This window comes from Phocoena phocoena, chromosome 8 (genome assembly GCF_963924675.1).
Source record: "Phocoena phocoena chromosome 8, mPhoPho1.1, whole genome shotgun sequence".
Lineage (NCBI taxonomy): Eukaryota > Metazoa > Chordata > Mammalia > Artiodactyla > Phocoenidae > Phocoena > Phocoena phocoena.
In genome coordinates this window covers 99,916,612-99,977,559 of record NC_089226.1, presented here as the reverse complement: position 1 = coordinate 99,977,559, position 60,948 = coordinate 99,916,612, and the positions used below count along the sequence as shown (strand labels likewise).

Genomic DNA, 60,948 nt, shown 5'->3' with positions numbered 1-60,948 from the left:
AGCTACTCAAGTGTTGTTTTGAGGAGCCCGCCAGTCAGTTCCAGACTGACAGCCACTGCTGTTTGCCAGGGGACACTTAGCACTGTGATCACACCAGTCCGGGCGTGGGGGGGTTCCGCAGTCTGAGCTCAGACCATGTAGGGAGTCCCTCGGTGCTGAGGTTCCATTTGTTTCCTTTCGGGTCTCCTTTGGGTCACTTTGAGCAGACCCCCCGCAAGGCCGAGCTCTGTTAAGAAAGGAGACCCTCTCCCGCCTACCAGAGAAGCAGCAGACGCTTGCGCAGGCGCACTCGCACTGGAGGCTTGGGTTCCGCCCAATGGGCGGTGTCCCTTCTGGGGGAGGGGCAATGGCCTGCGCGGGGCGGGCTCCACCGTGCGCTAGAGGGATCTCTTGGGCCTTCCCGTGGGTGTGGTCCCGGCTGGCAGCTGGAGTGTGTGTGGGGGGGACGGGAGGACTGTGTCGGGGTGAATCAGAGGCCCCCGGCGCGCACAACGTGCTGCGGGATGAGTGGCGTGGACCCCAGCTCCTAGCGCCCGGACGTTGGAGGGAGGGGTCACATCCGGCGGGAGGGGGCGGGCCTCGTGGACCCCGGAAGTGTGGGCTCCGGCTCCGATTTAACCCGCGACGGCGGTGGCGGCGACTGCGGCGGTAGGGGTAGGTGAGAGGGGCCCGGGGAGGGGCAAGGACGGGGATGGGGGCGGCGCTGGCAGTTGCTCCCGGCGCGCCTCCGCCTGCTCGCCTCACCTTGGCAGAGGCTGGTGATTGGGCGCGAGGGGCGCGTGACTCCAGCGGAGGGCCGGCGCCCCTGCCCCTCGCAGTGGGAGGGCGGGAAGGAGGGAGGCATTGCCCGAGCTCCCTGCGCAGGTCGCGCCTCCAGCACCCCACCCCCTCACCGCCACCTTACACCCTCCACCCCCTACTTGAGCCTCCTGCTGGTCACACATTTGGTGACGTTAGAGCCAGTTTGCCCATTGTATAGGCGGGGAAAGAAGCCTAAGAATAGGGTTTGACTTGCCAGAGGGAGTCCAGCGGCAGAGTGGGGTCTGAGGGACGCTCTAGTCTTTTAACTCTCAGGGCTATGCCCTTTCTCTAGGGCAGTGAGGTTGTGGCTTTTCAGTCTTGATTCTGTTCTTATCCTTTATTCTGGACCCGGACTTGGGCTGCCCAGCATCACTGACCACTCCTTATTTATGGGCCTGCTGGGTACAAAGGTCATTGGTGTTTGTGAATCTCCAGTGTGTGCCTGTTTCCTCCTGAATTTAGAGAGCAGTGGTGTGTGTGTGTGTGTGTGTGTGTGTGTGTGTGTGTGTGTGTGTTACTGGCAGAGTTGACTACACACCTCAGGGTTTCAGTCCCTGAGACTAGTCAGTGCTTTCTCAGCCACACAATGTCTGGGCTCACTCACCCTTGGGAACGTCCACTCTTAGCTCTGGAAACTTCAAAAACTCACTTCCCTTCACTTCAGCAATATCCCAGTAGTACTGTTGCTGACTCAGGCCTTTTGCATTCTCTTCATTGGCTCCCTGCCTCTTACCCAGGAGTCCCATTTCCTACTGCTGTACCCAAGATGCTGCCACCTGACTGTCAGGCTGTGACTGTCAGCCCTAGAGCTGGAAGTGGTGGTGACCAAGGGATTTGGAAAGGAAAGACTTTCTTTGGCTATTGTCCAAAGCTGCGACCCTGGACAGGCCTGAACTCTGGTTCTGGATGGGAGTGAGGACTTGGAGTGAAATACTGGACCCTAAAGTGAGAGTTCTTGGCAGTCATAATGTCCAGAAAAGCTTTTCTCCTAGATTATCTGAGAAATCTGGCTTGGTGCCTTTGTAGTTTCTGTTAGGTAGAAATTTTTCTTTGTAGATTTCATCTGGGCTGCTTCTGATGGCTGTGTTTTGTTGTTGTTGTTTGTTTGTTTGTTTTTAAGGTAGCAAAATGTCTGATTTCTTGCTTGGCTGCCATGTGCTATTGGCAGTGTTCTGGGGGCTTTGTGAACATACTGGATTCTGGGAGCACTCAAGGTAGGTGATGAGCCCATTTTGCAGATGAAGTAAGTGGATAGTAGAGATGTTAGGTAGGGTGCTACAGCCAGTAAATGGCCAAGTTGGGATTTTTAACCCATCAGTCTTATTTCCAAGCAGATGTATTTGCTGGATGTTAAGAATCATCTGTGATGCTTGTTAGAGATACAGAGCCTCACCTCTGGGTATTCTTGCTTAGATTCTGGAGAGAGACCCAGGAGTTTGTGTGTTTTTTTTTTTTTTTTTTGCGGTACGCGGGCCTCTTACCGCTGTGGCCTCTCCCGCCGCGGAGCACAGGCTCCGGACGCACAGGCCCAGCGGCCATGGCCCACGGGCCCAGCTGCTCCGCGGCATGTGGGATCTTGCCGGACCGGGGCACGAACCCGCGTCCCCTGCATCGGCAGGCGGACTCCCAACCACTGCGCCACCAGGGAAGCCCAGGAGTTTGTATTTTTAACACTTGCACTGGGTGATTCTTACTGTAAGGCAAGTTTGGGAAGCACTGCCTTAAGGAGTTTGTAGATTTGCTGAGCTTGGAAGTGAAATTATTTCTAAGGCTTCTTGTTATTTTTTTGCTTATTGCTGTATAATTTGCTAATCTGCCGTTAAAAGGGCATTGGGGTAGCTAGCTGTATGAATCACCTCTTGAACACTGTTGGCCAGTCCTAGTAGGGTTTTTCCAGACTGACCTAATCAGGTCAGCAAAGACCTTGTTTTAATCCGATTGGATCTCTGTTCGGAAATTCTTTTAGCTTCTCCTCACAGTCTGGAGTTTTCAGAAGGTTCCAGTTCATTCCTGGATAGTTGCCCCTTGACAGAGAGATCTCTGTAAAGGCAAAGGTCTGTGAGGTTTTGGGAGCTTTAAAGGCATGTTTATTTAGCAGGTGTTTCCTCCACTGTATTTCTCTCCCCTTTCACTGGTTTATGTCAAAGGCTTGAGCAAATACCAAACAGCTTTGTTTATTGTGATTTAGCTGGGGCTGACAAGTGGAGTCCCTGGGGCTTAGGATGGGCCAGACAGGGGAGGAGAGGGGACACTGAACCATGGAAGCCAAACAGATAAACCAGGTCAGTTATGCCTAGCCGTGAAGACATGTTAAGTACTGCTAATTTATCTGCTCCCTCCTGGGCAGAATTAGAAGTAGTGAAAGAGGGAAAGTCAGCATTATGCTGTTACTTTATTCTTCTTCTGTCCAGTGAACATTGATTTCTAATTTAATTTCTTTGTAAACAGAGGATGTACTTTGTATGCTTTGAACCGTTTTAATTTACTGTTCCATATATAAACATTTTGGGGTGTTATGTTCTTTTGATGAATTGACCTCCTTTATCATGAAATGACCCTTTTAATCCCTGATAGTGTTCTTTGCTCTGAAATCTACTTTGTCTTGTTTTAATATAGCCAATCCAACTTAAAAAAAATGTAGTGCTAATGGATTGATATCCAGAATATTTGAAGAATTCCCACAACAGTGAAAATACAAACAACCTGATTAAAGTGGGCAAAGGACTTGAATAGACATTTCTCCAAAGAAGGTATACAGATGGCCAGTAAGCACAAGAAGATACTCAACATCACTAGTCATTAGGGAAATGTGAGCCAAAATGACAATGAAATACCACTTCACACCCATTAGAATAACTCTTGTTAAAAAAAACCAAAGAACACCAGAGGTATTGGCAAAGATGTGGAGAAATTGGAACCCTTATTTGTATTACTGGTGGGAATGTAAAGTGTGCAGCTGCTGTGGAAAACAGTATGGCAATTCCTCAAAAAATTAAAGATAGAATTACCGTATGATCTAGCAATTCCAATTCTGGGTATATACCCTAAAGAAGTATAAGCAGAGACTCAAACATATATTTGTACACCAATGTTTCTGGCAGCATTATTCACAATAACCAAAAGGTAGAAGCAACCCAAGGGTCCACTGACAGATGAATGGATAAACAAAATGTGATACATGCATACAATAGAATATTATTCAGCTTTAAAAAGGAAGGAAATTTTTAACAACATGGATGAAACTTGAAGAAATAATGCTACGTGAAACAAATCAGTCACAAAAGCATAAATATTGCATGATTCCTCTTATATAAGGTTCCTAGAGTAGTTAAATTTATAGAGACAGGAAGAGTGATGGTTGCCCAAGGCTGGGGGAAGGGAGGAATGGAAGTTAATGTTTAATGGGTACAAAGTTTCAGTCTGGCATAATGAAAAAGTTCTGGAGGTAGATGGTGGTGATGGTTGTACAACAGTGTGAAAGTGTTTAATGTCACAAAACTGTACACTTAAAATGTTTAAAATGGTAAATTTTATGTATGTTTTACCACAATTAAATTGATAGGGATTTAAAAAAATTAGTGCGGTATATCTCTTTACATCTATTTACTTTTGGACTATTTGGTCTTTATTTTTAAGGTGGGTTTCTTGTAGGCAGCATATAGATGAGTTTTGCATTTTGTGAAATCCAGTCTTAAAAATTCTGCCTTTTAATTGGGATGTTTAGACCATTTACATTTAATGTGATTATTAGTGTAGTTGGGTTTAACTCTCAAGGTCCTTCTACTCCACCGTCTTGCTCCAGGTAATATGTTTTAATTTAACATGAGCGTGTCACTTGGGCTGTTTCCTTTGCAATTCCCTCTGACAGCTGTGCTCTGAGTCCAAGATGTGCTCTGAGTCTACTTGTTGGGTAGACATCCTGTCAGAGGTTCCTCGGTGGGGTGCAGTGCCTGAGGGGCAGGCCTTGAATCTGAGACACATGGGGTGCTGGGCGCTGGGCCCTGGTGGGCTCCATCTCTGCTCTAGAGTGCAGTGTATGGGGGATCTGCTTGCATCCGGGGCCCAGGTTACGTCTCCTACCCAGGTTTGCACCTAAAGGGTTAACGACTCTAGCTGGGTTTAACTTTATCATCTTGCTGCTTGTTTTTAATCTGTTCCATGTTCTTTCTTCCCATGTCCCTTTTTTCCTGACCTCCCTGGGACTGAGCTGTTTTTATGATTCCATTTTATTTCCTTTGTTAGTTTATTAGCTGTAACTGTAACTGTTTTTTTTTTTTTTTTTTTAAGTGGTTGCTTGGGAATTCCCTGGCGGTCCAGTGGTTAGGACTCGGCACTTTCACTGCTGTGACTTGGGTTCAATCCCTGGACGGGGAACTAAGATCTGGCAAGCTGTGTGCAGCCAAAAAAATAAATAAAAAGAAAAGAAAAAGAAAAAGAAAAAGAAAAAGAGTGCTTGCTTTAAGATTTGTAGTGCGCGTCTTTTTTTTTCCTTTATTGCGCTTCTCGTTATTGCACTTTGCAGGTACTGTGTTTTTTTTTTTTTTTTTTGCGGTACGCGGGCCTCTCACTGTTGTGGCCTCTCCCGTTGCGGAGCACAGGCTCCGGATGCGCAGGCTCAGCGGCCACGGCTCACGGGCCCAGCCGCTCCGTGGCATGTGGGATCTTCCCGGACCCGGGCACGAACTCGCGTCCCCTGCATCGGCAGGCGGACTCTCAACCACTGCGCCACCAGGGAAGCCCTGTGTTTTTTTTTAAAAATAAATTAGAGGTCTATGGCAATCCCACATCAAACAAATCTGTTGGCACCACTTTTCCAACAGCTTTTGCTCACTCACTTCATGTCTCTGTGTCACATTTCAGTAGTTCTCGCGATATTTCAAAGTTTTCCATTTTTATTATATTTGTCATGGTGATCTGTGATCAGTGATTTTTGATGTTACTACTGCAAAAGATTATGACTCACTGAAGGCTCAGATGATGGTTAGCATTTTTTTAGCAATAAAGCATTTTTAATTAAAATTATCTATTTGTTATATAATATCGGCCGCTATTCTTGATCACTTCAGGCAGGAGAGGAATTCTTTTTCTTTTAACGTCTTTATTGGAGTATAATTGCTTTACAATGGTGTGTTAGTTTCTGCTGTATAACAAAGTGAATCTGCTATATGTATATATATATCCCCATATCTCTTCCCTCTTGCATCTCCCTCCCACATAGTATGCATCTTTAACCTGTCACAGTCTATCATCAAGTGATCTTGTACAGCACTTTACACTAACAATAGTATACTCTCATTTCCTCCCTCCTGGCCTTTATGCTGTTGTTGTCACACGTTTCACTTCTATGTGTGTTATAAATCCTGCAATACATTATTACTGTTTTTGCTTTAAACAGTGAATTATTTTGTAAAGAGTTTAAAAAGAAAGGAAAAGCTCTTTTATATTTACTTTTTAATATATATTACAGTTTATCATTTCCAGTGCTCTTTATTCCTCTCTGTAGATCCAGATTTCCACTTCGTTTTACATTCCTTCTGGATTGAGGACTTTTAAAAAACATTTCTTATTCTTCTGGTCTGTTGGTAATGAATTCTTTTAGCTTTTGGATGTCTGAGAAAGTCTTTATTTTGTCTTTGTTTTTGAAAGATATTTTTCCTGAATATAGAATTCTAAGTCAGTTATTTTTCTTTCAGCATTCTAAGATGTGGTTCCAGTGTCTTCTGTCTTACATTGTTCTATGAGTATTCTGCTGTTGTTCTTATTTTTTTTTTTTTCTTCTATTCTTATGTGTCTTTTTTCCTTATGGCTACTTTTCTTTTATTACTGGTTTTAAACAATTTAATTATGATGTGCCCTGGTGTAGTTTTCATATTTCTTGTGCTTGGGTTAATTGAGTTTTTGGATCTGTGGGTTTAAAACTTTCATCAAATTTGAAAACTTTTCAGCTAGTAATTTGTCAGGTATTTTCTCTATTCTCTTCTCTCTCTCTTCTTTGGGGACTCCAGTTACATGTATTTTAGGATGCTTAAAGTTGCTCCACAGCTCTCTGATTCTCAATTTATTTTTTCCCCCATCTCTTTTTTTTTTTTTTTAAATTTGTGGTTTGTTTTGCGTAGTTTCTATTGCTCTGTATTTAAGTTCACTGATCTTTTCTTCTTTAGTGTCTAATCTGGTTATTTCCATCTGGTATACTTTTTATCTCAGACATTTGTAGTTTCCATTTCTAGAAGTTTGATTTGGGTCTTTTTTATATTTTCTATGTCTCAACATTCTCAATCTTCTTTAGCATCTTGAATATATGGAATATGGTTGTAGTAACCATTTTAGTGTCCTTGTCTGCTAATTTTCTTATCTGTATTTTTGAGTCTGTTTTACTGATTGATTTTTTTCCTCATTATGGATCATATTTTCTTCTTCGTATGTCTGGTAATTTTTGATTGGATGTCAGATGTTGTGAATTTTACCCTGTTGGGTGCTGAATATTTTTACATTTTTATAAATATTCTTGGCATTGTTTTGGGACACTGTTAAGTTACTTGGAAACAGTTTGATCTTTGATGCCTCACTGTTAAGCTTTGTTAGCTGGGACCAGACCAGCCTTTAGACCAGGGTTAATTTTACCCACTACCAAGGCACTACCCTTTTCAGTGCTCTACTGATGTCCTGTGAGTTAGGAGGTATTTCCACTCTGGTGAGTGGGGACACAGATTAGTCTTGGCTCAGTTTGAGGCCCAAGGATTGTTCCCTGTAATCCTGACCAGTACTGTAAACACTCAGAAGAAAACTGGAGGGGGACTCCCTGCAGATTTCCAGAGTTCACGGTGTAGCTCTCTCCTCTCTGGTATTTGACCCTGTGAACTCTGGCTACCTTGGCCTCCCTAGATTCCCAACTCTCTCTTCCCAACTTGGGGAGACTGTCAGGCTCTGCCTTGGGTACCCCCTCCTTGTGCCATGGCCTGAAAACTCTCTCTAGACAGTAAGTTGGGGCAATTGCAGAGCTCACCTCATTTGCTCCCTGCTCCCGTCCCCCGCTGCCACCCAGGAACCCGTCCTCTGCTGCCAGATATCCAGCGTCTGAAAACTGTTGTTTCGTTTATCTTTTCTCGTTTGTAGTTGTTTGAGGCAGGAGAGTAAATCTGGTCCCTGTTCCTCTAAGTTTGCCAAAAAGTGGAGGTTCCCGTGCAGTCAGCACTTGCTGAGCACCTTGTGTGTGCTAGGCATTGACCTCGGTGCTGGGATGCAGACATGAGTGAGACATGCACTGGGCCCTTGGGGAGCTCCCAGTCTTGCTGGAGAAACATGCTGATTCCTAGGTAGTAATTGCTGTGTGGTACTTACAGGGCACAATGGGAGGGCAGGACGAAGTCTTTGGGAGAAGGAGCAAGGAATGCTTCCCAGAGAGCTGACGGTGAAGGATCAGCAGGCATTTTCAAATTAGAGAAGGTGTAGGAAAGAAACTTTAGGCCGAGGGAATTGTAAGAGCAAAGGCAGGGCAGCAGAGCTGGGAACTCCCAGAGGGCAGGATCCTTGTTGTATTGCTCTTTATAGATGTGGAATACTTGTCAGGTGATTGGAAGCATGTTGTTTGTTCTGGGAGTAGGTAGAACAGAGAGTCAGGATGAAGTCTGCAGCCTATGGGGGAGAGGAGAGAGGTCTAGCTGCAAGGAGAGGCTCGGGGTCTGCTGGTGCAGGGCCTTGTAGGCCAGGCCAAGGAGCACAAGATTTTGAACATGATCCTAAACACTGGTTTTTTTTGTTTATTTGTTTGTTTTTGTTTTTTTGGCTTCACCAGGTCTTAGTTGCAGCACGCGGGATCTTTCGTTGCAGCATGGGCTCTTTGTTGGGGCGCGCGGGCTCCTCTTTAGTTGTGGTGCGTGGGCTCCAGAGCACATAGGCTCTGTAGTTGAGACATGTGAGCTCAGTTGCGGTGCGTGGGCTTGGTTGCCCGGTGGCATGTGGGATCTTAGTTCCCCGACCAGGAATTGGACCCGTGTCGCCTGCATTGGAAGGTGGATTCTTAACCACTGGACCGCCAGTGAAGTCCCAAACACTGGGTTTTTTTAAAAAAAGTTTCCAGCAGGGTGCAAGAGCTCTGATCGACTGCGTTCTCTGGAGATTACTGGGGGATGTGGAAGAGGGCTGGAGAGGGCTGAGTCTGCTAGAACCAGGCAGGCAGCTGCTGGGGAAGTTGGCTTGTGGTGGACGTTCTGCACCAGGATGGAAACGAGTCCAGAGCTGAGTGCGGCCGCTGGTACGGCATTGCCACCTCTAGCCTGTTTCACGATAGCCTTTGTATAGATTCCTGCCTGAGTCCAGAGTAGATCTGAGGAGGCTCAGGCCTGGTTTCTCTTTTTCTGTGGCTACACTGTTGCCCCCAACACACCTGCCTGCCTCTGCTGGAACCAGAAGTTCGTAGGGTCAGGCATCGCTGGCAGGGGTAGGGTCCGGAGCTGCCCCACTTTATACTGGCCTAGGATGGCCCCAGATCAGCTAGAAAGTAGTGTCTCATCATCTCGGACTTTGAACAGACACGCTTGAGTGACCCCGTACAGACTCCTGTTATTTGTCCTGCGTGTGTCTCTGGCTTGACCTTAATCTTGATCCTTCCTTAAGGATGGTTGAACCTATGTGGTCAGCTTGATCTGCGGATTAGAAAGTGTGAGGTGGGGTGGAGGACTGACAGCTGCAGTGTGAGATCCCTTCTGAGTCACCTCGACAGTTGGGACGGAGGAGAAACAGGTGGAAGTTCAGTGGGAAGAAGCTGAGGATGGTTTTCTTTTCAAGTCGGAGCCAGGGACCGGACAACGAGGACGCTTCTCTAAGTGGCTGGGTTGTGCTTTACTGTCAGGAAGTTTCAGGAACGGGCTGCTGGTTAGATGACCTGTTTCTTGGCCATCGTCTTGATTGAAGCTGGATGCTGTTGATCATAGTTATGTCCAGCCATCTGAGTTCCGTCGCTCTGTTGGCTGATGTGCTCTCTGGAGGAATCTTAAGTTTTCTCTCCTTAGTGTCCACGTGGGAGGGGCTTGAGTTGCAGAGGTAGGAATGGGCTGAGTGTGTGCGCTTAGCCATGGTGATGAGATTCATGACCCTTTATTGAGCCCAGCCTGAGAGCCGGGCGTTAGACTTCCTGGGCACTAACTCATTTCATCCTTATAAACGTCCTCTGTTACTGACGAGACCGACGTATGGAGAGATTAACTAAGCTGCCTCTGCCCTTTCTTGCTTCGTCTCCCAAAGACTCGTCCTGCCCTGTGCTCTGTGAGTACACGTCGCATTTACTACGCAGAGCCCTCCTTCCCTCCCCCTTTGCCCTGCTGGTGAGGCATCACTGCTGGAGGAGGGGGGCTTGGGCAGGGGTTGGGGCGGGGAGTGTTGGGATTAGCAGGGGTGAGGGGTTAGGGCAGTGATTTTCCAGCTGCCTTCTGGCAAGTTGCCTCGGGGGGGCCCCCTTGAGGTCAAGGGGAAGACTGAGGTCAAGGGGAAGACTGAGGTCAAGGGAGAGTAGGGCTCTCCCCCTACCCCTTCGCCCAGAGCATGGCCTCTGTGATCTCTTCCGTGCGCTGGGGGTTTGAAAAAGTTTCGGAAAACAACAGGAGTGGGCACACCAGGCAAGTGGGAAAAGAGGATGGCGGCGGCACGTCCTGACAGCATGGCAGGCTGTGCTTAGATGGCTCCCAGCTGGAGGGTCAGTGTGGGGGGAGATAAGCAGAAGAGGGAGGGAGGGAGGGAGGGAAGAGATGGCTAGCTTCAGGGAAGGTTGGAGGGAGTTGGAAGCAGTGTTTTAAAGAAAATGAATCCAGAGGTGCCTGGCATATTAGAGGTGGGAAGACCCATTTGGAGTTTGTGGAAGGGCCGGGATGGATGCACCTAAAAGACATTGGAACAACGACTAGATAAAACCTGGTGGTGGACGTCAGAGGTGAGGAAGATGGCCTGGAGAGTTAGAAGTTAGGGTGAGAAGCTGGAGGATGCTGATGGAAGTGGAGGTTGGGAGGGGAGTCTAGTCTGAGGAGAAAAAAGTCTAGTTTGATGGGAGTGCCCCCTGCACTTGGCCCAGTAAACGGCTCATCATTCCTGGGTCTTCTCACCTGGGGGCCTGCCTCTGGGAGAAGAGGTGTCAGACGGAGTTATTCAGTGAACGCAAGGAGGATTCGCTCATGTAAATATCAATGTAAAGATGATACTTTCCTTCCAAAAACCTTGTCCTGAGAGATTGTACATCCCTCCTGTAGATGGGCCCCCTTTATATTTGTGGACCTTTGTTCAGATTGGTCTGGAGCCCATTTCAGAAAGCCACACCCTCTGCTTCCCTCTGGGACCTGCTCTTTCAGAGTCCTCCCCCACGAGCCTAACTGGGTGCCTGGCAGGGTTTTCAGGCAGCATTTTACCACAGTAAGTTTTATAAAGGTGTGAGAATGTATGAATTGATGCTACCTAGCGCTTGCTTGGTGGTTTTCCTAGCACCTCCAGAAGGTTTCATGTTTATTTCTTGTTAAGTCCTCATAACCAGCCCATGAGGTTGAGGTTGGTAGAGATAGTCCCATTCTACCAATCAGAAGCAGAATTAGGAGGCTGAATAACTTGCCCAAGGTCATGTAGCTAGTAAAAGGTCAAGCTGGGGTTTGAATCCAGAATATTGGACTCTCAAGCCCTGAACTCTTTCCACTGCTTTTCACACTGTCTTAACTGTTCAGCATTGGGGGCTATGGAGGGAGCTCCGACTCCCAACCCCAGAAATTCCTTAGAAAGAATGAAAACTAAAGAAGTCTCCCTTCTGGAGCATACGCACCAACTTTTCAGATTGTTGGGGCAGATTAATTCGACGGTGTTTTGGGCCAGGTGAGAAGCGCATGATGGTTTGCTTTTATCAACTCCTGTGGGAAGTTAGGTGACTGAAGGCCTGGTTACTTGATTGTGTGGCTGGAATCATCCTGGGAAAAGAAAAATAGATCAGGTCAACACGTATTTCCTCATTACAATAGATCAGGTCAACACGTATTTCCTCATTACAATAGATCAGGTCAACACGTATTTCCTCATTACGCAGCAGGCTTAGAAAGGTTTCTGAGGCAACCACAGGTGTTTCTGACAAGAGGGGTGGGATGGGGCCAGTTCCGTATAACATGTGCAGATTGAACTGTGCAGGTTGCTATGGTAACAGCTTCTTATGCTACCGTAGGGAGACGTGGGAAACTTATAAGAAACCAAAGGCCTTTGCAACTCTCCTTGCAGTGTGATTTCAGGCTTGAAGTAGCTGGCAAGGAAAGGTTGGCTGGTAACTGAGAGGAGGGGAGTAACTGGAGCCAGTGCTTTAGCTCCTGGTGGAGTCAGGAAAATGGAAGCGCCTGGCTCAGTCACAGTTCTGTGTCATGGTTCAGAGGTAGCGGTCATTTTGCTTGACTCAATATTGAGCCCCGGGGGTGTCAGGAGTCGCCTCTAATCATGGGATTGCCCCCCCCTCCAGGAGGCAGAATAATTAATACTTGTTTAGGGCGCAGGAGCTTGCAAAGCTCTCTCAGGGCCATTTGCTCGTCCCAGACACACATGCGATCCCCAAGGTGGGATTATCATCATGGTGCCCATTTTCCTGATGAGGAAACTGAAGTTAAGGGACTTGATCAAGGTCACACAGCTAAAAAGCTGAGGAGCCAAACGCAAACCCAGGGCGTCAGTCCTCAAATTCTGTGCGTTTCTACTCTGTACCCAGCCAGGAGAGCTGGCACTAATTGTTTAGGCAGAAGCAAGGGACAAGGGGCGCTGCAAGGCATCTCTAGGACTGGCACACCTTAACTCTGATCTGAGCACCCTCACACTTAGAAAATGCTGCATTTTGCTTTCAGTCTTTACTTTCTTCTCTTTTTTTCTTTCTGAGTTTATCCTTGCATAGGATCTGATATCAGTTGAAACTATTTGTTGTTGAGCTGAACAGTCCCGGGGTAGATCCCTGTTGAGCAAGAGCCGTCAGTACCTTGCTTTCTTTTCCACCTGTTGAGGTCAGATCTGGGGGGCTGTCCTGAGGTGAGCGCTCGCCAGCATCCTCTCCCCACCGGGACATTCTGCAGCCTCCCCCTCGGGGAGTGGTGAGGAATGGCACGGCTCTGGCCTGGATCCACTAGGGGTAGTATAGTCGCCTCACTATCTTCCACTAGATCGTGTTCGCCGTGTCCGAGGTATGTGGAGCTCGATTTCATCAAGATAGGGTAGTGGAAAGAAGTCGAGGCCAAGAGATGCAAGCAGCAGGGGCCGGTGGCTGGAGACTTTGCGTCCCCTCCCAGCGGCGTGTGGCTTCCCAAGGCCCAGGGGCTGCACCTGGAAACTGCCTCCTTGGTTCTGGCTGGCGCTGCTCTAGCTATGTCAGGCCCCGCACAGTGCTCTGTGACAGAAGGTGGGCTCCAGGACACCTGAGAAATGTCTGTCACCTCCCCCCTCCCCCCACCCCTCCTGTAGAATCTCTCCTCCTCGCATGTGTCTCTCCTGGAGGGTATGGTGTTGATTTCAGGTGACAAACCACAGCCCACCCTGTGTTTGTTACAACTTTGAATTGGTTACTGAAATGTAAAAGTGGGGCGATGTCGCAGGGATCTGGATTTCTAGCCTCCCTTGGAGACCCGGCAGGTCTGGCAACGCTGGACCCCCCTCCTACCTGCAGGAGGTGCCTGAGCTGGGCTGGAGCCCGTGCTTTCAGGAGACACGGTGTCTGACATGCCTGCCTGGCCTGTGTAGGCATCTGGGTTTGTGACCTCTGTGGAGGTGAAAGCTGCAGAGGAGACAAAAGAAAGGTAGGAAGGAAGGAAGAAAGAAAAGAAACAAGAAGAGAAAGAAGGAAAGAAAGAAGGAAAGGAAAAGAAAAGGAAATGGGAGGGAAATCTCAAAAAGAGGGGATATGTGTCTACGTATAACTGATTCGCTTTGCTGTACAGCAGAAACTAACAACATTGTAAAGCAACTATACAGCAGTAAAAATTAATAAAAAAAAAAAAAAAGAAAAGCAAGTTTTTTCCCCAGGGGTTGTTAGTGAGGAAACGGTGATGCATTTTCTCTTCTTGGTGGAGGGAACGCAGATTAACACCTGCTCGTTTCCCACCTCGTCCCGGTCTCATCTCCTTAGAGTGGGAGTTGTCGTCTCTATACCTGTGCATGCCGTGCAGCTGCCTCCCCTTCTCAGCTGTCCTCACCCCGTCTCCGGCCTTGAGCATCAGCAGTAGCTCCCACGACAGACAGCCCGGCTGTCACCTGCCCCCGACCTTCTGATTCCTGTCCCAGCACGAATGGCTCCAGCGATGAGGACCTGTGGGCTTCTCACGCCCCCAGCCCTCAGCGCTGACCCCCCTCCCCACTTCTCACTCTACTCTCACCTGGATTCACCATGATTTGTTGTGAAGTGTTTCATTTTTTGAAACCAGACTGAGTTCCTAGAGAGCTAGCATCAGTTTTTACATAAGGCTGTGTCTGGCACATAGTCAGAAGCCAGTAAATACTTATTTCCATCCCTCTGCTCCTATTTATCCTTCCTCCCTTTATCTGGGGCCTTGTCCTGTTCTTGGTATATAGTAATTGCTCATTAAATGTCTATTCAGTGAAGCAGGAAGAAATGAATGAAGGCTGAAACAGTAGAAGCAGCCCCATCCTCATGTCCCTGTGTCTCGCCCACCAGCTGACTGGCTCGTTCTCTCCCTGCCTCTGGCTGTTTTTCTGCAAGCATTACCCTGCGCTCTCTGTGTGCCGGCCTCTGCCGGGCCCTGGAAATACAAAGGTGAACGAGAATTCTTCTTGCCTTCAAGGGGCTTGCCTCTCCTCACTTCAACTCTTCTCCCCTGGGGCAGACCTCGGGTACCACCCGAGAAGTACCTGTCACCCTCCTGGACACCGTGGTAACTGGGAGGAGATCTAGCTCAGGGCCTGAGTGCCCAGGGCTAAGGTCGTTGGACTTGTCAGGCCTCCAGAAACAAAAGTGTATGGACTCTGTGTCCCTAAATAGCTTCGCAGTAACCCCCCAGTTCTCTATACTTGGTGGCATCCCTGGGGGTCGTGGCCACTTTTAGAAGCTCTGGTTTGGATTTTTTTCTGCCACCTTGGATGATCCAGAAGCAGAACACTGACGGCAACAGATGCCCAGACTTTGGGGGCACCTGCTTTATGGGCCTTGGGCAGAATATTGTCCTGTTCTCACCGCCCCCAGCCCCCCAACCTGTTTTTCAAATTATGAGAAGTGCTTGTTGCTCTCAGCCTCAGGCCTCATCCTTGGGTGACCCAGGATCAGGTGGTGTCTGTGAACTTCTGAAAGAAAGGCACCGGTAACTTCCAGGGGTGGACAGTGCTGTGATAAATCTTGTAAGATGGAACTTGCCCGCTCCTCGGGCCTGAGATGTTGTCAGTGGGCACAGATGTGAGCCTCCTCCACCCGGGAGGCAGGCACCGAGGAGGGCCCAGGTGATCCGTGACTTGCACGGGCTTGTAATCTCTGCATCTTGGATGACCTTATAACTAAACTCTACCCTCATCGCTCCCCTGTGTCGTTTGTGAAATCAAAATACCGGAGATGGGAAGGGACACTGGCCTCCGGTTGTTCGACCCCAACAGTTTGTAGGACCTTGGGCAATACAGCCGTTTATAGGACCTTGGGCAATACCCTTACTGTTTCTCTCTGGCTTTCATTTCATCTCTGAAGTAGGGGTGATTATGCCCTGTGTTCACTTTACTTACTAGGCTGATTATATAAATTAATGGGAGAGTTTGCAAAGAGGGCTTTGAGCTGTGGGACCATCAGGGTCCCATTTGACAAGTAAGGAAAATTGAGTGGGGCACATTTGGGTGCGGGATCCTGAGCACACCTATTCCAGAAGAAATGGGGACGGGTGGCTCTTCCACATGCCAGCAGCCTCTCGTGGAGCGGTGTGAGTGGAGGCGGCTGGGTGGGCAGAGCCTGGTGGAAGGAGCAGTGGCCGGGTCAGGGCTCCTAGCTCTGGTGTCCCCTCTCTTGTCTCCATAGGCAAGTTACATGCCACTCTACCTTAATTTCACCAACTGTGAAATGGGCATCATAGAATTGAGAGGGACGTTGAGTTAGAAACCAGAAAAGGTGGAATAAGAAGAAAAGCACTACAGCCCATGTCCCACTATGGCCGAGTACATTTCACAAACTTGCTATATGGAAAGAGGTCCGCTTCCAGTAGTATCGAGGACTTCGGAATATGCAGGCTGACCTCGAGAGTTCATTCTAATGACCTGCATGAAATGAAGGTATTTCATACCTGAAGTTCTTGAGGCATTTCAAACATGCATGGCCTGCTTTGAAGTCTGCAATGAAAGGGAATTGACACAGGAGAGAGGCTTTTTATGACCACAGGGCTGAGATGGCCTTTCTTCTTTTTGTATTTGAGAGTAGCGCTCTTTCCCAATCAGGGAATGGCAGAGATAGTCATCCCCGAAGGGTGAGGAATGCCAGGTTCAAGGCTTTGGCGCATACCAGCAGAATGGAATCCTCTTCCCTGGCCAGGGAGCCTGATCCAGGGAGATGGTGGTCTAATTAGCGGAGCTGTGGGCTTCATTCCTTGCCCTTTTGGGGTGAGTTCTCGCTGTCTAAAAGACACATGGTTGTCCGGATCACCAGGTAGATAGATGTTTCAGGGATTTTTGCCGCGAGGAGTTTATTTTTTTCTAAGCGACAGTTCGTTTCTTTTCTTCCTTCTTTTTTTTTTAAAAAAATATGTATTTATTTATTTTTTGGCTGTGTCGGGTCTTCGTTGCGGCTCGTGGGATCTTTCATTGTGGTGCACGGGCTTAGTTGCCCCGCAGCATGTGGGATCTTAGTTCCCGGACCAGGGATCGAGCTGTCCTCCCTTGCATTGCAAGACCGATTCTTAACCACTGGACCACCAGGGAAGTCCCACCACGAGAAGTTTGTTTTTTTTTTTTTTTTTTTTTTTTTTTATGCGTTACGCGGGCCTCTCACTGTTGTGGCCTCTCCCGTTGCGGAGGACAGGCTCCGGACGCGCAGGCTCAGCGGCCATGGCTCACGGGCCCAGCCGCTCCGCGGCATGTGGGATCCTCCCAGACCGGGGCACGAACCCGCGTCCCCTGCATCGGCAGGCGGACTCTCAACCACTGCGCCACCAGGGAAGCCCCCACCACGAGAAGTTTAAAGCCATCAAACAGAGCCAGGTGTGGGGCTTCAGCTGGCAGAGGAACGCTATCATTTGGGCCGGTGGTTGGAGGGGAAGGCATCTCAGGGGGCCGTGTGTAGTGGTACAGGGGGTCACACGCTTCAGGACACCCTGGAATCACCTGGGGTGCTCCCTTGCTTATTTATTTCTTGATTGGCCACTGTTCTTTATTGAACACAGGAAAACCTCCTTTCTTGCTAAATATCTACAGTGACTTATTACCAGACTTTGATGAGTTACATCCTTGCCTCTGCTCCTGTCCTTGTGGAAGCAGCAGCCTCACACAGGTTTCAGCAACATCAGGGACTTTGTGTGACCTGGGACTCTCAGGCCCAGGGGGAAGGCTTGGCAGCTTTGTCTTCACAGACTCACCTGCGGACACCCACATGCACTGCAAGTTCAAGAAGGATGGACGTGCACACGGGACACACAGAGGCATCAGTACTACCCTTTGGTCAGCCCCATTAGTACAACAGTTCAGGATGTTGTAAAATACTTGAAAGTTTTATAAAGATTTTTTTTGGTGACTTTAATCAAAACATTTCCCTTTTGCGGGGGCGGGGGGGAAGTGGCTTGTGAGGGCAAGCCCGTCTGGGAAGCCAGGCCCCTCAGGGGGCTGCAGGGTGGGTCCTACATCAGCACCTCCTGTGCAGTCAGATGAGCTCCCTGGGCCTTCTGGGCTGAGAGGCCCAGCGTAGAGCCCCTTGGCCTCTCCCTGCCACGGCCGGCATGCAGCGCGGCTCGCCTGGTCTGCTCGAAGCCTGACATGGCGGGTGTGCTCGTCGTATGGATCTCCCTGTGCAGGTGGCAGAGCTTTGGCTGTCCTCTCCAGACTGTAGCCCCCACGTTCTGCTGGTCAGTGTGGACACTGTGGTGGCGCTCAATGTCAGGCCGTAGGCACCTGAAGGGTAGTGAGTGTGGGGTCCTGGCGGAGACTTGGTAGAAACGGCGCAGGGGGATTGAGCCCCCGATTCTCATCCTGCCTCTGCGGGGACTCGTTGACAAATCCCTTCCTCTCCGGGATCTCTGCTTTTCCTCTGTCAGATGAGGCTACACCCGCCTGAGTGCCCTCAGAGAGGAAGGGGCAAGAGGATGACAGATGCTAAGCTAGCTGGACACAGGTAGCTCAGTAAAAAGGAAAACTGCATTAAAAATTAAATTAGTTAAATTATTATGCGGAGTGAAATAAGTCAGGCAGAGAAAGACAAGTACTCTATGATTTCACTTATATGTGGAATCTAAAAAACAAATGAACAGGCACAGCAAAACGGAAACAGAGACACAGGTATGGAGAACAAACAGGTGGTTACCAGAGGCGGGATGTGTTGCGGGGAGGAGAGAAATAGGTGAGGGAGACTAAGAGGTACAGACTTGCAGTTGCAAAATAAATGAGTCAACGAGTATCAGATGTACAGTGTGGGGAATATAGTCAATAACTAAGTAATATCTTTGTATGGTGACTGAGTGTAACTAGACTTACCCTGTTGATCTTTTTGAAATGCACGGAAATGAATTACTATGTTGTGTAATAGGACTAACAGTGTTGTAGGTCAGTTATATTCAAAAACAAACAAACATACAAATAAACTCATAGAAAAAGAGATTCGTGGTTACTAGAGGCAGGGGGTGGGGGGGGGGAATTGAATGAAGGCAGACACAAAGCACAGACTTCCCATTATAAGATAAGTAAGTACTAGGGATGATAAATAGGTCATGATAAATATAATTTATAACAATTTTATAGATTTTTACTTATAAAAATGTAATTTATAATAGAGGCAACATAAGTATAATTAGCACTGTATGTTATATATGAAAGTTGTTGAGAGAAAATTCTAAGAGTTCTCATCACACACAAAAATTTTTTTCCTATTTTTAAAATTTTATATCTGTAGGAGGTGATGGATGGTCATCATTTCACGATGCATGTAAGTCAAATCATTACGCTGTACACCTTAAACTTATACAGTGCTGTGTGTCAATTATATCTCAATAAAACTGGAAAGAAAGGAAGGAAGGTGAGAAGCTTCCCGGACTAGTTAAGGCACTGCCAATTCCTGGCCTGGTGACCTTGGGCACCTCTCAGGGCCTCGTCTGTGAGGTTGGATAATAGCGAGACTCACTGTGTAACGTGGGTTTGAGGGTCCTGGTAATGGCAAAGACCTACGTAGTGCTCACTGCGTTCCAGGTACTGCCGTTTCACAGGTGGAGAAACTGAGGCACAAACAGATTAAATAACACACCTAGAAAGTGGCAGAACCAGGCTTCAAATCCAGGCAGTCTGGCCCCAGAGTCCATTCTCCTAACAGCCAGGCCAGTGGTTCTCAAAGTGTGTTCCAGGGACCCCTGGGGGGGTATCTCTGAGACCCTGTCTGGCCACCTATGAGGTCAGAACAGTTTCCACAACCAAAGACGTTATTTTCCTTTTTACTCTCTTTCTCAAATGAGTACAAGGGGAGTTTTCAGAGGGTTCACGACACGACATCCTTCTGATGGCTAGTGTGTGTGCTTTCATATTGTGTTTTAAAAATCTCTCACTTTGAATTTCGATACATATATCAATAGCTAAGATCCACAGAAATGAAAACTCTTTGGGGTCCTCCGTAATGTTAGGAGTGACAGGTGTCCTGAGACCAAAAGGTGTGCCATTGGCTCTTGAGGCCGCGCTGCCTTAAAGGTGGTCTCATCGAGCATGGATGTGGTAAATGGTTGGGGAGAGTTGGGGCCCGTTCTGGGGAACTGCGGCTCTATGTGGGGCTCTCCCACTGGGTGTGTGGTGGGCACGTCTGGACCTCCTGGGGCCCTCGCGGATGGCACTGTTGACGGTGCCGTTTGTGTGCAGCCAGCCAGCTGCCCACCCTGGAGCTTCCATCCTCAGTCCAGGGGTGTCTCTGTGCTCAGCCCTGACTGTGGGAAGGAGCAGACACCCTTCTGTGGCAGATCCCGCTCTGGGTGGAGCCAGGATGGGTGCCGTTGAGGCCCAGCAAGTTTGGGCTGTGTTGGAGGCCTCAGTAACAAATCAGTGACTTCTGTGGTGTTGGAGCCTTTTGCCAGCATTGTTCTAGGCTAGGCCTCACGCTGGCCAGAGCTTTGCCTGTGTCGACCGTGGCACGAGCCCATTTTACAGATGAGGAGGCTGAGGCTCAGGGTGGGTCCACTGTGCAGGGCCCCACAATGGCAAGTGGCAGGGCCCAGGACTCAGATGAGGTGAGTCTGATCGAGTCCAGGCCCCTGATGTTCCAGATCTTCAGGATGTTTCTCTGTTCCTCCTGCGTGTCCAACTCGTGGTGGACTCGCTGGGTTTGCAGTGTTAATAGGGTGGGCCTCCCCATTTCTGCTCCTTCCCCAGGCCCCTGCGGTCTGCTGTGCCTCTGACCCAACCTTTAGCCCAAGGGTTTTGGGAGCAGCAGAGTGAGGTGTAGACAGAGTGCAGAATTTTGACTCTGCCATTTGTAACCTTTCTGATCCCCACCTGCCAGTGGGATGGTGCTGCCCCCTCGCAGAAGCAGGAGAGACAGCGCGTGTAAAACTCACGCTGCCGATGCTCCATAACCAGTGGCCTCCGTTTCACATGACGAGCAACGAGCTGTCGTCTTTCTCAGAATCTGGCCCCGGATCAGCTGCATCAGCATCTCTGGGAGAGCTTCTGGATTTCTGGGCCCGACTCTGGCCTACGACACAGGGCTCTGAGGGTGGGGCCGGGGCGCCTGCATTCTCAGCGAGTGTTCCCCCCAGGTTTAGGTGCCCATCGAAGCCTGGCATTCCTTGTCTTGGAGGTTGGGGGGCGACATTCAGCCCTCAGTAGGTAACAGAAAGTGGGGGTGGCCCTGTTTGGGTAGCTCTTTATCAGTAGGGTGACCATGGAATTTGTTGTCTAAACCACGACACTTTTTATTTTTTGGCCATGCTGTGTGGTAGGTGGGATCTTAGTTCCCCAACCAGAGATTGAACTCACACCCCCAGCAGTGGAAGCGAGGAGTCTTAACCACTGGACCACCAGGGAAGTCCTGGGACACTTTTGAGCGTGAAAAGGGGCACCTTTTATAGCTACACCGGGACATGAGGGGTAAACCCGGACCTTCCTGACAAATGGGGTCGTGTGGTCTCTGTTTATTGGTTTCTCCTTTATCTTTCTGCCACCCTGGGAGATGCCTTCCCTTACTAGTCCAGACGAGGAAGCAGGCCTGGAGCTCACCTCTGGCTGCACAGTCATAACCCTGGGCCTCGATTCCATGGTGGCCCCTCGGCCCAGTCGTCACTCCCGCTGAGCCCTGGCGCCAGGGGTGGGGACTCTGGGTTTCTGTAGTGTTGGCATCTTCGGAAGATTGACAGAGCCTCTGTGATGAGAAATGAGGACTATAAGGCGCACATCTAGAAAAGATAAAAACAGATGAAAGGGGAGGATCCTGTCAGCAGAAGGGAAGTGAGTCCTGGCGCTTCCTCTTCTCGCTGGGGCTCCATCCTGGGGCCTGCTTGTGACCCCTGTGTCACACAGACATCAGTTGATGTTCCTCTGGGCAGAGCGACAGGGAGAGGACCGCTGAAACCAGGTCTTCTGTCAAAGCAGGCGTCCCATTCAGGTCGGTCGATTTCATTTCCTTCTGGTGGCTGTAGGGCCAACTTGGTGGTGATTTTATTGTCCTTCTCTGACAAGGGCACGCATGTGACAGTCTGGTTTTTTAAAAATAAATTTATTTATTTATTTTTGGCTGCATCGGGTCTTCATTGCTGCGCGCGGGCCTTTCTCTAGTTGTGGCGAGCAGGGGCTACTCTTTGTTGCGGTGCATGGGCTTCTCATTGCCGTGGCTTCTCTTGTCGCGGAGCACGGGCTCTAGGTGTCCAGGCTCAGTAGTTGTGGCGCGCGGGCTTAGTTGCTCCGCGGCATGTGGGATCTTCCCGGACCAGGGTTCGAACCCGTGTCCCCTGCGTTGGCAGGCGGATTCTTAACCACTGCGCCACCAGGGAAGTCCTGAGAGTCTGTTTTTGTGGCACGTGGAGTGGATGGCTGTTGCAGAGAATGCTTGAGGGGAACCCAAGGTGGTTGGTGCTAAACATAACCGGCAGGGAGGCTCCTGAGCCTGTGATGTTAAAGCCAGCAAAGCCCCCACGTGGAGGGTGGTGTATTTAGGATTCAGGCAGAAATGGACACCTCCCAGAGTGTGTGCTGGCATCAGGGCTCACAGGCGGCCTTGGGCCAAGTTTAGTCTCTGTCCCTGGCTGTCAGCCTCCCTCCTCCTGCCTCTCCTGTCTGCTCCTTGGGGAGCTTCATCTGGCACTGCCAGGAATCATGGTTTTGCCTCTGACTGCCCAGTGCCTCCATGTAGCCTGCTGTTCATGGTCTGGGTGGAGAAGCAGCTTCTCCGTCTCCCTGGGGACGGGGGTGGTTGGGGGGCTGGACTCTGACCCTCCTTGGTCCTCCCCGTGGACTGGAGGCATCGTTGGGAAACTCCAGTTGGTCCTTTGACAGACGATGAATATGGGCTTGGGGGTCCCTTGCCCCTGAGCAGTCCGTTCCTCACTTCAGTGTCGTTCTGTGCTCCCAGGGAAAGATGGAGACCCTGAAAGACAAGACCCTGGAGGAGCTGGAGGAGATGCAGAATGACCCGGCGGCCATCGAGCGGCTGGCCCAAGACTTCCCTGAGGTAGAGGAGGGCTGTCATGGGGCCAAGGATAGCAGATGGGACTGAGGCCCTTCTTTTTTAATTTAATTTTATTAATTTTTATTGGAGTATAGTTTTTACAATGCTTTACAATGTTGTGTTAGTTTCTGCTATACAGCAAAGTGAATCAGCTATACATAGACATATATCCCATCTTTTTTGGATTTCCTTCCTGTTTAGGTCACCACAAAGCATTGAGTAGAATTCCCTGTGATATACAGTAGGTTCTCATTAGTTATCTTTTTTTTTTTTTTTTTGCGGTATGCGGGCCTCTCACTGTTGCGGCCTCTCCCGTTGCGGAGCACAGGCTCCGGACGTGCAGGCTCAGCGGCCATGGCTCACGGGCCCAGCCGCTCCACGGCATGTGGGATCCTCCCGGACCGGGGCACAAACCCGTGTCCCCTGCATCGGCAGGCGGACTCTCAACCACTGCGCCACCAGGAAAGCCCCTAGTTATCTATTTTATACATAGTGGTGTGTATACGTCAGTCCCAGTCTCCCAATTCGTCCCAGCCCTGAGGCCCTTCTTAAGGACACTGGCTTGTTGGGGGTTTGGGCTGAGTTTATCTGCCTGTTCTGTGGCCTTCACCCTGGCCAGGCAGAGGAGCCCCTGAGGTCTCAGTCTAGTTCCTGGGCCCTCTGGGAGTTCCGGGGGTGCAGTGCCAGGAAGTCCAGGGCCCCCGCGCCAGGTCTGGCGCCTGGTGCCTTCCGGGACCCGCATGCCTCAGGAGCCCCCACACTGTTGCTCCAGCCTGGATTTGGAGGTGGTTTCTAAAAGCACTGGTACCGTTTTGTAACCGCCTGGCCTGGCCCTGCGTCTGCAGGAGGAGCCGTTCTGGGCCTGGGATTAGTCTCATCTCCTGTTTAATCCCTTCCCTATCATAACAGACACCGAACCATCTCAGTTCCTAATCGTGGTCCTCACGGGAATAAAACAACCCTTCTGAACGTGCAGAGCTTTACACTTTATAAAGGGCTCTCCCTGCCCTTTCCGGCGCCTTGACCCCGTGACTCCCCTGCGAGGTCGGAAAGGTCAGGTGACCAGATGTGGCCGCAGAGCTGGACGTGCCTACGATCCAGCCTGTCCGTGGCTCTGCACGCTGCCGCCTCCGCCCCCGATGCGTGGGAGACACGGACACAACTAATGCCAAGCTCGTTGGTTGGCCTTTGGAATGTGTTTCCATTTTTGCTGATGACAAGGGAAAAATGAAGGAGGGCAAGCTCCCTAGACTTTCAAAACCCCTTGGGCTAGGTTCCTAGCACGGGCTATAAGATGGTAATTGAGTCACCATGGGATTGTGAGGGGAGATGGGAGCTCTTTGAGTTTGGGGTGTGGACTTTGCTCAGAGAAAAGAGTAGGGGACCTCTCTCCATGTGGAAGAGTGTGAATATCGGGGTCTTCTGGTGGGGTGCTTGAACTGTCTTATTGACTGATCAGGGGCTTCCTAGTGAACCCCTAATGGAGAAAGATTTGGGGGAGGCTCTGGGGAAAGGGGGCAGAAACGGGTAGGACCAGGTTTAGGGGAAGATGACACTGCATAGATTTACTGGTTAAGATCCAGGGAAAAGGCAGTGGAGGTATACAGAGGACATGTCCACTGAGGATCTGGGGCCCCGTCAGGGGCAGCTGAGCAGAGGGCTTCAGGCCCCCCGCTCTGTGTCAGACACATAAGAAAAGAAAAGCTCTCCCGGCTGATGAAAGTGAGACTGGAACTCCGCAGTGCGGGCGTCCCTGAGTCAGGGTGCTTGCTCAGTGGTTCCAGAGGGTATTGGTGACAGCAAGGCAGACAACCCAGGAGTGGGGGCAGACCTGAGCGGCCGTGGCCAGGCCCCATGACTTCTGGTAGCCGTGGCATCTCTCTTTCCAGTCTGGAGCGGGGGAGAAGGCTCCAGGCCCACCACAGAGCGCAGCGCTCGAGGCCCTGTGGCTGGGGACCGGCAGGATGGCAGCCCCCGGAAGCCCCCTCCTCCAGGACGCCCATGGCCTTCCTGCATCTGACTGGGGACAAGCCAGTCAGGCTTGGCTCGCCATGTGCAGACCGTGGTGGAGAAGCTGCCCAGTGGCTCCCGCGTGGAAGCTGGTCTTGCCAAGCTGTGCCCTGAGCCCTGCTGTGGGTGCTGGTGCCACTGGTGCTGCTGGCGTCCCCATTCCCTCAGGGGTGTGGGTCTGACTCTCTGCCCTCCTGTCAGTAAAGAGGACTCCCTGACAAATAGACAGGGCTTCAGGTGAGAGCAGGTCTGGGAAGGGTTCCCGAGGCTGCCGCCTCGCCGGCTGGTGACAATAAAGGACCTGGACGAGGGGAGAGTGCTACTCAGCTTGGGGGTGTGCTTTCAGTGGGGCACATCCAGGTGCAAAGGTTGGCATCAGAGCCTCGGGCGCCGTGGGTTGCCTGTGCTGGTGGGAGTCCTCAGCTGGTCCTGGGGACTCCCCTGCGGTTCTTGGGGGCCTCTGTGTTAGCTCATCTGAGCAGCTTCTCTGTAGGACACACCAGTGGAGGAGGCAGGGACAGGTCCCTCTGGAGTCGGTGTCACGGGCTGGCCCTGGCGTTCTCACTCCTCACACTAACTTTATTTGGGGGCTTCGTTGCGTGTCTGGCCTGTGGTCAGGTCTGGGCCACATCAGTGCACCTCAGAGGAGGTCTTTTGACTCTGAATCCCGGGGGCAGGTGGTTGGGACTTGGTCCCTTCCCTCCTAGGAAGGCTCTGACTTTCTCTGCCCCCCTCCCTGGAGCTCTGCACAGCCTACGGGGGTGGGGGGGGTCTCCTCCCACTCGTCTCGTGGCCCTTCGCATGCATCCACCATGTAGGCTGTGGGGTTAAGGATTCGGTGAGGTGTCTGGTTTGGAGTGCTTTGCTTAGAGTTGGAGCCTGGGTCCGTCTGACTCTAGCTGGGGGCTGAGTGTTGCCCGGCCCCGCCATGGTGAGTGACGGGTCCTGGAAACCCCAGGTCCAGCCCCCTGCGAGCTGAGTGGTGGTGTGGCGGGTCTCATGGTTAAGTGTCCTGCTCTGTAGGTCCAGGACCTGCAGCTGGAGCGGGAAATGGCACTGGCCACCAACCGGAGCCTGGCCGAGCAGAACCTGGAGTTCCAGGGTCCCCTGGAGATCAGCCGCTCAAACCTCTCGGACAAGTACCAGGAGCTCCGGAAGCTGGTGGAGCGGTGCCAGGAGCAGAAGGCAAAGCTGGGTGAGCGACCGGCCCCGGGAGTGTTCGCTGGGGGCGCCTCTGTCCACTCAGGGTCCCCATTCCTGGTGGGGCTGGGGGAGCTGCTGGAGTCACGTGGAAGGGCAGATTCCCTCTCCCTCCCCAGGACAGGAAGGGGCCAGCAGTTACTGTGGGTCACCATGTCCCCAGCCCTGGCTCAGTGCTTTAACAGCCATCTAAGGGTAGGTACTGTCGTCATTCTCATGTCATAGATGAGAGGAGTGAGGCTCGGAGATGCAGGAACGTGGCTAGGGCTCCACAGCTACGTAGAGGCGGAGTTGGGATTTGAATCCAGAGAGCATGTGTCCGGGGCTGCTGCTGGCCACTCAGCCAGCCCCGCTCTGGTGATTTGTGGAGCTGGTCCGGGCTCTCTGTGTTCCAACCTGCTGTCTGTGAAGGTGAGGGGCTGTCTTGGTCCTGAAGGTGGGGGACTTCACGCTCAGGCAGATGAAGTAACTCCCTGAGAGGAAGAACAGGATTGGGGGGTTGGGGGGGGAGGCTCCAAAGCCTGAGGTCTCTTGCTTCCTGGGCTGGCGTGGAGGGGCTTAGCTGAGCTCCTTTCTGCTCAGGAAGGGAACCGACCAAAAGGGGCTCTGCCGCGGACCCCAGGGCGTTGGCTGGGCCCCCAGCACACAGGACCCTCAGAGAGCCTTGCAGAAACCTTGGCCGCCACCACGGAATCCAGAGGCACTTTTGAAATGTCAACCTTTCTGCCCTTCCTTGCAGAGAAATTTTCTTCAGCACTGCAGCTAGGGGCCTTGCTGGACCTTCTGCAGGTAGAAAGCATGAAGATTGAAGAAGAGTCTGAGGTGAGATGGCTGTTGACACCCCCTCTTCCTTGAACAGTTGCCCCTGCAGCAGGAGCCCTGGTCCTGAGCACGTGTCCGCAGGGCGTGGGGCCAGGGCTTTAGTCACGGCAGCGGTGAATGGCACCTCCACCGGAGTCCCAGTGGAGGCCCTTTGGGGTGCAGAGAACAGGAACCCAACATCACTGGCTGAAGCAGAAATGGGCGACAGACAGCACAGCTGCGGGGCAGCTGGCAGGCCTGGGTGGGAGGGCAGTGCAGTAGGAGCCCTCCAGGGCTGAAGCCAGGCCCCCAGCCCCTCCCCACTCCTGGGGCTGCCGGGTCTCTCTCTTCTGCTTCCCTCTGGGCCTCTCTTCACTCTCTGTGGGCAGACTGGCTCTCTCCACATGTCCATGCTCTGGGTGGAAGATGCTCCCAGGTCCCACAGCCCCTGGGCTGGGCTGGGCTGTGCTAGTGACCAGGGGGCCAGTGTCCATGTGGCCAGTTGACACACCGTGTAGCAGCTGCTGTGAGCCTGGCACGATGCCGGGGTGGGGACGGCGGTGTCCATGACAGGTGGTCCCCGCCCGCTGGGGGCTGATGTCCTGGTGAGGGAGACAGAATAAATAAACACACGCTTGTATAATATATCAGCAGTGAGAAGGGCCATAGAGAGAAATTCCCAAAGCGGGGGGTGGGCCAGAGAAGACAGGCGGCTCCTGAGCCTGGCTGGGGTGGGAGGGCTGCAGCTGACCTCTGACCCGGGGGTATTCAGGTGGCCTCGATCCCGGCAGACCCCTGTTGCCACTGGAGCTTATGTCTTCCAGGCCATGGCTGAGAAGTTCCTGGAGGGCGAGGTGCCCTTGGACACGTTTCTGGAGGACTTCTCCTCCCTGAGGATGCTGTCCCATCTGCGCCGGGTTCGCGTGGAGAAGCTCCAGGATGTGATGAGGAAGCCCAGGGCCTCCCTGGAGCTGGCTGGGGACGCCCCTCCTCCCCGCCCGCCTCCCCCATCTCTCCCGGGCCCCCAGGCGACGCCCCCTGTCGCCGAAGATCAGCAGGCTCCGGAGGCCCCTCCCTACCCGTTGCCCTACGGCCCCTCTCCAGGCTTGCCCGTGGGCCCCACCGCCCAAGGGGCGCTCCCGCCGGCCCCGTTCCCTGTGGTGTCCCAGCCCTCTTTTGCCTACAGCGGTCCTTTGGGTCCCCCGTACCCGTCAGCCCAGCCAGGACCCAGGGCTGCCGCGGGCTACTCCTGGTCCCCACAGAGGAGCACGCCACCCCGGCCGGCCTATCCCGTGGCCCCCACTTGTGCCTCCGGCCCTGGGTACCCCATGGCGGGGGGCCGGGTCCCCGGTCCTGGTTATCCTCAACAGCCCCCCTACCTCTCAACAGGAGGAAAACCTCCGTACCCCACGCAGCCCCAGCCCTCAGGCCCCCTTCAGTCGCCCTATCCCCCTGGGCCTGCCCCTCCCTATGGGTTTCCACTGCCTCAGGGTCCTGCCTGGCCTGGGTATTAGGCGCGGTCCTGGCCCTTGGCCCTTCCCTACTTCCACCTGTACCACAACCTTTGCCCCCCCCACCCCCGCCCCCGCCGAGATTCGAGGGTCAACTGGAAGTGGAGTTGGCTCCCCGTGGACTTGTGTCATGCGTGGGGGCCTGGAGGGACCTGGCTGGGAGCACACAGGCCTGGCAAGGCCCCGGGCAGTGTGACTGGCTTGGCTGTGCCGGACGGCCCCAGTGCTTGCTGGCCTCCTGGGGGAAGGGTGCGCCTGCTTTCGGTGACTGCCTTTGGCTTTCCTGGTTCTCACCAGGCAGGGCGTTCGGTCCTCTCTGTGGGCTGCTCACCCGCTCCCTCTCCTCTGGGATTTGGCACGTTCGACCGAGGTACCCACACTAAGGGATGCAGCTCTCTGAGCGTCTTGGGTCCATTCAAGGATGGCCTGCCCCACGCACCATGGCAGGGTTGGATCAGGGAGAGAGAACAGAGTTAGGAAAAACACTTAATGATTTTTAAGTCACGCAAAACCATAATTGAACTCCGACAGGCTGATGTCAGTTGAGCCTGTCCTGTGTGCTGGTTTGAACGACAGCAGCCGAGCCAGTGCAGTGAGCGGGCCGGAGATCGTGGAGGCGGACCCCAGCCCTTGCTCGCCCTGGTTGGAGGATCTGGGGGCTGCCTCGGACCGTCTGGCTGGAGGAGGCCCAGGAGACTGCGGCCACTTCGGGAGCTCATTTAGGAGTGGAGGGCCGAGTCACCTCCCCGGCCACCTCTCTTGTCTGGCGTCCCCTGCTTCCGGTTGACTTCTGAGGCCCACCCCGTCCGTCTGCTCCCTTAGTGCCTTGAGTCTCGCTCACAGCAGCCCTCACTTCATCCCCTTCCTTTGGCTGCCTGATGTAACTCTTCCCCAGCCCCAAAAGCCCTCCTGAGAGAGACATCAAAAGATACCCTAACAGTTTCTTCCCACGTGGTGCTTTGTAAAACTCCATCACTGCATCAGAGTCGTTTCTTTGCATCTCCCTCGTCTTCAGAACGTACAGGGCAGGGATTGTGACTCTGAGCCACATGCAGCCCCCAGCACGTTGGGGATTTTCAGCACATTCGGTAATAAAAATGACAATAGACCAAAGGGGGGTGTGATGAGCAAAGCATTACCTTGGTTGCTGCAGATGTGAACCGGGTCTCAAGGGCAGACTCTGGAGCTGCTATCTGTTAGGAAGTCATATGTGCCTTGAATTGTCCACTAAAGTACCCAGCATCTGGTGGGCCTGGGGTGCTGGGGGCCAACGAGGAAACTCGACCTTCTGGTGCCTGCCCCCCTCCCCGGCCTGCGTGCCATCAGTGGGTGCGTGCGACGAGATGCTCGATTAGCCCTGTCGGTCCCTGACCAGCTGTGCTTGCTTCTCATAAGTTATTTGTACAGAGAGATCACTAAGGGACTCTGTTGGTTCGAGTGCTTCTGAACTGGATGGGCGATCGCTGGTGTGCTTGTGTCATATAATTAGTTGCCATAATAAACTTCGATGAGTTAAAGGTGTTGTGGTTCCGGTGAACTTGGGAAGTGAAGACGTGGCTGCCAGCGGGGGGCATTGATTTTGTCGACTGAAAGAAAAATGCACAACGTAAGACTCGTGGATTTCAGTTTTATTTGGAGACCTTACTGCAGACTACCGCCTGGGGAACAACCTCTCAGTAGCTCTGAGAAACTGCTCCAAGGAGTTAGGGGGAGAAGCCAGTATAGACACGATTTCGGCTAAGGAATAGGTGCAATCAGGCACCTCTAGGTGTCACCCTAGAGTCGTTTCAGCTCTTCTACGTGTCCCCGTGTCTCCCTCTGGCAGTCTCAAACCACTCTGGGCACACAGAGAGAGCCCTGGATGTGTGGGTCCCTGGATGAGCTAGTTTTTAAAATTAATGCGTGGGTTTCCCTATGGGATTGCTGCACGGTATGAGGATTCGCTTTCATCGCTTCCGTAAATTTCTGAGTTGCCTGAGAAAGTCGTAACTGGCCGGTAAGAGCCTTGTCCGTTTTTGGAGCTGAAAGCTCTCATCTGGTATCTTCGCTTTTGTCCTGACAAACCCTGTCAAATTGCCAATTTGATGAAAGACGTCGGGCTGGCCTCCTACCTAATCACCCAGTCAGAGCCTTCCCGGTGTCTTTCAACCGGATAGTTATTCTGAGTGTCTTTCAACCGAGCGCTTTCTCTGTATCTTTCAACTGAGAAGTCAGGTACCTTTTTTATCTACTACCGAATGGAACTCAGGATCGCCAACCAAGATGGGAGCTCTGAGACTCAGGAGAGACTCACCCAGTCGTCTGGACTCACTGAGGAGGCAGAAGGCACGAGGGGCCTCCGTTGGTACCAGGGCTCCAGGTGATTGGAGAGTTCAGGTGGAGAGAAGTCTGCTCTGGGTCCCTCTGTGGTCACCAAAACTGTCAACTGAAAGAAAAACACACAGTGCAAGAGCTGTGGGTTTCAGTTTTATTGAGGGACCTTACTATATATGGACTATTGCCCAGGAAACAGCCACTCGGTAGCTCTGAGAAGCCAGCATAGATACAATTTTGGCTAGGGAGTATATGCAGTCAGGCACACATCTTGGTTAAAAATGACCCTGCTAGTCGCGAGGATCAGACATCTCAGGTGATGATTTTAGTGCTTTTCTGTGTATGCGTGGGAAGGTGCAAGAGTCTGGGTGCATTAAAGTTTTTTCCGGAGGTATCTCTATCTCAGGGGCTTGTTTTTCCAAAGCACAAGTGCCTTTTTGTTTTTTCATCCCGACTGCATTTCAGGGTGCACTGTCGGTCAGCGACTGCACTGGCTAATGACTTAATCCTTGTAGAACTGGATGGTGGGCAGCGTTCTTTGTTTTGCGATTTCTTCTGTAGCCTTCGGGCCTCTTTGGTTCATGTTCACAAAGCCCCATCTTTCTGAATATTGTTTCTGGAGCTGCTGCCCTCCCCTGCCCCTTCACCCCCGGGGCGTGGCTCTTACAGCATTTCCCTTTCCACTTTTGCCCCGTTTTTTTTTTTCCATCTGAGGCATTTTCGCACTGGAGCCTGCACATTTGCCCCGTCCTGGGTGGAGAGCTTGGGCGGTGCGAGGCCACGGAGCCCCACTAGCGGGCATGAGAGCCTCAGCGGAGCACAGACAGGGCCCCATTCTTGCCACCTGCTGGGCTGACCGGACTGTCAGCTTGTCCACGAAGGACCCCCAGCTTGGGTTCGAATCTTCGCATCCAGTTTCTAAAGGCCAGATGGAGGGGCGGCAGGCTGCTAAACTGGCTGTGGAGCCAAGCGCTTTTCTGCCTTACCCAGCCTGCCTCCCTCTCCAGCTCCCCCTGAGCTCAGCTGCTCATCGTGAGGCCTGGGAGGGCGTCCTGTTCTTTCAGCAGGAAGGGCAGCTTCAGGGGAGTCAGGAGACCAGGTTTCTAATGGACCCCTGAGTCAGCCCTTCTGTTTCCTTCCCAGCAAGGTGACGAGGGCAGGCTGCCTGTGGATGATGCCCAGAGATGCTGAGAATCTCCAGCGTTGAATACTCAGCGGGGCTGCACCTTGTATTAACCTTTGATGTGCATCCTCTCAGCAGCCCTTCAACCCCCAAGTTTAAACAAGTGGAGGAGACTGCAGGCGGGTAGTTCAGCGGGTCACTCAGCCTGGGGGGGGGGACAACCCTTGCACCTGCTGTGATCTGGCTGCAGGGGATCCTCTGAGACGCCACTGTGGGACCAGAAATCGTCAGGCTTCAGGAGGCCACGGTCCTGAGAAAAGCTTGGGTGATCTGTGCTGCGAATCCCCCTGGACTCCGGTCAGAGGGTTACTGCCCTTGGCCGCCTCCTGAACTCTGACCTTGCCTTGCAAGCGTATCAGGGACTGAGAACGCGGGACACCAGGGAGAGCTAGGAGACCCCTGGGCTTTGTAGGAAGAAGCTGAAAATCTCAGGGCTGGGGGAGGGGGCACAATCAAGTCGGTGCTTTGCGTTGGTCCCAGAGTGGTGGTCGGGGGTACCAGGGGCCGAAGAGAGGAAGCAGCACCTTCTAAGCAGCTCGGCGGAGAGCTGCTCTAGCTGGTCACTCAGGGCGTGCCACCCCTGCTGCTCTCGCCTCTCTCTCCCCAGGCCCTCCCCACCCCTTCCTCCCTGTCCTGCACCCGCCACATGAAATCACTGGGCGTCCTCTGCCAGATCGCAGCGGGCTACTTCTTTTTTATTTTTTTTTGCGGTACGCGGGCCTCTCACCGCCGTGGCCTCTCCCGCCGCGGAGCACAGGCTCCGGACGCGCAGGCTCAGCGGCCATGGCTCACGGGCCCAGCCGCTCCGCGGCACGTGGGATCCTCCCAGGCCGGGGCACGAACCCGCGTCCCCTGCATCGGCAGACGGACTCTCAACCACTGCGCCACCAGGGAAGCCCCCGCGGTGGGCTTCTTGCTGCCGTGGGGGCTGCACGGGGACAGACCCTAAGTGTCAAGTTCAGAGCCTCACAGAGATTCCTAGCGCGGTGAGAAGGACACTTAGCTGCGGCGAGGCTGTTTGAAATGCCCTTTCAGTGCCACGCGGTACTCCCAGACCCTAGCGGCGTGACAGGTTTGAAGCTAGAGCCGGTCCTTGGTAGTGCGCGTGAGCTTTCCTTTTGGGGTCCCCAGTTTCCTTAACGTGCGGAGAACGTGCTAGAATCAGGTTGCCCGTGAGGGTCAGGTAGGCAACGATTTAGGGGAGTGGGCCGGGGCAGATGAGTGCTGCCCTCTCTGGCCGAGGTAGAGGGTGTATCCTCTGCTCTGCTCTGGGCTGGGGGTGGAGGGGTTGGGGGCCGCAGGCTGGAACGTGGTCCCCGGGTGGGCCCAGGTCACAGTAGGGCATCCTCTGTGGCTGAGGGAGACCGTGCAGTTGCTTGTCAGAGGAGCGGTGCCGACCGGCGGCCTGTGGGCTGTGTGAGCCCACCGAGGCTGGAACTTGACAAAGGTGCTTCCGAGGCTGAGGTAGTTCCTATTCAGTCTTGCAGAGAGACTTTCTACTCAACGCGGCTCTTTTTGTGGGGTGGTGTGTTTTTAAGTAGGTCATGGTGGCTGTGAGGCCACTGAATGGTGGCCAGACTAGAGATTAAAGAGCTTTTATCCGGAAAGGGGCTGGTGAGAGACATTTGGTGCCTCGGGCCCTTTGCCCCTCCCTGAGAGCCGCCTCCCAGTTCCCTTTTGAGGAGCCCCTTCAGTATAGGAATCTCTGCCACGTGACTCCTGGTACCCAGGAGACTAGGTGTCCCTGTTTCCGGATTCCCTGTGTGGTCAGGGGCAGAGCCACACCCCGGGCTCTCTCGGGACAGAGTCCCGAGCAGGGTGAGAGGTCGGTTGGAGGGTGTCAGTGGGGGCAGAGGGCTGGCCAGGCTCTTCTGGCATGCTTGTGCCACTCCAGCTCCCCGATTCTGTGAGCACCCCGCCTTCATCCCCACCATATCCTTCTAGGAACTTCCTTTTGCTCTTCCAGAGTTGCTTCTGTGGCTTGGACCATTGATATCTCCTGGTGGATATGGGGCCAAATCGAGTGGAGAAAGGCCCCAGCCCCGAGGTGTCTTCTCAGGGCCCAGTGAGGCCCGGCCAGTCCTCTCCCTTCACTAGACCCTTAAGTTCCGAGTCAGATGTCCTCCTCTGGCTCGTCGTTAAGGAAACGCAGGCACTGCAGGATTAGGTATGTGTCTAGGCTTGCTGGGGGGTCGAGGGGACTATTCCAGTTAAGGGAGTTACTTAACCCACAGGAATGTTCAGTCCTGGCCTCTTACTCTCACGTTAGAAGGTTAACTGATTGGCTGAAACGACTTGAGCTTTGGACTTTTAACAGCTGTGTGAACCCAAATCCCAAATCGGCTAGGATTTACTAGGTACCCACTTTGTGCAGGGCCCTGAGGTGGCACTGGTGCCCTTTGGGCTTGACAGCCAGTGGTCCCTGCTCTCGGTCACGTGAGGGGCTGCGAGGAGAGGGGGCACAGATCGAGGGCTGGTGATGAGGCTCTGGGTCAGGCAGCCACACGTGCTGGCTGGTGGCTGCTGTGCTGTGCGGTCCTGTGTCAGTGTTGCACCCTCTGACCATGAGGCTGCAGAGCCCTCGCCCCCTGGTAGGTGCCCCTTCCCACTGGCACCCCCAGAGGGATCCACAGGGGTGGACCCTGGATTGAGGAGGCCGGGCACTCTAGTTCTCAGGAAGCAGAAAAATCATTATTTACAAAGAACATATTAAAAATGCACGAGATAAATCAGCCCTTGCCTCCCACCACCCGCAAGGTGTGAGCATCCTTGTGGATCCTCATGAGTCAGAGTTGGAGAAGAGAGCTGAGTCCCCCAGACGGGGGAGGGAGCTGCCCGGGTCTGGACCCCGTGTGTCTCTGCTTGGGAGGGATGCCTGCTTCCGGGCTCTGCCCTTTCGCAGCTTCCACACCTGGAAGGGGGCCAGCTGAGCTGCGTTGGGGTCTTCGCCTGGGCTGGTGAAGATGTGGAGAGATGTCTGAGCTGGCCTGCCTCTGCGGGGCAGTAGGACATGTTGGAAAGTCACGTCCATGGTCCTGCCAGGCAAGGACCTGGACACTGTTTTCCAAGCAGTGACTGCAGAGTATTCTCAGGACAGAAGGTCTGGCTCTTGGTGTTTGTTCCTGGGTCCCGGTTCTGTGTGGTGAGAAGGAAGCGTGTCGGCGGAGGAAGCCTCATACTCTGGAGATGGTTCAGGGAGGTGGGGGACAGGCCCAAAGCCCCCAGCCCAATGTCAGGGATAGCAGCTTCTCCTTCCTGCTGGTGTAAGTCCATCAGGCTACTCTCAGGGGTGCTTTTTTTTAAAAAAATCGAGGTATAGTGGATTTACAATATTATGTTAGTTTCAGGTGTGCAACATCAGAATGTTTATAGATCAGCCTCCGTTTATAGTTATTATAAAACACTGCCTGATTCAGAATGTTTATAGATCAGCCTCCGTTTATAGTTATTATAAAACACTGCCTGATTCAGAATGTTTATAGATCAGCCTCCGTTTATAGTTATTATAAAACACTGCCTATATTCCCTGTGCTGTACAATACATCCTCCTAGCTTATTTCTTTTATACATAGTAGTTTGTACCTCTTAAACTTCCCCTACCCTTAAGGGCTCTTTTATGTAGTCTTCAGAGATGGAGATTTTTTTTTTTTTTTTTTTTTTTTTGCGTTACGCGGGCCTCTCACCGCCGTGGCCGCTCCCGCCACGGAGCACAGGCTCCGGACGCGCAGGCTCAGCGGCCATGGCCCACGGACTCAGCCGCTCCGCGGCATGCGGGATCCTCCCGGACCGGGGCACGAACCCGCGTCCCCTGCATCGGCAGGTGGACTCTCAACCACTGCGCCACCAGGGAAGCCCTGAGATGGAGTTTAAGGTCCGTGACCCCTCTGCTCAAATGGCCAGAGCGGCTCCCGTCACCTAAATCGCTGACGCTTACTCTTTTCCTTTATAAGAGTCTAGGTGCTCGTCCCCCAGCCCCCCACCCAGGTCATGGACGGGCAGGGTGAGCAGAGGTGAGGAACCAGGTGGCTGGTGCCTATTTATCCCCAGCGCTCTGCCGGGGGCCAGGCTCACCTTTTACAGCCTCTGAGCCCCGTGCAGATCATAGTCACTGTCAGAGGAGTTATCGGGCTGGGTGGAGATGCGATGCAGGGCCCCTTCCAGAGCTGTGGAAAGAAAGGAGGCCATTTGAGCAGGGTTATCCCTCCAGGCTACACAGAGAGAGCCCTTCAGAGCCAAGAGCCCTGCGGGGGCTGGAAGATCACAGAGACTTTCTGAGCTGGTGGCTCAACAGCCCTGAAACTTGTTGTGATCAAATCAGCTGGTGTCCTCTAATGATGCTGACCGCCAGGCTCCCTGCGGCTTAATTGTCAGTGCCAGTCAGGGAGCATTCGATACAGGGCTCTGCGGGCCACGGATGGTTGCTCTGTTCTGCCTCCAAGGGATCCGAGGGGCCTCATTTATTGAGAAACAGGTCCCTCAGGTCACAGCGGTGCTGGGGTTAATGACATCCCGGCGCACTCTCTCTAGCTGAGTGGCCCGTGAAGGCTGTATCCCTTCCATACCCTGCCGTGACCGGCTGTCAAAGGGGGGCCGTTTGATCCTTCTGCCCCCTGCTCGGCCTCCCTTCTTTCTCCAGGCGATCATGTGACCCTCTGCTCGGCCCTGCCGTCATTCCTAGGAGCGCCAGCTGGTGCTTACCTGGAAAAGCTGAGATTTGGGAGTTCCTGGGAGGCTGACTGTATTCGTTCTCCAGGTGGGAGGCCGTGGGGTTCTCAGCCTGGGACCGGACAGTCACCGTGTGGTTGCGATGGAAAGACACTGAGCGGATGTGGGAGATAGTAACATTAGACATGATGCTCTGTCCTCCTCCCCAACAGGGGCCCAACTCGAATTCCCTGTTCCCACTGTGTAACGTGGTGGGGGTGGTGCAAGGGCCCCCTGAGCTCCTTCAGTGCAACCCTTTTTCCCTTTCTTCCCCAGGAGGCTCATTCTAGCAGCGCTCAGGCTTTTAGAGCAGCTTTGGGTCGGCTGGCAAGCTGACGGGCGGGCAGTCAGTCAGTTATTAAACATTTATCAAGCCTGGAATTGGAACACGAGTGATAGGGCAGATATGGTCCCTGCGCTCCTGGAACGGAGGGGCTTTATATTGTAAGAAAGACTTGACAACACAGCGCCTTCTTGAAGGAATTGGCCCTTGACACACAAAGTGGGGGAGAAGGTGGAGTAGAGGCAGGAGGAGGGCTGTGGCTCTACCCACAAAGGGGGCTCCGGCTGTGGCCAGAAGGAGAGAGGATGGAGACCAGGGGTGGGGACAGGGCCGGCTGCATCCAAATGTCTTAAAACTGGCCTTGTAAAGTTGTTCCACGATGAAGACGTTCCATGATAAATCTAGCTTGGACAACCCTTCTTAACATATGTCCACTTCGGAGATGAACCACGCAAAAATGCCCATGAAGGTTCTGACAAGTCCTGAAGTAAAGAACTGTGTCTAGCTTTGCTTAACTCACTGATTTCCAAGTCTCTTCGATCACGGGGACCTCTTCTCTGAGTGCCACCCATTAACACCTGTGGCTACAGTCACACCTTAGATGAGCTCAGTGGAGCTCAGAGGCCTCAAGGAGCCACTGGCTCTGTCCGTGGTCGGCAGTGACCCGTGACCCTGCTTCACGGCCTCCTTCCTGAGTCTCGTGGCTACTGACCTGGGCCGAGGGAGGATCCTGCCTCCGGGGCTACTTACTGTTCTGGTTCAATCCCGTCGGGCCAATCCACTGGCGCTGCTTCTTCTGGCGGACTGGGTGACAGACAGGAAAGGCACATGGTGGGGGGGAGGGGGGTTGAGACAGGCGTGGGCAAGGGGGGCGGGAGCCAGGGAAGGAGGGAGGAGGCGGCAGGTGCATGCTGAGGGGCCGGTTCTCCAGGAGAAACCACCGTGGGGTGCTTAGAACCAGAATTAAGACCTGGGAGGGCACCAGGGACCCAGCCATCACTGCCCACCTCTGGCAGTGGGCAGCCTCTCTAATCTCACACCCTTGTCTCCGAATGATTTCCTCCCGAGTTCTGCAAGGCCAGGATGATACCCCTACCTTCACAAGGTCTGGGGTCACCCATTTGTTGTATGAGGAAACCAGAGCTCAGGGAGGAAGTGGTTCGATTAGCTGCTAAGTGGTGGAGCCGGCCTGGGGCACGTGTCTTCTGGGGTCGGACCGTCTGGACCCACCACAGTCTGAAGAATGCCCATACCCTCCCTTCGGGCTGGAGTGGGTCCCAGCTGGGCCCCTGGATGTGGGCGAATCAGTGATTTTCCTGACTTTCTGTTTGTTACTTGGTGCGGAGAAAGGCCGGTGGGCAGGAGAGGGGCAGGGCTGGGTGGTGAAGCAGAGGTGCTCCCGGCCGGCTTTCTGGAGGCGGGAACCCTCCTCTGTGGGGCTCGTGGGCAACCCGTCCAGTCTCCCCACGCAGGGGCTTGAAAGGGAGGAGGTTCGGGGCACCTACACCTACATTTCTTCACCAGCTTCTTGTAGGCGAGAGGGCCGCACACCACCAGCAGCATTACCGCAAGCACGAGGGCCAGGATGACGCTTGCCACTGTGCCTGCACCCAGGCCCGCTGGGCGTGTGTTCTGGCCTGCAGGAGGCAGAGTTAGGTCAGCCCCAGCCTGGGAGGTATCAAAACTGTCCGTTCAGAGGGAAGCTCCTGGCTGGCTGGCTGGCTTCCCCCAGTAACTCACCAGCATGTGCGGAAGGCAGTTTTCTATCTGCTGTCTCTCCACCCGTCTCTGAAATTCTCTGCCACCCGTTCATTTATCCACCATTTACTATGTAACAGTTGATCATCCGGCTATCATTTGCCCTTCCTGTGATCAACTCTTTAAGTTTCCACCATTTTCCAGTTACTATGGATGATCACCTTGCCATCATATACGAATAGCCATCCATCCATTCATCGCTCTCTTTCCTGTGTGAGTCAACTACCATTAGTGTAGCAAATATGTACCCCCCCCTTGCTTTTCTGCTTTCCATCTGGAAGAGCAGAAGACGGAAGGAGAGTTCTATCATTCATTAGCTGCCTGACAATGGCGGCCAGTCTCCTATTGACGGTTCGTGCTCACTGCTGTCTGAGCACTCTTGTCCCCTCTCCTCTCATTTGTCACCCCTCCATTCTTCCCCAGGGCTCTCTATTTAGTTCCTGGGGCCTGTTCTTCAGAAACGTGCTCATCGACTGAGTCTTAGAAGGAAGATCCAGAACCACCCTCCACCCACCGTGGGCTGGGCCCGACTCACAGGTGACAAACACTCTCTTGCAGTGGGATTTTTTCTGCAGAAGCTGGTGGCACTGGGACAGCTTCCCCGGGGGACAGGAGAACCCCCCGGAGGTCTTCTCGCCGGTGTCCAGCAGCTGGTAGGAGCTGACGTTGCCACACTGCTGCTCCCGGCACACATCCTCCCACCTCGCCATGCCCTTGGCTGAGGAGCTGTCGCACAGGGCGTCCCACTGCTTGCCCTGGCGCACCTCCACGGAGCCTTCACACGTGCCGCTGCCCCCCACCAGGCGGCTCTGCACCTTGGGCTGGAAATCTGGGGGGAGAGCAATGGGAGGTGAGGTGGCGGGCTCGGCGGGAGCTCCCTGGGCCCCGAGCTTGCATGCCTGGTCACTGGGACCCTGTGACACTAGCAAAGTGGGGGCCCTGGCAGGGCCCGGCGCTCGGGGGTCTGGGTACCACATGGGACTGCCTTCCTTTCTGCCTTTCCCTTCTTCTGGCATCCTCTCTGGCATTTTCCCCATCGAGCCCTGTCCCTGGCGCCTCTGGGCCACTGCAACAGCTTGGGCACGTTCGGTGAAGAGGCTGGCAGTGCCCGTCAGCAGCCACCAGCAGGGAGTCGTCCCCCACCCAGGTGGCAGTAAGAGAAGTGGGGGAATAGGCCCCATCTGGGTCCACTTCCCTCTTTGAAACGTCCTCTCATTCTCTTGCTGCTCCTTGAGAGCTGGGAGGGCTTTTCAGAGAGGGGAAACTGAGGCCCGGGGGTGGGAAATACCTCCTGCTCTGAGTCCTGGAGATTCGCAGGTGGGACTGAATCCAGGAATCCTGCTGCCCAGGCCTCAAGCCTGGAGGGACCAGCTTTCATAACAGGGCCTGGTCCGACAGAAACTGATTCATTTCTGCTTATCAGGGTTGGGCCTGGAGGCCCACATGTGCTCGAGTTAGAGCGAGTTGTGATCTCAGCAGCCTTGGCCAGTTTCTATAGCAACATCCATCTTCAAAGCTCTAGTAAATCTTCTATTTAGAAAAAAAAATCCAAAGGCAAGCTTTCTGGGTATGGTTTTGCAAGTTGTAGCCTACAGGAGGGCTCCTAGCAGAGGGGTGGGTGGGCCTGAGAGCCAGCCAGGTTTTTCTATCAGGCCAAGAGATCCTTGGGGGCTGCTTCTGCCTGGAGGGGGCAGCATCTTACTAATTCACACCATGTGTCCAGTGGTTTGGGGGCATCCCTGCCTGCAGGATAGCCCAGTGGTCCAGAGCAAATGCTTCCCAGATGTGTGCACATGAGTCCCTGAGACTTTGCTGAAAGGCAGGTCCTGATTAGTAGGTGGAGGGTGGGGCCTGGGAATCTGTATTTCTAACCAGCCAGGTGAAGCCAATGTTGCTGGTCCGGGACCACACCTGGAGTAGCCAAGGCTTACACAGCAGGCTCTGGAGTGAGGCTGCTTGAGGGGAAACCCCAGCTAGTGCTCCATGATACTGAGTAAGAAATTTAACCCCTCTGAGCCTCAGCTTCCTCATCTGCAAGGTGGGGATAATAATAGCACCCACCTTCTAAGCTTGTTGTGAAAATGAAGGAATGCCCTGACTAGTCCCCAACGTGATGTAAGCACTCAGGAAGTATGACTTCTTAGAGTCTGGACTTCACTAGACCATCTGGTGATAGGAGCCCACTACGTCCCGAGGCATGCTGTGATTATCCTTATTTTGACCTGTGGTCCCTTTCCCCACAGTTTCCCCATTGATCCTTGTTTTGGGATCCCCCAGACCAGTCTCTGGGCTCCTGGCCTCGACCACACCGGCATCGCCAGTCTCTTCTGGTTGGTGGCCTATGACTCGGGAGCCTCCGCAGGAAGTCCTCTGGGGCCCTGCTCTGGCTTTTCTCTACCTACTGTGCCTCAGGGACCTCCTAGGTCTCACCATCGCTCCAACATCAACTGTCCCCGGGATTTATAAACTCCCCTCCTACAAGGCTGGTCCCCTCCAAGCGCTGCATCCTGCTTGGGCCCTTGACACAAGCCACAGTCCACCAAACTCACCAGCGGACCGTGCCTCGTCCTGTAAGTCCTGCCACTTCCCCGTGTGGCAGCCGAACCAGCGGTACATTCGGGCTTGTTCTGCGTTACTTTGCAGAGATGCCCGGGGCGTTGGGTGTGAGTGTGGCCTCCCCACCCCATGGCCGCCCTACCTCTTAGAGGCCAGTGATCAGCCCTCCATGTCCCTTGTGTTCTCCGTAGCGCTAGTGCCCTGTGCTGCATGGAGGGCTTTCAGGAACGTGTGGTGACTGACCACATGGGGGCGCCCGTGAGTCTTGGCCCGGTCCCACTCACCAGAACAGATGAGGCCAAGAGCTGGGCCTCCCGCCTGGGGCTGAACTTTTCTGAAGCACTGCTCTAGGGTGGCACATCTTCTGTTCTGGATCCTCCACCGGATTGGCAAGGGACCGCTCTCTCCTGGCTCTAGTTTCCTGGCTGCCTCGGTCTCTGGCAGAGGCCTCAGGAAAGAGCCACACTGGAGGGCTGCACAGATGAGGTTCCCCAGGTCCTGGATCCCGTCCTGGGACTCGACGCCGACGGTGCCACCCAGGCTGCCGCTGTAGAACTCCACCAGGCCTGCACACCGCAGGCCCCCGGGTCGCGCCACCAGCTGCAGCCTGGGAGGAGCTGGGAGGTGGGGAGGGACCTGAGTGCTGACGACCAGCAGCAGGGCCTCTCTTGCTCTGTGGTTCTAACACACAGATGGGTGAATGACTGGCCGACGGCCCCGGGAGGTGGTGAGGTCCCAAGTATTGCATGGAACATGCGCTACAACTTTTCATGCTTATCTGAAATTTAAATGTAACTGAATATCCTGTGTTCTTGTTTGCTAAATCCGACACCCTACCCCCAGGGCCCCCAGAATCCTTTTACCTGTGGGCTCCGGAGTGGTTATGGGCGGGGGGTTCGTGGGAAGAGGTGTTGTCCTCAGTGGCTCTGAAAACAGATGCTCTGGTTAGGGAGGGGGCCGGGACTCTGGGAGGGAGGAGGGAAGAGTAGGGGGTGTGGGGAGAGTTGGGGTCAGCAACCGGCCATGTTGAGAAAGACCTGGAACTCATGATGTAAGTACCATGGGCCCCATTAAGTCCACTTGACCCACACGTTGTGTCTAAGCCTCCTACGAGGCAGGCAGTACCGGCCCATTTTACAGTTGGGAAAACAGAGGTTAAGAGGAGACAATGAAGTTAACTGTTGGCAGCACCAGCTCTCGACCTTTTCCATCCCCAGACAGGTGCCAGCACGCCCTCAGTACTCCCCCTCCAGTTCCCCACCAGTGTATGTTTCTGAGAGGGTAGTTGTAAATCGGGGACCCCTTCCACCTGCCTGCTCAGGCCCCAGATCACAGGCGTGGGCAGCCTCCTCGGGGCTGGTGCCCAGGCCCAGGGAACCCACGGGGCCAGCTAGTTACCCACCTAAGCAGATCAGGGCCAGAGGGTCCCCCTGATTTGCCTTGCTGTCGCTGCAGTTGGAGAAGGACCCCAGTTGTCCGCGGCAGGTGATCTGGCTCTGGGGTCGCTTCCCTTTGAAGTGACGGAAGTGGGAGAGGAGCAAGGGCTCCCTGCATTGCAGCTCCTGGCAGAGCTTCCAGGCCTGACCGGGGTCCTCCCGGTGGAACGGGTGCAGGCCCCAGCTCTGGCTGTGCACCGTGTACCACTTGTCCTTGTAGTTGACCTCCAGATGGCCCTGGCACCGCGAGCCGGAGCCACTTAGTCTCACTGTGAACCCTAGGGGTCAAAGAGGTGGAGGGGGCAGTCAGGCTGGAAAGGGCCCTCCATGGGGGCCCCTCCCTGCACCTTCCCCATCTGGACCCCACCCCTAGCAAGGCTCCCGTTGCCCACGGGCTGATTGGTTTGCTCCTCCCGTGAGCGTCGTCCTCTGGGACCTTGCAGGGACTTTCCAGAAACTCAGGCTGATGCTGCCCCTGATCTGGGCAGTCCCTTGAAACCAGGCCAGGAGGACGGGGCTTGAGACCTCAGAGCCCAGGGAACTCGGGGCAGTGAGCGAGGGGCTCTCAGCACCCACCGTCCTGCAGAATCGCCCCTTCCTGGAAATTCTGTTTCAGTAGACCCCAGATAGGGCCCGGAGCCTGATCTTTTTCTCTCTCTCTAACTTTTATTCTATTTGTTTTCTGTTCATTTTTTTAATTGAAGTCTAGTTGACTTACCATTACTGTGCCAATCTCAGCTGTACAGCAAAGTGACTCAGTTATACACATACAGACATTCTTTATTTAATATTCTTTTCCATGATGGTTTATCCCGGGAGATTGGATACAGTTCCCTGTGCTATACAGTAGGACCTTGTTCTTTATTCATTCTGAATGTAACAGTTTGCACCTACCAGCCCTAAACTCCCTGTCCATCCCTCTCCCTCCCCCTTTGCCCCTCGTCTCTAACTTTTAAAATCAGTTTTATCAAGGTACAATTTACATACAGGGACATGCACTCATTTTAAGGGCACTTGTTCAATGGAATTTGACAAGTGTATGCACACCTATAGCCCCCGCCATGCTCTGGAAGAGAACACGCCCATCACCTGGAAGTTGGCCTCATGCCTCTTCACAGTCGATTTCCCTGAATCCAGCCTCAGGCAGCCAGTGATCTGCTTTCTGTCACTAGAGATGTGCTCTGCCTGTTCTCGAACGTTATATAAGTGGGATGGTACAGCAGGAACCATCCTGCTAGAGTTTGGAGCTAGGATGCCATTGCAGACTTCCAGGTCCCGGCCCAGGGCCTACCAAGCCCTCTGTGGCCTCTTTTGGTTGCCTGGTAGCTTCACGAGATCCTCTCGCCGCATTTGTCACCAAATACATTCAGCATGATGTTATCTCAGGAAATGTGAAAAAGAGAGTCTGTGGTGGAGTGAGTCTGGGAACTGCTGAATCTGCAAATGCTTAACTGAGTTCCTCACTGCAGGACTTCTCAGAGCCTTTACTAGGCCAGTGTCCCCTGTCAGGAGCCTGCAGTGGGTGATGATGTAGTGTTGCCTACCCTTCGTCCAACGAGTTCCGTGGAACTCTGTTTGGGAAACACTAGCCTCTAGGATTAAAGTCCAACCTCTAAGGCAAGACATTTCACACAGTTTACAATCTGGTGCAGCCTCTCTCTGCAGCCCCAGCTGCGAATGTCTCTGGCCAGGGAACATCTGGCAGGACTGGGCAGGAAAAGGACTTTGCAAGGTGCAGTTATGGCCAGTATCTTTTCTGTGCCTGTTGAGTGGGTCATAATAATAACTAGCATGACACCCAGCATTTGTGGGGTGCTTTACAGCCATCTAGGGCATCTATCTGCCAATGGGCCTCTTAAGTGTGCGTGCACGCATGTGTGCGTGTGTAGGGGGTGTGGGCTGTACTCTCTCTCTCTCTGTAAGGTGCGATTCGCTCCGATGGAGGGATGGCAGTTCCCCCTACAGCCTGGTGGAATCGTTCCACGCCCCCCTCTCCACGTGGCTCTTCCTTACCTTGGTCCTCTAAGTTGAGCCCTCTGAGGCCTCTGAGGCAGGAAGTGACTGCAGAAAGGAGAGAAGAGGGTCAGAAAGGGAAGTCTCTCTCCTGCTTCGTCTCACCTCTACTCACAGCCTGATCAATGGCATTTTTGCCTCCAGCCACTGTCGTGGGCTCCAGGGGCAGGGATTTTCATACTACAGATGGCAACCCTTAGGAGGGTCGTGAACCAGGTTAGTGGGTTGCAACCATCAATTTTCCTTCTTGTTTTAAAACTTTACTTTTTAAATGAACATGCAGTAAATTCCCTTTTCTTTTAGTGCACAATTCTATGAATATGAACACATACACAGATCTGCGTAATCACCGTCACCATCAAGGCATACAACAGTCCCATCACCCGCCAAAATTCCCGCATGCTGTCTCTCTGTAGTAATATGCAGCATTGCAACCATCAATGTTTAAAAAATCATGTAGTAACACAACCATCGATTTTTAAAAAACTGAAACGGGCTAGAATAGAAATGTCAGAATGCATCGTGTTTTGTGAGGATACGGCTCACTTTGTGTGTGTTGGGTGGCAATATAAAAACATCCTGAGTGTTGTTTTCAGTCAAAAAAAGTTTGAACGTCATAGTTCTAGAGAGCTGAGAACTGAGCCAGAATGTGGGAACCCAGGACATTTGTTACTTTCTAGAATTCCCAAGGCAGGATAAGAATGATAGCAATTTCTCTTTAACAGCTCCCAGTTCTAGAGGAGGAAATCAGAGCTCAGAGAGGCAGAGGGCTTGCCCAAGATCACATGGTCAGTTGGTGGAGGAGCCCAGTGGACTTGGGTCTGGGGGGAACTGGCCTCCCCTCTGTCCTGACTCCTGCCTGGGCCCCTTCAATAGGAATGTGGGCCATTGGGCAGTCCCTCCTCCTCGAGCCTCGTCTGACTGTGGAGCAGGGGTGTCAAAGTGGCTCGTTGTCCGTGGCCATGTGTCCGGCTCATGTGTGGCTGGGGCAGAGGCTTGATCTGGGTGGGGACGGGTCGGGTGGCACGCCTGTACGGCCTCAGAGCCCACCCTCCACCTTGGCTGCCCGGCTTTATCAGTCGTGGAGCAAGTGTTTGGTTTCCATCTGCCCCAGGCTTGCTTCTCAGTTGGGAGCTGGGCACAGCATCAGTCAGGGTGAGTACTTTATATAGTAAAGGGCTGTGTTTAAGTTTCTTTTGAGAAATTGTTGCTGGGTGTAAAAAGTCCCGTTTTTGCCTGAGTGTTCTGAAGCTGGTGGTAGAATTTTAGGGGGAGTCATGCCCCACCAGCCTGCCCTCTCCCTCCAACCAAGACTCCTTGTAATTAAGTTGTGGCCTATGGTAAGTTTCTTCCATCTTGGCAAGAGCCCGCCATGGTTGCCCCGGGAGTCCTGGGCCTTGGAAGGGGAAGGTATTTCTCACACAGAGGGCATGTCGGGTCTCGAGCAGAGGCCAGAGCTCTGGCCTGGGTTGGGAGGGGGTTGGCCAGCTGTCAATCATCTGATCTATTGCAATGGGCAGGGCAGCCTCAGGAGGACATGGTGGAGATGCCCGGCTAGCTTGGTGAGAGAGGAGGCAGGGGGCCTTTGTCCAGCTCCCACCTCTCACCCCTGACCTTCCACTCCTACCTCCCTCCGTCCCAGTTCCCACCATGAATGGGGCCGTACACCTTTAGGGATTCATTTCTTTGGCTAAACCCTGAGGGCACTTATGGGGATAGGGGACCCAAAGATCCATTCTTTGGTGCTGAATGTTGCAGGATAGGTTTTCTGGTACTGATGCCTTTCTCTGGGTCTGAGTACCAGCTCTGCCACTTCCTTAGCCCCTGTGAGCCTCAGTTTCACGGTCTGAGGCTCAGTATGGGAGCAAGAAAGGGACCAGCTTCATAGCAACGTTGTGAGGATGAGATGAAATAATCTATGCAAAAGACAGCCCAGTGCCTTCCTGGCTGGTGTTCATTGCTTAGAGCTTGTGTTACCGGTTGTGGAGCTGGCTGGGCCCTGGGCAGGGGTGGGTGAGACTGCAGGCCTGCTGGGGAGTTTTCCCAGGGGCAGGGGTCCTTGTCTGGACACTTGGAGAGCCAGATCACAGGGCTCGCCACCTCCCTTTCCCACCTGGGACCTTCGCAGTCCCAAAGTCACCACAGTCAACGTCCGTTAACAGCAGCTACCAATTATTGAACACCTACTGTATACTCAGCCCTGGGCGAGGGGTCCTTACGGATATCGTTCATCTTCCACACGGCCCCACAATTTGAATTGAATATGTTCACAATATAGCTGTCGGGAGAGGCAAGTGCCCTGTCCCGGGTAACACTGCCAGCAACAGGCAGGGCCTGGATTTGAACCACGAGTATGCCTTCCAAACCCATCTCTCTGCTTTCTGCCATCCAGCTGGGCCTCCAAAGTGTCAAGTTCAGGGAATGAACAAATGAGCAGAAATGAACATGACCTTGACCCTGACCCTGGTGCTGGAGTCCCCAGACCCTGAAGCCCCTGGGGACAGGGACTGGGCCTGACCATCCCTGCGGATCTCACACAGAACAGCCAGAGAACATTCTCAGGAAAGACTGAACAACCTGAGAACCAAGAAAAATTCTAAAAAAGAAAATGCTCTGTGGAGAAAAGGCATCTATGCATCCCAGGGCTTCGCCTCCCTCTGGGACCCTGGCTGGCCTCAGGTGAGCAGCATTTCTTGTCTTGTCCCTCCATCACCGTCACTGTCACCACCACCATCACCACCATCACCATCACAACCATCAACACAGTCACTGTCACCATCGCCACTACCACCATCATCACCATCAGTGTCACATCATCATCACCATCAACACAGTCACCGTCACCACCACCACCACCACCACCACTACCATCCTCAACACTTTTTTTTTTTTTTTTTGCGGTACACGGGCCTCTCACTGTTGTGGCCCCTCCCGTTGCGGAGCACAGGCTCCGGACGCGCAGGCTCAGCGGCCATGGCTCACGGGCCCAGCCGCTCCGCGGCACGTGGGATCCTCCCGGACCGGGGCACGAACCCGTGTCCCCTGCATCGGCAGGCGGACTCTCAACCACTGCGCCACCAGGGAAGCCCTCAACACAACAAAGTACTAGTTGTACTTTCTCCTAGGCATTTTTATACATTAACTCTCTCAAACCTCACCACAGCTCTGTGAAGTTGGCACTATTATTTTGATCTCCGTTTTATAGATGAGGGAACAGAGAGATTAACTAACTGGCTAAGCAACTGATGAAGAGTGGGCCCAGGACTCCAAGCCAGGCCATCTGGCACAGTCTGTGCTTTTGACCGCTGGGCCTAGCTGCCTCCCTTCCCTTCAGAGGGAAGGCTGCCACGGCCTGCTCTGTGTTTCACCAATTCCTGCATGTTCCCGGCGTGCAAACCTGATGAAAGAGAGTGAACTTGTGATTCCCTTCAGTCAGTGAAACATACTGTGGGAAGACTTTCCATGAACTTGCTGTGTGATTTTGGCAAGTCACTCAACCTCTCTGGGCTTGGTCTCCTCATCTGTAAAGTCAGGAAGTTAGGGTCCACCCTCCCTCACCTTCCTTTCGGTTCAAACTTCCATGATCTCTAATCTTCAGCTCCTGATGTAGCTCAGCGGCAGGCAGGCAGGCAGGCGTGGGCAGGCGAGATGTGTGACTGACTGGGAGCCTTCCTGGGTGCTGCTTCTTCCTGTCTGTCCAGGGATCCGTTCAGGTTTTGATTGTCCACAACTTATTTTCGTTCTTTCAGCTGCTTCTCACAGGGATCAGACCAACATCCTCCTTCCCCTGAACCCTGCTGACTGTGCTCAGGGTCCCTTTGACCCCCTCCCTGGCTACAGCTTAGCCCAGCCCCTGCGTGCAGCCCGAGGCCCAAGGCTTTGCTGCTGCAGAACCTGCAAACAGAAGCCTGGGGACCCATGATACCAAGAGGGACAGGAGGCACAGAAACCTCCTGCCATTCCCCAGTCTCTCATCCAACGCCACACCCCGAGCAGCTGGGGCCAGGCCCCTTCCCTCCCCTGCCAACCTTTCCTTGGAGGCCCCACTATTTAGGGCTTAGACTGGCCAAGCCAGGGAACGATCAGGGCCAAAAATCCAGAGAGACAGTAGGAGGGCTTTTTCACTCTCCCCTCCCCGCTCTCATGTCTGCCTTTGCAGAGATTTTACCATTTTGACTCTGCCTGCCCTGATGAGGTCTCAGTGAGGAGTAAATGAATCCCTGAAAGAGGCTCTGAGACGTTTACGAGCTCACCCCCTCCCTCCCCTGTCCTCTTGCATCCCCCCACATTCCGGATGGTTCTCTCTCTGGTTCCCTGTACAGCAATACTCTGGGCCACGTCAGGCCACGGATGACTTTTATTTACTCAGTACAGTGTTATAATTTTTTTTCTGGAGCCCATTGTTTTGAAAGATTTCTTTCTGTTTTGTTTCTCTTTTTCTTTTTCGGGCCGTACCGGTGCCGCATGGGCGATCTTCGTTCCCCGACCAGGGATTAAACCTGAGCCCCCCCTGCAGTAGAAGCACAGAGTCTTAACCACAGGACCTCCAGGGAAGTCCCTTACTTTTCTTTTTTGTAAAAGAAATCCCAAGATCCAGATGTTTTTGAAAAACAATATGCTTTGGCCACGTGGGGCTGCATCCCCATGAGCCCCCAGGGCAGCCTGTTCTGTCCTGGTTTGCCAGCACCCCTCGGGGCACCCTACTGTCACCCTGCATCTGGAGAGCCTCAGCTTCAAACACATGATGGCTTCTGCAGCGAAACATGAATTTTCACAGTAAGTGGGATGTGTCAAGATTATAAATAGTCTCCTATTCATTCAGGTCAGGATTTGCACTGTAAACGTTTGCCAGAAATTTGCAAATTTGGGGGGGTTTGGAATTGCAAACGAACGTTGGTGGACCTGTATTATCGGTCCCATTTTATGGCAGAGCCAGAACTTGGCCCAGGCTGCTGGCTTCAGAGCTTGTACCCTTGATGCCACCTCTGACCCACTCATGGGCCTGCCTGGACCCGTGAGCACCTGTGCTTGCAGCCCTACACACTGGGAAATGGAGACAAGAGTGTGGCCTGCCGAGGGTCCCGGGGGCACCGGGATCCCAGGGAGGAGCTGGGACTTGACTGATGATAATAATAGTGACGGCGACCTCTGACCCCGTGCAGGCCCCAAGGGTTTTTCATGGGAGACCCCATTTCTTCCTGACTGCCTCAATCAGGGAGACTGTCATCACTCTGTTTTCCGGATAAGGAAACTGACAGACTGACTTAGTGCGGTTTGGAAGTCTGATGTTCCATTTTTTCCATTAACAGTGATTCCCTTTAATAGTCCATAACATTCTCATCAATTTACAGCAAACACAATATGTCAACTGCCTTTTGAGGGCATTCCGGATTTTCCTTCCCTCCTCCTCTGCTGAGAGGCTGGCTCGGAAGGCCAGGAACTCAGCTTTTCTGAAACGACTCTCATCAGTGGGGCTGTGTTAACCTGAGCCTGTATCAGGGCTTCAGGGAAACAAAGATCACAAAGGGCCGAAATTCTGTCTCTCGGGTTGAGCACCAGACGAAGTGGTTGGTTTTTGATCAGGAGCCTTTTTATGTGCAAAACTTGTAGAAAATCACACTGGGCTTGTGCCAGGAGGAGCCTGGGGGCTGGAGCCTGCAGAAGGAACAGCGGATCCAGGTCTCTAATCTCGCTCACCCAGGGTCTGCGCCGATGAGCGACAGTGCGCAGCTTGTGGGCAGAGTGGCCTTCGTATCTGAATTGCAATTCCACGCTCTCCCTGGTGGCCTCGTGTGTGTGATTGAATTTGCATGAGTTTCACGCCACCGTATGTGACTCCAGTGTCACAAGGACACGGCCTCCTTTCTGTTCAGAGCTTCACATATCCCAAAGCCCGCACAGGGGCACGTCCTTTCCATGCACAGCCCTGTGAAGAAGGGACCGAGCTCACCCCTGTTTTCAGATCAAGAAACCGAGGTTCAGAGAGGCTCAGTGACTTGCCCAAGGTCACACAGCTCGCTGGTGGTAGGGTCGGTGCAGAAACTCCATCACCATCACTTGACAGGGCCCCATGGGACTCTACCACTGGAGACCTCAGAGCCCGCTCGCCCATGGTACAGAAGGGGGAAACTGAGGCCGGGGAGAGGGAGGGGTTCACTCCGGAAGGGAGTCTGTGGCAGTACAGGGGACCCGTGCTGCCTCTGCCAGTTGCCACCAATCTCCTATCCTGTTTCTACCACATCTCTCCCAGCTGTGCCCCAGGGAGAAGGGAGTATCAGGGTCCCTGTGGGAGCCGTATGGGTCAAGCCCCCCCAGGGGTACATAACAATGATGAGGGCAGGGGTGGTGACAGTAGTAGTTATAGAGGAAGTGATACAGGGCCACGATTCCCTATTTGCAATTCAAAGTCTAAAACCAAAAGTCTTTTCTGATGCATTTGGCAGGAAGGCATTTGTGCCTTCAGTGTGCGAATTCGGTTTCACTGCAGAAATGGGAATGTGTTTGATTATGGCATGTTGCCCAGTCTGGAAAATTCTGGGTTCCCAAATGCATCTGGCCGGAGGCTCCAGGTAACGGCTTGTGGACCTGGAGAGGCATGAGTTCCAGTTTCTCTCCAGGGCACTCTGCCCCCTTTCTCCTCTGCTTGGCTCCTGGTTGCCTTGAGTTCATTGGAGAAAACGCTCTGTGCTCATGGAGGCCTCCACAGCTGCCTCGCCGCCAGCCTGTGTGTGACGGCCCGTCTGCCTGCAGCCGTCGTCCCCGGGTCCACATAGCATGGTGCAATAACTCATTTCCTACATGTATTTACTCAAATATTATCTTCTCGTGAGACCCACTGCAACCTCCTTGGATACAGCATGGCCCCTGAGCTCCCAATCCCCAACCTCACATCACTTCGTGACCTCCTAACATCTATATGATCATTGATTTAGCTTCTCTCTGTCTGTCTCCCCATCACACCCCAACTACGATGTTGGATGCACCTGGACAGGAATTTTGATTGTTCATTGCTGTCCCCAGCACTCAGAACAGTATCTGGTGCATAGTAGGTGCTCAATAAATACTTGCTGTCTGAATGAATGAACCAGATTTAATGACAGCAATTATCCTTTGAGATGGGCACAGTGGTTATCCCCATTTTATAGATGAGAAGGCTGAGTCTCAGAGGGGTGTTCTTGTCATTTGTGAGTGGCCAAGCAGAAATCGAACCCAGATCTGCGTTACTCCAAAGCCCCACAGGCCTTCACACATGTCTGCACGCAACACAGACACACATATAGCAGGTACACACACAGCACACACACACATGCTCACCAGGCACCCACATGCATGCACACAGAACAGGTGTTCAATCAATTTTGTTGGGTGGAGTTGAAGTCCCTCCCTGGTCCCCTGGTCACTGCAGGGAAACCCCTCTGAACTGTAGGTGCTGGTCAGATTGACCAGAGGGGACAGTGCCAGCCCCTGAGCCCCCAGGTCCCTCTGCTACCCGCTGGGGGTGGGTAGCTCGGGGTTGCTGGGGGCCTGATTCTTTGCACCCAGAGCCAGCAAGAGCCTCAGCTCTGCAGCTGGGGCTGCGGGCCAGATGGTGGGCTCACACTGGGTGTCCCCTCTCCTCTCCTCTCCTGTGGATGCCCAGCCCCCCTCAGCCAGTCCTACCCGTTGCCTTCACCCTTGATGTCCCCTCTGCCTGGGACACTCCTCCCACTTTTCTCTGCCTGGCTGGTTCCTTCCATCATTCGGGTCTCAGGCGAGACATCACCTCCTCAGAGAGGAGCCCCTCAGACTGGGAGCCCCTTCGAGCATGAACTTGGTTAATGAGTCTCAGCCATTGCGGTTTCCTTTGTTGCACTGATCACGATATTTAGAAATTTGTAAATATTTCGGGTGCTCCCTCCACGAGGGTGGACCCCTGTGTGGATCACGGCTGTATCCCCAGAGTTTTACACAGAGCTGGACACCTAGTAGATGCTCAATAAATGTATGTGGATGAATAAATGAATGAATAACTAGCCTGTGCAGGAGGACTGGGGGAGAGAAAGACTGATGGCTAGGCTCGAGGCCTCCCCACCAGGTCCTGACTCACCTTGTTTCTTGCTGACTCTGATAATAATACATTTATGTAATAAATAAATTTATATGATAAATTACATAATAAATAAATTTATATAATGAATGAATTTATTATTATTATTAATGCTCACTGAGCACTTACACACACCGCCATTCCTATTAAAGCTCTGTATTCATTGATTCACTTAATCCTTATAAATCGCTATGAGGCAGGTCCCATTATTATTCCAATTTTGCAGAAGAGGAAACTGAAGCTTACAGAACGGGTCCATGGTCACCCAGCTGGCAAGGGGGGACCAGAATTCAAACTACCAAGTCTGTGACTTTCTGAAGCCTTAGTGCCAGCTTCTGGAGTCCCGGTGGCTGGGCCTGAGCCTCTGGGCAGTGATCAGGGCTGCCTCCATGCCCCACCTTCAGCAGGTGAGCCCTGGGCAGGTTGGAGCTCAGGGCAGCCGCAGAGGGAAGCAGGCTGTGAGCATCTTCATGTACCAAAGGTCCCCAAGCCACGGGCACAAACTTGATGGCCAGCCAAGAGGCCGCAGTGTTCCCAGGGCTCTGGCGGTGAAGCATCTCTACTTGGAATGTCTTGAAGGGTGCCTGTGCTGTTTGCCCCCAGCCACAGCCCTGACCCTAGGTGTCCCCAGCCCTTGGTGGCTGCCTGTCTGCTAGTGGTGGTTGTGTCCTGCAGCCATTTTCCTACTCGTGGGAGTGGCTTTGGTGTGTCTTTGCTCTTGGCTAGGGGTACAGAGGAGCCTCCACGAGAGCAGAAGCACTGCGCTGGGGTGGGTTCTGCAGCTCACTAGCTGCTGCCCCTGGACCTCAGTTTTCCACACTGTAAAATGGGGACAATGGGCCCACCTGCTTCCTAGGTTGTTGTGAAGCTTTCAGAAGAAAATGGCTTTGAAAGTATTTCTTGGGCTTCCCTGGTGGCGCAGTGGTTGACAGTCCGCCTGCCGATGCAGGGGACACGGGTTCATGCCCCGGTCTAGGAGGATCCCACATGCCGCGGAGCGGCTGGGCCCGTGAGCCATGGCCGCTGAGCCTGCGCGTCCGGAGCCTGTGCTCCGCAACGGGAGAGGCCACAACGGTGAGAGGCCCGCGTACCGCAAAAAAAAAAAAAAAAAAAAAAAAAAATATTTCTTAAGCTGTGACCCGCTGAACAATGGGAATGTTTGTTATCCACCAGTTACACACACACACACACACACACACACACACACACACACACACCTCTCACACACACATACTCACACCTACATACCCATTTTCTAGGAGGGACTGAGGCCCCCCACTAGGCAGGCAATGTCCCCAAGTCCTTTCCCTCCAAACTGGGAAGCCGCAAACTGCCACCTGTTCTCACCTGTTCCCGTCCCGAGTCAGTCACCTCTCTCACCCTGCCACACCTTCCAAACCCTTGAGAAGTGGCCAGATCTTACCCAGTTCACCCCCCCCCCCTGCATTTTATAAATAAGGAGATGGAGGCCCCGAGAGGCTCGGACCTATCTGAGGTCATACACGGCCAGGCTTGGACCCCAGGGCTCAGGTCATGAAGTACCCTCCCCTCCCCTGCCCCTCCCGCTTGCTCAGGACCCTCCCCACTGGCCAGTGTCGCTGACACCCCAGCAGCAGGGCTCCGGTCCTGAACTAGCGTCCCAAGGCCTCAGGGATGGAGGACTGCCCTTTCCACCGTCTCCCCTCCGGCAAACAGTAGGCCCCAGACTCACCCACCCCTAACCTTATCCCCAGACAGCTTCTCCAGAGGCCCCAAGTCAATTCTACAGTGGCCCCCGGGGAAGTGTTCAGAAGCCCCTCCTCTGGGTCTGGAGTGACAGTAGACCCACACCTGGCTGGTAGGCCTGGCTGAGACCCCCTCTGGGATGAAACCAGTAACTAAGGACTAAGGTGTACGTCTTTGACATCTGCTCGACGGTGATCCGCTCCCCACCCTGCCCTGGCCCGCTCTGCCCAGAGCATCATCAGAACTGCCCAGGAGATGGCAGTTTCCTGTCCCTGGAGGCATCCAAGTAACGGCTGGACACTCATGGGGTGGGGTGTGGGGTAGCAGCAGAGGGAAGCCGGCATTGAATGAGGGCTGGACAACTTGATTTCTAGGCTGAGGGTCTGATCTTGGCATGGATTCCACCTCGAAGGGGACAGTAAGGTCCCCAGCAGTGCAAGAGAGAAGCAGAGGTGGGGCCCCGGGGGTGGGACAGGCAGGGCCAAGAGCCGAGCTGGGGCTGGGGGAGAAGACAGGGATCCTGGTGGCCCCAGTCCTCCGTGCTGCTCCAGAGAGGTGACATGCGGGCCTGAGTCAGACTGAGGGGATCTGACTCTGGCATCTTCTTCTCTGTACCCTGAGCCCAGGTACCCCAGAAGACACCCCAGAAGGGGTACTCACCCAGCAGCCCTAGCAGGTACAGGGCGGCCAGCGGCGGATGTTGAGACCCCATGGGCGCGGCCTCCTCTGCCTCAACCTCAGCAAGCTCGGCCCCGGTAGGTGAGGGTGTCTGGCCCTGTGTCTGCCTCTCCGGGAGAAGGGGGAGGGGCGGGCAGGCTCATGCAGGGGTGGGACAGGGGAGCAGGCAGTGTGGCGCCTGTGACATCGTGTTTGAAGTTGAAACTGTCAACTTCCTCCTGGGTAAAACCATCTGCCCCAGTTCGAATGGCGGCCCTGATCTCTGCCAGCTTCCTGTCCGGGGTGCCTAGGCCTGGGCCAGTGCCCTGACCCCGCCATGCTGGGACAGGGCTGCGGCCTGGGGGAGCCCTGAGCCGGGCCAAGGGGAGGGAGGCCTGGGGGAGAGGGTTGGGAGAGACGGGGGACACGTCCCACCGAGAAGTCTCTGAGCTGTGCTGAGGTGATGAGTGAGAGGTGGGAGGTGGTGGGCACCGCCCCAGTCCTTGCAGCAGAGACTCAGTGATGAAAAACCAAACCAAACCCTCCATCTCTGCTACCGGGATGAAGTAGGAGTTGGAGGTGAATCCCCGCAGGTGGCATTTTACGAGCAAACACAGGAGAGGGCTCCTCCATGGACCCTGGGCTTGCATCAGGGTGTGTATGTGAGAGCTCAGTGTGGACGGCGTGATCTCTGTGTCGATGTTGCTGAAATAAACCCTGGGCTGCTGAGGAAGAGGAGGGGTGCTGGGCATTTTGCAAAGCAGATGGGGGAGGCCAGCGACCGACCAGGGAAAGGCTCAGCCTCTCTGGGGCCTGGGCTCAGGTCCCTCACTCCAGAGTAGACGGAGCCCAGACCCAGGCTCCTTGGGGCTTCTCGCAATCCGGGCCATGCCAGGGGTGAAGTGGCTCAGGGACATGACAGTAGCCGAATATGAAGAGTTGGAGGGTAAGGGTCTGAGCCAGGCCTCCCAGCAGCACGCCCCCCATCTCCACATCCCTTCCGCCAGCAGCTGGAGGCCCTCTAGGGCTGGGGGTGGGGGTCTCCCTCCCTGGGCCCGTGAAGTTGTCTCAGCAGCTACCCAATAGCATCCACTCAGCTCCCAGTATCCAACACTCCCCAGCCTCCTCTAATACGGGGCTGGGAGGGTGTTGGGGTGCTTGAATCCATTCCCTAAGGAAAGGATCAAGGCCTGGGGTCAAGCCCCGTTATAGGTGTGATTGGGGAGGCACACCCACCGCCTCATACAGGACTCGGAGGCACTTCCTCCCCTCCCCAGAGGTGACATGGAGCCCTCGGCCAGCCCTTCCTGGCCCCGCGCCTTCCCACTCCCCCCACTCCCCTTACCCTCCCAACCCACCCACTCTCACATCCACCCTTCCCATCCTGTGACTGGAAATCCCAGACTTTTCATTCCTTCCTTCAGTTGTTCATCCAGCAAACCTTTGGCCCACGCTAAGCACCACAGATGCAGAGATGGAGACACGTGGTCCCCACCCTGCTTACACTCCGAGGACCCTCTGGATAATTTTTCTCTTAAAGACTCGGTGTTGGGAATTCCCTGGCCGTCCAGTGGTTAGGACTCTGTGCTTTCACTGTTCGATACCTGGTCAGGGAACTAAGATCCCGCACACCGCGTGGCATAGCCAAAAAAAAAAAAATAAAAAAGACCCTGTGTTTAGGATGCTTTTATTGGTCACACTAGTGGTGTGTATTAAGTGGCCCTTCATGACCCTGTTACCACATTCAGTTTACATAACTGCAGCGGGGAGGGGAGAAGGGGTTTTTATTGAGCACCTACCCAAGCTGGGGGGCGTGGCCTCTTCCCAACGACCATGGGAAGTGGGTGGAGTTTTCCATTTCACAGACGAGGAAACTGAGGCTCAGAAAGTAAGGTACTTGGCCTCAGGAGGTTAAAACTAAGATTTGAACCCACATGTCTCTCACTCCATGACGCTTGCCGCTACCCTCCAACCTCACTTACTAAAAGCAAACAAAAAATTTGGCTTTTTATTTGATCTCAGAGTCTTCGTTACAGACAAGGGTATGGTTTTTACCCTTTTCTGTTAGTTTTTGGAAAATTGAAAGCAGCTCAGGACCTCGGGTGGCTGCCTGCCCCCGTCCCAGTGGAAGGGATCCCGACACTCCTAAAGCATCCATTCCCTCTCCAGCCGCTGTCCTGTTGGCGCCCCACTCTGCCTCCTCAAGCCCTGCCCCCCTGCCGCCCCCACCACCACCACCGGTGAGCCTTCCTTCCCCCCGTCCCAGGCCTCCAGGCCCACTGTTCCCACTCAGACCCCAGATCCCTGGCGGGAGTTTCCTGTCCCCAGCGCCTGTACTTTCCATGACACAAGAGGAAGTCGGCTGAGCCGGGGTTGGGTTTTCCAGGCCGCCTGGCCGGGGTGGAGGCCAAGGGTGGGGGTGGGGAGGGGGTTAGCACCCCACCCAGGGCCGTGTCAGTACCTCGTTGGCCTCCGCGGGAGAGGCACCTGCCTGTGCTGCCCAGGCCCACACCAGGTAACCACGGGGGTTGCGTGTGTCTGCCACTCAGTCGTCCAGCGCTGCCTCGGCCTCTGGGCTCCCTGACTCCCCAGCGCCCACAGGATTTGCCCTCTCTGCCAGGGCAAAGGGGCCACAGGGGACACGTGGAGAAGGGGGAGGAGCTGAGAGTTGGGAGGGAGGGAGGGGCAGCGGGAGGAGATGAAGGATGCGGTGAAATGTGACTGGTGCCTAGTGGGTCCTCAGTGTTTGTTGAATGAATGGATGAATCCGTGGGGTGCTTCCCAAAGACCCGGGATGGCCCGGTGGCCAGAGGAGGTGTCTCTGCTCTGCAGTGGGGGGGAAGAGCCCTGCACATGTTTGTTTGTTGAATGACTCAGTGACCTAAATCCTAGCAAACCTGTACTTGGAGGCCTGGAGGGGGTTGGGGCACGCTGGTGGGGAGCAGACTTGGCAGCAGCTCTCCTCTACCTCCCACCTCAGGAGGTGCACCCCTCCCCCAGCTTTGCTCCAGCTCAATCAGATCATTAGTGGGGGCCTGGGAGGGGGGAAAAGGAGGGGCGTAAGATCTGATTCTGGATCTGGGTGGGCAGCTGAGGGGCATGCAGATGTGGTGGCGGGGTCCCACCTCTGCCCTGTATGGCCGCTCAGAGCCTCAGCTGACTTATCTGCAAACCATGGGGTTGGATGATCCCAAGACCAGTTCTCTCGTTCTAGGACACCCCCTTCCAAGGCTGCGCCATCGCCATCTGAATTGGAGGTGGTGGATTTGTCTGTTCTGGGACCTGGAGGGTTTGACTGTTTCTCTTGAGTGAGGAGATGTCAAGTGCCAGGGCTTTGGGGGAAGGGCCGAGCGCAGAGAATCAGAGGTTGCCCTGGGTAGGGGCATGCTGGCTCTGTAAGGTGGCTCAGTGTGTGCACTTTCCTGGAACCCCGGGTGGCCGTACAGCCTGCAGGGACAGGTCCGGGCACCCTCCCCGCACCTTTCCCAGCCCCTCCCAGGAGCCGCTTTTTGCTATCTGATGACACCGGTCTCGCATCCCTGTGGTGAAACCTTGAGTCAAGGACTCAAGCAAGTTCCCTAAACTCATCTGTGAAATGGGACAGTTTGAAGGTGAAGCATGTCAACCTGTGTAAAGAGCATAGCACAGTCCTGGCTCCTGGTAAGGGCTCTGAGAACCAGAGCTGTTATGATGATCATTTCAGGGTGGAGAGTATAGGGTTTGGGGGCCCGGATGCCGACTTTCCATTCTGACTAGTTGGGTGACCTTGGGCAAGTCATTTCCCCTTTCTGAGACTGATTATCTTCTTTCTCTAAGATGGGGGTAGGGAATGAGCCCTGCATTGCAGGGCTTCTGGAAGGTTCCATTATAATGACACGAAGGGCTTGTAAACCCTAGTGCACTTGCTCCCTTGGGTAAGTGTGAGGCTGGTTAGCTCAGGCCTCGTTCACTTAAGCCTCCCGGGGCCTATTCATATTTCCTCATGGGGACCATGTGCCTGGAGGCCCAGCAGATGCCCTTGAATGAACTGAACTGCCCTTTTCACTCCCACCCCCACCGGGCCTGCTGCTAGCCTCCCCATGGTGGGTGTGCAAGAAACATCCCATAGCCCATGGCACATGTGCGAATCACACATCTCGAGGACTCAGCCTTCACAGTTTCTCTTCTGTTGCTCCTGTAAGTAAGATTGGACTTGTTCGACCACAGGGCATAAGTTTTGATTGAGAAAATGAGGCCACCTAGTAGACAGAGTAGGACAAGTGTTAACCGAGCCCATTTTTCAGATGAAGTAACTGAGGATCAGAGAGGTTAGGTAAATTTCCCAAGGTGCACAGCTGACCAACAGTGAGGTTTGGACTGAGCCCCCAGGTCTCCTGGACTGTGGGTGACCCTTTCCCAGCATGGCCTCTCTCTCTTATATCAGGCTGGTGCTTCCCCTACCCTTTGAGGATTTTTGCTGTGTTATAATAGAGATGATGGGGGCCTAGGAGGTGGATAGACCCAGCTGTGTGCCCTCAGCCGCAGCCTCCTCTCTCAGAGCCTCAGATCCCTTCTGTAAAATGGGCAGAGCAGAATCTCTCTGGAGGGATGTTGCTGGCCGAGTACCCCTGTGGGAAAGGCACATAGTGGGTTGTCAGCGTAGTAAGCTTCCTGGTGCCAGGGTCTGCAGCCCGATAGGGCAACAGTCAGCATTTCTAAAGTCCCAGCACTTGTTGGAAGTGCTTCTGTTTCTTTTCTTTGTTCTCCAACCCAAGCCTTTTCTCCCAGCACCTGCACATGGCTCTTTCTTGAACAAATGAATGAATGAATGACAGGGAGGCTTTGAGCATGGGCACATGAAATGGACTGACCAGCACCCCCCATCCCCCTCCAAGAGCTGAGCTTCCAATCTAGTGGGGAGGCCACCCGACAGGCAGCTGGGACAGTGCATAAGAAGGGCTAAGCTTGCAGGAGGAGATGTGTCCAATCCAACCCCTGAGAAAGTCAAGGAAGTCTTCCTGGAGGGGGTGACAGGTTGAGACCTGAAGAATGAGTAGGAGTTTGCCGCTTTGGTGATAGGATTGGTTTTCCAGGCTGAGGGCAAAAGCTTCTGGGTCCTGTTTGCACAGTAACCATGTTACTATAGGTGAGAAGGGTCTAGAAGTTGGGGGAGCTGGGTGTCAGTCCTGTCTCAGCCCTTTACTGGCTCTGTGCCTGGGGTTGAGTGTCTCCTCACTGAGATGGTCCCTGAGATTCCTCATTCTGCCTTAGGATCTTACTTAAAGAATACCATTCACCAGAACCTGAAAAATCGACATAGCCTTGTTTAGGACAAAATGGCAAAAGTCACATTTTTTTAAAAACAGCTCCTACTCAGTGTTACTTTTAGAGAGCTCTCCTATATTCTCCAGGGTGCAAGTCAATATATGTAAGGGTGTTAGGCCACTGAGGGATAATGAAAAATGGAAAGACAGGGCAAAAGGCAGATCAGTTTCACCCCGACTCTACTCTGGTATATGATACAGTCAAGAGAGAGGATACAGATCACAATGCAGCAGCTCGGGGAGATGCCTGTTCCGCTTAGTGAAAAACACCGTTTCAGGACACTTTGTATATTGCAATCTTTTCTTCATAAAATAAAAATGAGTGAATTGAATAGCCAGATAAAATGTTGCTACATTCACAGAAGGAGGTTTTGCTGAATATTCATCAAAATAATGATAAGAGAGATGAATTATGGGGGACAAGTTTTGGTTGAGGTGGAAGAGTGAGGTTGGGTTGGGCTTTTGTTTTTATTTTATGCACCTCTGTATTGTTTAGTTTATTTTTGCAAAGAATGTATACTATGAATTTATGATAAATTTAAAAATAGCATAAAAGGGATCTGCAGAAGATCTTTTAAAGAAAAATGTCCCGTGTATTTATTTGTATAATTATATATGATATCTTTTTATTATATGACTTTCCTTAATAATAAAAAAAGCATGTTTATTGAGAAAAATCAAATATAATAGAGTATAAAGAAAAGTAAAACCACCCACAATCTTACCATAGAGCATGACCACCATTAACATATTAGGGCATATATTTTTATTCATTTTCTATTTATAATAATTATACTTTCAAA

The 60,948-nt window shown here is 53.3% G+C and overlaps 2 protein-coding genes across 2 annotated transcripts; one reads left to right on the top strand and one right to left on the bottom strand.

Annotated features, from left to right (window-relative positions):
- Window positions 1–611: 611 nt before the first annotated feature.
- VPS37C (VPS37C subunit of ESCRT-I) lies at window positions 612–28,131 on the top strand. Its single transcript, XM_065883026.1, has 6 exons — window positions 612–648; window positions 15,709–15,716; window positions 22,511–22,609; window positions 25,640–25,811; window positions 26,556–26,638; window positions 27,442–28,131. Exons 3-6 carry the CDS (start codon window positions 22,517–22,519, stop codon window positions 28,129–28,131), a joined length of 1,038 nt encoding a protein of 345 aa, XP_065739098.1. The 5' UTR covers window positions 612–648; window positions 15,709–15,716; window positions 22,511–22,516.
- Window positions 28,132–35,695: 7,564 nt separating this feature from the next.
- CD5 (CD5 molecule) lies at window positions 35,696–54,978 on the bottom strand. The gene is made up of 10 exons (XM_065882558.1): window positions 54,846–54,978; window positions 44,375–44,422; window positions 42,328–42,639; window positions 41,789–41,851; window positions 41,210–41,542; window positions 38,905–39,198; window positions 38,123–38,248; window positions 37,362–37,415; window positions 36,323–36,442; window positions 35,696–35,787 (listed from the first exon to the last, which is right to left on the bottom strand). The coding sequence occupies exons 1-10, from the start codon at window positions 54,895–54,897 to the stop codon at window positions 35,699–35,701; spliced, it is 1,491 nt and encodes a 496-aa protein (XP_065738630.1). The 5' UTR covers window positions 54,898–54,978; the 3' UTR covers window positions 35,696–35,698.
- Window positions 54,979–60,948: the final 5,970 nt, after the last annotated feature.

Coding starts and splice junctions, on each gene's coding strand:
- VPS37C (XM_065883026.1), top strand. CDS start 22,517: ATGGAGACCCTGAAAGACAAGACCCTGGAGGAGCTGGAGGAGATGCAG. Junction 22,610..25,639: donor TGGCCCAAGACTTCCCTGAG/GTAGAGGAGGGC, acceptor CCTGCTCTGTAG/GTCCAGGACCTGCAGCTGGA. Junction 26,639..27,441: donor AGATTGAAGAAGAGTCTGAG/GTGAGATGGCTG, acceptor TATGTCTTCCAG/GCCATGGCTGAGAAGTTCCT.
- CD5 (XM_065882558.1), bottom strand. CDS start 54,897: ATGGGGTCTCAACATCCGCCGCTGGCCGCCCTGTACCTGCTAGGGCTG. Junction 44,423..54,845: donor GTACCTGCTAGGGCTGCTGG/GTGAGTACCCCT, acceptor TCCTTTCTGCAG/TCACTTCCTGCCTCAGAGGC. Junction 36,443..37,361: donor GACGGGATTGAACCAGAACA/GTAAGTAGCCCC, acceptor ACATCCGCTCAG/TGTCTTTCCATCGCAACCAC.